The sequence below is a fragment of the Odocoileus virginianus genome, chromosome 28, assembly GCF_023699985.2.
Source record: "Odocoileus virginianus isolate 20LAN1187 ecotype Illinois chromosome 28, Ovbor_1.2, whole genome shotgun sequence".
Taxonomy (NCBI): Eukaryota; Metazoa; Chordata; class Mammalia; order Artiodactyla; family Cervidae; genus Odocoileus; species Odocoileus virginianus.
In genome coordinates, this window is record NC_069701.1 from 25,255,223 (window position 1) to 25,324,917 (window position 69,695).

Here is a 69,695-nt window from a genome sequence, read left to right on the forward strand (position 1 = left end):
CTCAATAATAAAGCTGATAAAGTGGAATAGAAAGCCTCCTCCACTAGTGGAGTGGAGAGACCCTAAAGCAGATCTGATCCCCTGGAAATACTTTCTCTCCCAGGCAAGACCCCCTGCTGGACAACGTTGTGATTGCCACAGGATTAGGCTGCTCTTCTCAAGGGTTCATTTCAAGGAGAAGCAGAGGCATTGTCTCAAGGCTTTCATTCCTTCAGCAAATATTCACTGATCCCACCTCTAGATATGAAGAATTGTCTCAGGAGCTGAGAAGACAGCTATAAATATCATAGCCAGTGGTTGCTACTCTCATGAAATATACACACAAGTAATCAGGTAAAACAATGAAGGTTGATAGATCCCTCGTAGCTCAGTCGGTAAAGAATCTGCCTGCAGTGCAAGAGACCTGGGTTCGATCCCTGGGTCGGGAAGATCCCCGGGAGAAGGAAATGGCAACCCACTCCAGTATTCTTGCCTGGAGAATCCCATGGACTGAGGAGCCTGGCAGGATACAGTCCATGGGGTCGCAAGAGTTGGACATGACTTAGTGACTAAACCAAAACCATGTGTTATTAACAATCCAAAGAGGGTCCTGGGTGTGAAACACGAAATGATTAGGTGGTCAGGGAAGAGTTCTGGAGATGGTGCCATTGAGAGAAAGAAGGAAGAATGTTTGTTCAGTGTGGAATAGTGGATGGGAAGGATGTGCAGAGATCCAAAGGCAAGTTAAAAGGGTATGTTTATTCAAGGAAATCAAGGAAGAAGAGGGCTGCAGATTAATGAGATGAGAAACCAGGGAGACTGACTTCCTTTAGTTGCTATGGGAAGAACAGTTTAGAGAAGACACTGATTAGGAGATGCATGGCATGTAGTGTTTAGTAGTATCACTATGAACAAAGCTAGTGGATGTGATGCAATTTCAGCTATTTCAAATCCTGAAAGATGATGCTGTGAAACTGCTGCACTCAATATGCCAGCAAATTTGGAAAACACGGCGTGGCCACAGGACTGGAAAAGGTCAGTTTTCATTCCAGTCCCTAAGAAAGGCAATCCCAAAGAATGCTCAAACTACCGCACAATTGCACTCATCTCACATGCTAGTCAAGTAATGCTCAAAATTCTCCAAGCCAGGCTTCAGCAATACGTGAACCGTGAACTTCCAGATGTTCAAGCTGGTTTCAGAAAAGGCAGAGGAACCAGAGATCAAATCGCCAACATCTGCTGGATCATGGAAAAAGCAAAGAGAGTTCCAGAAAACATCTATTTCTGCTTTATTGACTACGCCAAAGCCTTCAACTGTGTGGATCACAATAAACTGTGGAAAATTCTGAAAGAGGTAGGAATACCAGACCATCTGACCTGCCTCTTGAGAAACCTGTATGCAGGTCAGGAAGCAACAGTTAGAACTGGACATTGAACAACAGACTGGTTTCCAATAGGAAAAGGAGTATGTCAAGACTGTATAATGTTACCCTGCTTATTTAACTTATATGCAGAGTACATCATGAGAAACACTGGGCTGGAAGAAGCACAAGCTGGAATCAAGATTGCCAGGAGAAATAGCAATAACCTCAGATATGCAGATGATACCACCCTTATAGCAGAAAGTGAAGATGAACTAAAAAGCCTCTTGATGAAAGTGAAAGAGGAGAGTGAAAAAGTTGGCTTAAACGTTAACATTCAGAAAACTAAGATCATAGCATTTGGTCCCATCACTTGATGGAAAATAGATGGGGAGACAGTGGAAAGAGTGTCATACTTTAATTTTTTGGGCTCAAAAATCACTGCAGATGGTGACTTGCAGCCATGAAATTAAAAGACACTTACTCCTTGGAAGGAAAGTTATGACCAACCTATATGGCATAATAAAAAGCAGAGACATTACTTTGCCAACAAAGGTCCATCTGATCAAGGCTATGGTTTTTCCAGTGGTCATGTATGGATGTGAGAGTTGGACTGTGAAGAAAGCCAAGTGCCGAAAAATTGATGCTTTTGAACTATGGTGCTGGAGAAGACTCTTGAGAGTCCCTTGGACTGCAAGGAGATCCAACCAGTCCATCCTAAAGGAGATCAGTCCTGGGTGTTCATTGGAAGGACTGATGCTGAAGCTGAAACTCCAGTACTTTCGCCACCTCATGTGAAGAGTTGACTCGTTGGAAAAGATCCTGATGCTGGGATGGACTGGGGTCAGGAGGAGAAGGGGACGACAGAGGATGAGATGGTTGGATGGCATCACCGACCCAATGGACATGGGTTTGAGTAAACTCAGGGAGTTGGTGATGGACAGGGAGGCCTGGCGTGCTGCGATTCATGGGGTCGCAGAGTCGGACACAACTGAGCAACTGAACTGAACTGAACTGACTGATTAGAGTTTCAATAGTTAAAAACAGAGAAAAATGGAAGCATCTGAGATACACTTTGAGTGAAAAGGTACTGACCTACTAGGAGGGAGAGAGGACTGAATATCAAAGACTCCCAAGTACTTGCTATATGCCACTGGGTAGAAGTATCACTACTCACTGAGGAATCCTCGACGTGTGGCATGAAAAGGGGAGATGATTCAACTCACACATGTTACATCTGAGAGGTAAGTGAGCCGTTCATGTAAAGATGGCAAAAGGGCCGTAAATATGTGACTGCATAGCTCAGGAGAAAAGGCTGAGAAGTCACATTAAAGCAGGGGGAGGGGTGCATGTGGAAGATGTGATGGGTTTCTGTGTCTGACTAGGCTAGGCAGTGTCCAGCTAGCTGATAAATGTTATATCTGGGTGCATTTGTGAGGATGTTTTCAGAAAAGCTTAGCATTTGAGTCAGTAGACTGGGTAAAGAAGATCACTTTCACCAATGAGGGTGGGCATCATCTAATCCACTGAACAGAACAGAAATGTGGAAGAAGGGCAGATGTGCTCTCTGCTTGAGCCAGGGCAGGCACCCAGAATCCTGGTTCTCAGGCCTTTGGACTCAGACTGAATTTACCAGACTTTCCTGGTCCTCCAGCTTGCAGACAGTTGACTGTGGGACCTCTGGGTGTCCATAATCATGTTAACCAATTCAGTCAACCATTCAATCAGTCAATCAATCATCAATCCTACTGAATCTGTATCTCTAATACAAATTTTGGTTCTGAGAATGGTTCTGTTAGTCGCTCAGTCGTGTCCCACTCTTTGTGATCCCATGGACTGCGTCTGCTAGGTTTCTCTGTCTGTGGACATTCTCCAGGCAAGAATATTAGAGAGGGTTGTCATGCCCTCCTCGAGGGGATATTTCCAACCCAGGAATCGAACCCAGGTCTCCCACACAGCAGGCAGATTCTTTACCAGCTGAGCTACCAGGGAAGCCCGAGAATGGTTTTAGAGGAAGAGAATTTTAAAGATGAGTTTTCTGAATCAGTTCTGGGGCTTCTGAATTGGCTCTCTAATTTGATTAGATTTAAAGATACTAATGACTATTTCTAGTAGTATAGATAGCAGTGACAGTCCATGCCAAGATCTGGAAATAGAGATAAGCAGTGTATCTCCACCCAATACTCCTAATCAGCCACTTTCAAGAAACAGGAATCAGATGACTGTGTCTTTATACTTTAAAACTTTTATGTGGAGATCTAACAATTAAGATTACCTAGTTACTCCCCGTGTCAGACAATGTGGTAAGAGGATGACTTCGGGGATTTGAAATTTCCAGCTCAAGGACCACATAAATGACTGGAAGCTTCTGCGTGTGCCATGCAGACCTTTAGCTCCTCCTGGAGCTAAGGGCTGAAATTGCTGAAAACCAAACACAGAACCTCATACTGTGTATCTACAATTAGAAAAGAATAGGACACTATAAGATGGGATGATAAATGTAGCAATGCGGAGCCTCTAAATTATGGAGTCTCCTTTGCTGGTGGAAGAGTCTTCCCATCCCCATAATAATTTAATTCGACCATACTTAATTTCATTATACACATAGCTTTGATAGTTGTGGTAAATAATACCAAATATGAGACATTATGCATATACTGCCCTTAAAGAGCTGAAACTTCTTGGGAGGATAAGAAATACATACTTGGAAAAGTAATAAGAATAAAAAGCACCGTATGAGTACCAGGGCTTAGGATGTAAATAAGAATGATTGGGAATAACATACTTGAGTTGGCCCTTTAAATAGATTTAAAATGAAAGGATTTGAGAACTGAAAACAATTAACATAATATCTAATGTAATTCCATTTAATAACTGAGAAAACAAACACAGAGAAACTGACTTGTCCCAATTATGATAGCAGCTTACTGGGAACAGAACTCTGGTCTCCTGATTCCTGACTCTTCGCTGTTTCCTTTGCAACCACTGCCTTGGTGACTGCTAAAAAAAAAAAAAAGGAGAGAAAGAGAGGTGAGCAAAGAACACCCTGTATAAGCACTAGGATGCCAGGGTCCAGCCTCAGCAGGATCCAGGGGTACCCTCAGGATGAACGGCGTCGGCGAGAAAAGGAGAGAGAAGACACATGAGACCAGCCTTGATAGGGCCAAGTCTGTGAGGGAGAGAGAGAGACAGACAGACAGAGAGAGAGAGAGAGAGAGAGAAAGAGAGAGAGAGAGAGAGAGAATGACCAGACGGGGGTGTTTGCAGGGTCTGGCAGAGTCTAGCAAATCTTTATTTTTTACTGTAGCTTTATATTCTAAGTTAGTACATTTTTAGGGGAAGAAAGTTTAACATTACATCATCTTGTCCCTCAGGAAACCAGGGTGTTTACAGTAACTTCTTTGTGAGAGTCTTGTACATTATCTTCTGGCCTCGGGGCCTATTGACATTTTATGACCTAGGTGAATGCAAAGCTGTTTTCCTGTAATCTATTCTTTAATGAACACAAAGGTTAGTCCTTTTGCAGAAGTTATTAGTTGAATTTATCTAAAAGGTTTACAACGCAAAGACTCTGCAGCTCCAGTGAGGCAGCCCCTGTTTAGCATTCCTGGTTAAAATGAACAATTCTAACCACTTTTAAAATAATATTTTTGTGTTACATTAATATGCATTTGCCAAGCAGACTAGAATGCCAGCAAAGGGGTCTAAATTGAAACACTCCTTTCATCCTGGATAATCTTATAGAATACCACTGTCTGGGGGACATGTTGATTAAAGTTCTAAGGTGATTCTGTTTGGAGAGAAATTGGGGAAGGCCGTCTACCTGTGTCACAGAAATTAGGGAGTAGTCTAATATAGCAAGCATCAGAAAGACAGAGATCATCTTTAAGGTGAGCGCCGGGGCAGCTTTTCAAAATTCCTGAAGTCCTGATCTGCCTTGCTTGTCAGGCCTCCTCCTCAAGACCTTGTCATGGGATCTCGTGTGCTGGCTCCCGGCACTAGGAGAAATGTACATCCTTGTCATACATACATATGGATGATGATATCATCCATATCATCAGCATCCTTCACTGCTGATATGTGAATACTCAGTGAGTAGACTGGTGAAGGGTTCCTATTATGAAGTATCAAAAAGTAAGACTAGAATGGAATGAGCACCTTGGGATGAAAAGATAAGATTAAACCAAACAGAACATTAACAGTCTCAGTCTAGGTATTTTAGATGTTAAATAAGAAATAAAAGTAAGTGCTATATGAATTTCAAAACAGGTCAGATTCCAAAGGCTGAAAGTAATCAGGGCTGGCTTAGTGGAAGGGATAAATTAGAGATGAACATTCAAGAGGTATAGGATTTGAGAGAAGAGGATAATTTAGATAAGGTAAGGAAATCCTAGGACCTGGAAAGTCAGGCTGAAAAGGCATGATGGCTCAAGATGATGCAGGGTACGGAAATCCAAAGTTAAACAAACCAAGTAGCTTTGAGGAGAGTGAAGAAAGAAGACTAACTAGAAGCTTGAGTAGAGGGTACCTGGGAAATAGGCTGAAAAGGCATAAAGGCTCAATGGTGCAGAGTCCCAGGAAGGCTGACTGTACTCTGACAGAGACCACTGCAGGTGCTTAAGCAGAATACCTTGTGAGTTTTAGACTCATATGGCAATGACATACAGGATGGACTGAGCCAAGAGAATAAAAGGGAAGGCCAAGAGCTATTTTTCTAATAAGAATAATACGGAATTTTATAGACTAAAGAATACTATACAATATTTATATACAGTGAGCTATTATTGCATAGACACTACGCTAGCTTTTCTCATTTGATTCTCCCAGAACCATATGAAGGAAGTCAAATTAATCATCTCCATTTTTAAAATGAGAAAACAGAATCTACATAACCTGCCCAGGTCACAAATCCAGGGAGTGGAGGAGTCAGAATTTGAGCCCAGATAACATGACCCCACAGCTTACAGTCTTAGCTTCTATGCCATATCCTTCAGTATTATTAAATGTCTCTGAAAGAATCCAAGAACAAAATAATTAGGCCTGAACTAGTGATTAGTAGGGAAAAGAAAATATAAGGAAGAGATGAGACTTTACAAGGAAACAAAATGACAGAACTTAGTATTTAAGAGATAGATGGGGATGAGAAAGAGTGAAAAATGATCATCCCATCAGGAGTGAAAATACAAGGAAATGATAATACCATTCACCCTTGGAAATCACATGGGTGAATTCAGACGGGAAAGATGAGTAGTATTTCAGATATGTTGCATTTGGAAAGATGAAAAGATATCCATGTAGAAATTAGAGTATGCAGATAAGATACATTTTAAAAACTCAGGAGAGAGGTAGGATTGACATTATAGGTTTTTGAAATTATCTCACATAAAATGAATAGAGGAAGCAACAAAATTATTTAAGCTCTTTAAGGGGGTGGGGTGGAAGAACCACTCTCTGGGGACCAGCAACGTTGAAAGGCAGGAGAGCGGCAGGAGCAGAAACAGGATAGGGCAGCCTCCCAGAGTTCAACAGATGAGACTTTCAAGAAGAGAGCAGCTGCCTTCTAATTCACTCTCTCTTCTCTCCTGGAAGATCTCATTCTCACTTATTCCTTACACTATTATCCACACACATGCAAGTAAGAAGTAAGAGAGGGCTACAGTTGAAGGAGTTTGAATATGTCAACAAAGGGCTGAGGTAAGCAAAGATATCACAAAGGAGTGATTGACTTAAGCATGAGTATGTAACTAGTTGAAAGCAATATTTGAATGTACAAAGACACAGATGGGTTAATTAAACCAGTTGGGCTGAATCAGGGAAAGCTTCTGGAAAAGGGCTGTGTTACCACCAAAAGGTAAGGAAGCTATGTTAATCTACATCACTTAAACACAATCAGCAAAATTCAGATTATGCGAAACACCACAGGACCAACAACCAGGCTCCTTCAAACGAAATGCAAGAGAGAAATATGGAGGTGGAACATGTAGAATGAGAGAAGCTTGAACCAATCACAACCAATCACAACTATCAACCAATCACAATGTGTGAACTGGATAGGATCCTAAGTTAAAGAAGCACAGTAAAGGGAAAAAAAAACCTATGCACAAGTAGAAACTAAGGAATTACATTAAATATTTTAGATATGATAAGATTGTGGTTATGCTTTTTAAAAGTCCTTTATGTTTTTAGAAATCATACTGATATATTTATAGATTTTTGATGCTTGATATGTGCTTCAAATAAATACAGGAGTTATGTGGATAGTGATACAGAAGTAATGAGATTGCTATTCAGTCTCTCAGCTGTGTCCAACTCCTTGCAACCCTATGGACTGCAGCACGCCAGACTTCCCTGTCCTTCACCATTTCCAGGAGCTTGCTCAAACTCATGTCCATTGAGTCATGAGGCCATTCAACCATCTCATCCCCAGTCATCCCCTTCTGCTGCCTTCAATCTTTCCCAGCATCAGGGTCTTTTCCAGTGAGTCAGCTCTTCGCATCAGGTGGCCAAAGTACTGGAGCTTCAGCTTCAGCATCAGTTCTTCCAATGAATATTCAGAACTGATTTCCTTTAGGATTGACTGGTTTGATCTTTTGCAGTCCAAAGGACTCTCAAGAGTCTTCTCCAACACCACAGTTCAAAAGCATCAATTCTTCAGTGCTCAGCCTTCTTTATGGTCCTACTATCACACCCATACGTAAAGAGATTGGCCAGAAGTTAATAATTGCTGGAGCTGGGCATTGAGTTCATGTAGCTTCATTTTTTCCATATGTTTGAAATTTTCCTCACTACATTTTTTTTGAAGATGCAGTTTTCTTTGCAAGAATAGGATTTTCTTCCATTTACTGTACTTTAGATGACCTTGGTTAAGTTTTCTTGACCTGGGTTATGGATTTTAAGGAATCATGGGGATTATCAAATCAGATCTAGCCAAAGCTAGAAAATGAAGTGGTCCATCAAAAAACAACGACTTAGAACACAAGGTTCCACCTGAAATGTGACAGGAGATAGATGCTTCAAGTTACTAAAGGGTTTCAAAGATAAAATTCTAACAAAAAGGACAAGAAATTAATAAGGGATGTGTGTAAGGAGTTTGTTGAATGAGCAAAGCAATAGTTAAGAAAAATGATTCTGTCCACTCTTGTTTCTAAGACAAAGTAGAGATTCAATGCCAATGAAAAAGACATGCAGGGATGAGATGACCAAACCACAAAATGGGATATTTGTTCATGAGAAAAGAATGTGCGCTAAAGGCGTGTTAAGACACTGGAGATCCAGGGGTAGGGTCATTCAAACCTCTGCAAAACGACTTCTGCCATCTTCTCCTCTGTTTATTCCTTTTTCCTCAACAATCCAAAGTGCACAGGTCCTAGGAAAAAGGTGGTAAGAGTAAGGGATAACTGAAGCTTGGAGGAAAAGGTTAAAGATCATTTTCTCCCTCTCAATCCTGAATTTAACAAATCGTGTAAATTAAATGTCACCTTCCTATTTGCATGAGGTGGGGTATAGAACGCTCAGGACTTGGAAGGACAAGTTGCTTTACACAGGTTGCAGGGAGGTGACTGGGACCTTGGGCTGTGAAGACCTCTACCCTTCTCTTCTAGGCCTCACCCTCAAGAATTCCCAAAGCCCTAGAACGTTTTTTCCAGGTATGTAAACAAAACCGCATTTAAGGGTTAAGATTATGGGAAGGGAGTAGAAGGGAGCATTTGAGCTTAAGCGAGGGCTGCGTCTAGCAAGGAAGTCGGGGTGGCAGAATCAGTTTGAGAGTCACGTTGGCAAGCGCTGGAGACTCACAATGGGTCAAATCAGAGAGCCTAGCAAGCCAGGGAAAGGACTGCGCTTTATACGGGTCTTTATGCGGAAACTGCGCTTGTCAGACTCCGGGGAGACTGCTGCGGAGCCGGGTGAGGTGGAGTGGGGAGGAGGGGGCGGTGGAAGAGGAGGAATCGGGGGAGAGGGCTTCAAAAGAGGGAAGAGATTGATTCCCCTGAGGTAGACGGAACGTTTAGAACGCCTCTCCCAAAATCCAGCTATCTCGCTGTTCGGTAACCTGGAGAGTTAACCGAGCCTCAGAAGTCCGCCCCTCCCCTTCGGGTCACCTGCTGGCGACGCCGCGGCGGTTCCGGGTTACGCGCTCGAGCTTGGCGGCGTGCGGCCCTCGCCGAATCCGAGCCGCGAGTCCCAGGCGTCTTCCCGCCCGTGGGGGCGGGCCAAGAGAAGATACGCACCAATCGGGATGGAGACTTTGAAGACGTTAACTATGGGCCAATAAGAAGACGGAGGGCGCGGACTGGGGGGCGGGACGGTTGGCTCTTCGGGTTTAAACCTGGGCGGCCGAGCCGTTAACGGCAGCTTGGACGCGTTTGCGACGTGTACTCCTGTGAGCTGCGGGAAGCTAGCTGAAACCTGCGGTGGTGCGATAGCCGCGCCGCGGGACTCGGTGCGGCCGACGGACATCGGCTGGGCAGGTAAGCGGGCAAAGAAGGGGAGAAGTGGTACACGCCCCCCCCACCAGGGCCTCCCGCCCGCCCACGGCTGTAGAGATGGGGCTCTGAGTAGCGAGGAGTTGGAGTCTCCCTCCTCTGGTTGCCGTTCCCCCGGGCATTCAGTGCAGAGTCCAGGTGTGCGGCCTCCGGGGGCACGTGTGAGCGGCGCCGTGCGTGCCCCCGACGCGCCCGAACCCCGAGGTCACGTTATGCTCCCACTGCCGGTCCACTGCCCGCCGGGCGGCTGCCGCGGGGAGGACCCCAGTGGTCCGTCCACCCGGCTCTGCGAGGCGACCGGGCTTTGGGGCGGCGGGAGCCGTGCCCGCGGAGGAGTCAGCTTCGTCGGAGGCTGGCCCCGAGCGTGCGAGACGGTGACCACGCCCCGGGCCAGCTGGTGCAGATTCTGTGTTGTTATTGTGAAGGGAGAAACCCTCTTCTACTTGGTTTCACCTTTGTCAAATTCTGTTACAGTGCGAGAAACTCTTTGCCTACTGAGTTAGGATAGCGTGTAGAATTGAAGAACCCTTTAGTCTTGCCCCAGAATGAAAAAAAAAAAAAACAACTTTTTTTCCATGGTTATAAAAGTTATACAGTCTCACTATTTTTAGAAATCCAAGCACTGGTAAATACATACTAAAAAAGGAAGAAAATACTCGCGATTCTTATCAGCCACAGATAAAAAATCTGTTCATATTTGGGTTTACTTCAGATATTTAGACTGTAAAGTGTATTTATTTTGCATATAACAAAGCATTTTCATTTAAAAAGCAGATCATGCCTCAGTCCCTAGTATTTCAGGAATAAGACATTTGATCCATATCAAATGTAGACATTCATTATCATTTTTAATGGGGGCAGAATATTTCTTGCTGTGGCTCTACTATGCCATATTATTTAACCTTTCCCCTAATGGATGGACATGTTTTTCTAATTCATCATCAGAAAACAGTATGGTCGTGGTTACTTGCAGACGTATATGTTTGCATTCTTGTCCAGTTTGTCTCCTTAGAATAATTTCTTGGAAATGGATGGTGGCTTCCAAAAAATGGTACAGTTTAAATTCCGATTCAGGGTGGGAGGGAGGCTAAACAGGGAGGGGATACACACTTATGGCTGATTCCAATACAGCACGGCAGAAACCAATACAGCATTGTAAAACAATCAGAAATAAATTCTGGTTCATAATGCCAGAGTGCCCTCTAGAAAAACTGTGGGTTCCCCCTCCCCCACCCCCCTCAGCAGTACAGAGTGTAAGAGTAGATATTTGTCCACACTCTGCCCTGCATTAAAAAATCTTACCAATCTAAAAGGATAACTTAATGTTTTTATTTGCATTATTAATGAGATGGAACTTTTTATGTTTATTAGTCATGATTTCTTTGATAAATCGTCTCTTTTGTCTATTCTGCCGGTGTTTGTCGCTTTTAATATCTTTCTAAGAGGAATGTGAATTAGTGATTTTCAACCTGTTATATAATTTCCACTAGTCCGTTGTTTCTTTGGATTATGGTTATCTTTTTTTAGGGTATTTTGTTTTCTTTTGTTCTAATATTGCCGTGCTTGAAGCTACACACTTCACTTCCAAGAAGTAGAGGAATTTGTTCTAACTCAGCAAAGTTTAGAATCTTAACTAGTGACCCAGCCCCTCTTCCAATTGTAAACCCTTCCCTTCCATTCTTGAAATCCTTTCATTTGTAACTAACTCAATCGAACACTTCAGATTTTGACAGGATACTGCTGGGTATTTTGGTACAGATAATATCTGTATTTATCTACAAAATATAAGCTGTTCTAGCATCTGTGTGAAAGTTTCCCTATAGGTAAGGAGAAAGGATTATCAGTTCTTTATATTAAAAAAGAAAGAGAAAAAACTGACAGCTACTTACGGATCTTGCTAAATTGTATATTTTATTATTTGCAAATACCTGTCTTCATACACAAGAAAAAGTGTGCAATAATTTGACTGCAAAGAAAACATGCTAATCATAGTATAGTACACATGCCATTAAAAAAAAAAAAAATCACTTTGGGCTTTAGTGTTGGAAATCCACCCAGCCCAGTGTCCTGTTCCATTTCTGTCCCTACTTTCCTCTGTTTTGTGTTTATCTCTTTCAGTAGGTAGTTGTGTATTGCATGAACGTTGAAATGGATGGTGTAATAGTTCTCGAAAAGCACCATTTTATTTATATATGTAACATATACTTACATGTTATGTATATAAAATCTTGTTTAAACTTCACAACCTATTGAAATAATTGTTTTCCAAAGTAAAAGCTAAGCCCTGCTTTACTACTTACATTCATTTAGTCCTTACCATGGGTCAGACTTTGGAGTTTGTACATTGTATTATACAATACAGATAATTCTGCAAAGTTACATTTGGGGACTTCTGATTTGCTTCATCTCTGATGCTTGTCCTGAGTTTTTCTTTCTTTTTTTTTGTCCTGAGTTTTTCTATGGCAACTACCAGAAATAATGTCACTAAATCCTTATTCTCCTAGATTTGATAATACATCTATGTTAACCTTGAAAGGATTTCACTTAAGATCAAAGACCCTGATCCTCTCTCTTTTGCTTCTACTATAGACTCTCCTAAGCATGGCTTTTTAGTTAGTTGCTCTTCACTCATGTATCATTTTTTAGAGTTGATTTTTTTGATTCCCTAAACTCTCTTCTTTTCCTAGGTTTTTTTTTTTGGTTTGTTTGTTTTTTTCAATTGAAAACTAACGCCAGTGAAACTACATTGAAATAAGGTAGAAAGTTAAAAAAAATAAAATGCTTTGGTTTGTTCTTACATGTTTTAAGTGGGAATATTTTGCTACACTCCATGATTATGCTAAAAACAGAAGCATCTTTATCTCAAAATTAAAGGAGAAAGACCATTTGTGGCTCATATAGCACTATTAATAGATGGATAAGCTTCCTAAAAGATGCTGTGTTTTATCTACTTAAGTCATTTTCACTAACCAGTTTATCAAATATATGTTTTGTGTTTTTAAGTTTTGACACTTGGGCAAAGCTCTTTATGAGAACTCAGATGAGTAGTGTCATTTGCTTTTTTTTTTTAATTTTTCCATTTATTTTTATTAGTTGGAGGCTAATTACTTTACATCATTGCAGTGGTTTTTGTCATACATTGAAATGAATTAGCCATGGATTTTTAAAATTTGCTTTTAAAAAGAACAGCACAACAAATCAGATACTTGTGGGTTCTGGTTTTAATGAATTTGAACACAAGGCACAGGTTTCCAGGTGTATGTAAATACATGTCCATTTAAAAATTTCTTCTTGTCTCCGGCGTCGGCAGTGGTGTCGGCTGCGAGTGGGAAATGGCGGAGTACTTGGCCTCCATCTTTGGCACCGAGAAAGACAAAGTCAACTGTTCATTTTATTTCAAAATTGGAGCATGTCGTCATGGAGACAGATGCTCTCGGTTGCACAATAAACCGACCTTCAGCCAGACCATTGCCCTCTTGAACATTTACCGTAATCCTCAAAACTCTTCCCAGTCTGCTGACGGTTTGCCCTGCGCTGTGAGCGATGTCGAGATGCAAGAACATTATGATGAATTCTTCTTTGAGGAGGTTTTCACAGAAATGGAGGAGAAGTACGGGGAGGTGGAGGAGATGAACGTCTGTGACAACCTCAGAGACCACCTCGTGGGGAACGTGTATGTCAAGTTTCGCCGTGAAGAAGACGCGGAAAAGGCTGTGATTGACTTGAACAACCGCTGGTTTAACGGCCAGCCAATCCACTCCGAGCTCTCCCCAGTGACAGACTTCAGAGAAGCCTGCTGCCGCCAGTACGAGATGGGGGAGTGCACGCGGGGCGGCTTCTGCAACTTCATGCACCTGAAGCCCATCTCCTGGGACCTGCGAGGGGAGCTGTATGGGTGCCGGCGCAAGCAGCATAGATCGCTGTCCCGAGACCTTGGTCGCCGCGGTGGAGGAGGCAGAGGGCGGGAGTGGGACAGGAGGTGGTCAAACGACCAGGAAAGGTCCGGGAGATTCTGAGCCATGCCATTTCTACCGTATCTCTGCTAGAAAGTGGTGTAGTTCATTGACCAAACCAGTTCATAATGGGAATTTTTTTTAAAAAAAAACAAAAACAAAGATGGGTCTCTAAATAAAATTTGTAGTGATTAAAACAAAAAAATTAAATGAAAATTTCTTCTTGTTTCTCCTAGCTCTAGTTCTCCTGGAGAGGAATGAAGGAATGTTTAAACTTCTTATTCAAGAAAGACTTCTTTAACCTAATGGTGCTTTGTTGCCTCCTAGATCTTGGTGAGTTTTCTGTGGTTAAATGATGCTTTTAAGTTCTGCATCAACACAAATCCTCTTCGTTGGTTCCTCAAAAACAGTATTTTCTTCCTCTTGTGTGTCACTACAGTCCCTTTTGGCTTTTGTTTCTTCCTCCTGGGATAAATGTGGGTGTTCAATGCGTCCCCTACGTACAAAATGCTGGATCCGGGATTCTAATCCTTGGCATTTAGGACGATCCATTAGGGGCTTATAAGTGCGCATTTTCACTCCTTCTACAAAGGCACTGGTCTGCTTCATGACAGAGGGCTTAACATTTCTCCATTCTATCATTCCATCCATCTTTGGTCCTGTAATATATACAGTCAAGCATTATAGTGGATACTTTACAACAGAATCACTTCCAAACTCTGTGACTCTCCCTCCCCACAACCCTGTATAACTTTGGTTCCCATCATACCTGTTCCACAGGGCAGTGCAACAGAGTCCAGGCCTTGTAGCATACTGTACAATATCTGAGTCTTCACAGCATGATTAGCCCATAGTTGCTGAAGGTGGGTAACATTGAACTCCTGAACTTCCCGGTCATAGATCCACTTAATCTTTTCAAACTTACAGTCATAGAGGACTAAAGGAAATTCCACAGCCATGCTAGACAAGAAACAGGATGAGAATACACAGCAGCCATCCAGCAGGTCTTAAAAACCAGGATCAGCTGGCTTAGGAGCAGGGGCAAAACTTTGTCAATATGGAGTATCTAATAGTTGAGAAGATATGACACCATCCCTCATGTTGAACAACCTTATAACTAAAAAAGAAAAACGCAGCAAACCATGGATCACTTAGTTAGGCTTGATCTACATTACAGAAAATTTCAATTGTAACAAGTCACCTAGAAGTGAGTTGACTTGGCCCCACCATAATGCTGTGAAACTAAGGGGCCTGGTCCAGACACCTGTTACTTACTAAAGGGATACAACAATGACAGAAGAAAATGAAAAGGTAATCACTGTTACATGTTCATAACATTCTACAAGTAAGAGTAAAAGCCTCATGAAGGGAGAATCAGAAACTTAGTTTTTTAGACAATGGTGGGGAGAGGAAGAATATTTTAAAATATATTCTAATATATCTAAGGGCAATAGCTTCTTTTTGGGGGGGGGGGACAGTCTGGGTTTGTGTTTTTAACTTACCTATATTGGGGCTTCTGGGGATTTTTCTCTATGTTCAGCAGCTCATCAATAACCTCTGGCTTCTCCATTCCTTGGCCAATCAGAAAAAGAATAGCCATCATACAGCGGACTTGATGATAAAGGAACGCCTGACCAGTCACTTCAAACTGGCATAACTGAAAGGGTTCTTGCCATCCCTCCTCGGCCAGGTTCTGGCCCACTCGCTGTACTTGAGCAGACAGGATGGTCCTCTGAAAATTAATCACCCCATTGGCTACATCCATTTTACATAAGTTCCTAAAATCATGTGTGCCAACATACTTCTGAGCTGCATAGTTCATGGTTACAATGTCTAAGTTAGCACAAGGGAAAAAATAGCGGTAGGTCCGCTCAAGACAGCTGAACCTAGCACTGAAGCTAGTTTCTACGGGAGCCCAGGCCAGCACGCGGATGTCTGGAGGGAGTACCCGGTTGAGAATGTGGGTATAACGGATCTCTGTAGCCACATCATTGACTTCGTCTTTTAAGTTAAGATCCTCAGAATCCCTGCCCTTTGGAAAGTGAGAACGTAGGTCAAGAGAAATCACCTGTGGAATTAAGAGAAAGATATTTAGAGAGACAAATAATCTGAATCCTCAGTATGTACACCTAGAATGTATTAGGATTGCTTGCTTTGCGAAACAGGACAATGGCCCTTACCTGTCCAAAGGCACTAACTCCTTTGTCTGTTCGCCCACACCGGTGATAGTTGGATGTCTGCCTGTTTTCTACCAGTCGAGTCTTGGTTAGCGCCTCAAACAGTTTCTCTTCAATTGTATTGCTTGTGTTTTCCTGACTGGCAAAGCCCTGATATCCCCAGCCCAGATAGGCGATCTTTAGAGCTACATGTCTTTGACCGTGAGCACTGAAATCAAAGGCGCGCTTAGCTTTCCCCCCAGCTCCTGAAGAATTCTCTCGGCTCTTTGAGTCCTTGTTCGTGGCCTGTTCTTTTTTAAGTCGCTTTACCTGCTGCTCCAGTTCCTGTACTCTCTTTAGGAGTTTCTCAGCCTGGATTCTGTCTGCGTCATTTTCAGCCATGATATGACAACCTCCGGAATAAATACAAAGAGATCCACCCTATCTGAAAAGAGAGTAAAGAGACACAGTTTTAGTGCTGATTCCCTTGGTGATGTCGGTATCTATCATTCCATTATATTCAAAGAGTATCTAAGATTTAATTTGAGGCCTAAAGGATATATAGACGTTGGATTCTGCCCAGGGATACAAGCATTACCTTCATTATTATGGGTCAATCATCTAGATATTATTCTTTTCCATCATGTCTGGTCAATTCACAGTGAAAAAGGAAGGTAGCATCAAAAAAAAAAAAAAATCCAGCTAGCATTGTTAAGATTTAAGTAGTCAGAATTTAGGGGAAATGTAGATGTCAATTCTCTATTCTTCATGAGCTGAGATGGTGGAGGATTGATGTTATTGGTATTTTTCCCCTAAAACATTTCCTTTTGACGTCTCATTATATTTGTGCTATCTTCCAATCATAAAATCTTTTTATATGGAGTATTTATGTCTATGCCAAGTTTCTGCTGCTTTCTAATATTGCAGATAAAATTAGTGCTTGTGGTGGGTGGTGCGTTCTGTCATCTGAAACAGTTCTGTCTTAAAGGTGGTGCAATAGAAGCTGGCCCAGTGGAAGAAACTTGTCAGCGATTGTACTTCATATTGGAAGTAGAATCTGGAATCAAGATTTTACCCCTTTAAGCACCTTGATGGCACAAAGAAGGTAATTAAGCATGAAGGTCTTTTTAAGTCAAATTTAATGCATGTTCTGATAAGAGATTTCTGTACCTCTAGTAGCTAAAATTGTCATGATGGAAAATAAAGTCACTCTGGATAATGTAATTTAGATATCTGTTGAAATTCCTGACGTATTGCAATAATCTGAGGACAACTGTACTACATCTGTAAACTGGGACAGTACTAGACAGTCTTTGACTGATGGTTACTTTTCGTCTAGGTAACTCATTTAGTTTTTTGCTCTTTGAGTTTCTATGACAGATTACAAATTTAAATGTAAAAAACGAAACCTATACAAGTATTAGGAGAAAACATGACATAACCGTCTTACAATCTTGAAGTAGGAAAGGCATAAGTAAGGAGCTGCAGAAACCCAAAAAAATGCGACCACCTAAGAATATGTTTCTAACAGAAAAAGTCAGAAGTTAGAGAACAAACTGGAAGAAAAATGAAATGATGGTATGTATTTCATATATAATCAGCTTTCATATAAAGATCAATAAGGAAAAAACCAGCAACCTGAGAGGTAATCGGAAACAAGCATATTTCATACACAGGGAAAAAAATCTAATGGCAACAGCTATCAAAATTGAGTGCACACATGCCTTTGACCCACCTATTCCATTTCTAGAAATTAATGTACACATATGCTTGCACAAGTATGTAAAACTTAAGATATTAGTTATAAGACTCGTTAAGAACAGAAATAAAATCAGTAAATTAAATCCCTCAGGAACACACTGAATAAATTGTGGTGCGTCCATACCTTGGACTTCCATGTACCTTTAAACAATGAAGTCAGTCTCTTACTTCTGACACTGACACAGCTGGATCACTAAGACTGTTTAGGATTCGGTTTCTTTATGGTATAAAAATGTGTATATGAATACGGAGGATTACTGGAGAAATGATAAGAAGCTGCCTTTGGCAGTGAAACTTGCTTTGGGTGGGGGGGTGGGGAGTCCTTGCTTTAAACTACATGCATATGTATTAGTTTTTCAGCCTGAGAAAAATATCAGAGATACAGGAAATAGTGGGCAGTAGATACCGATTCTAGATCCAGTCAGGAAACTGGCATTCGGTGTTTGGTTTGGGTATTTAAAGTACTAAGCATAAGGAGTGTATGCTTGTAATGGTCTTTTGGATTAAATCACTCTCACAGTTAAAAGCATGGACTCTGAACCCAGACTGCCTGAGTTAGAATTCCAGCTCAACCACTTCCTAGCGCTGTAACCTTAGGCTATTTAATCTCTCCATGCCTCATGCTACTCATCTGTGAAAAGGAGATACTAAAAGCACTTATCCCACAGCTGTGAGGATTACATGAGTTAATAAATGTAAAGCACATGAAAACAGTGCTGGGCACATAAAGTGTCCCTCTTAAGTCCAAGTTAGATAATGTACATGAAGCATTATGCCCCATATCATTAATCTCTTGAGCTTTTCTTATGCCAGAACCTACCTATCCTAGGAGCTACTAAAGGTGGCAAGACTTCCAGGCAGTAAAATTGGGAGTGATTTAAGAAGAGCCTGGAAATGAAAGTGGGTAATAAACCCTGAGTTGAGTTAATGCCTGCAAAATGACTGCAGATGGTGACTGCAGCCATGAAATCAAAAGACGCTTGCTCCTTGGAAGAAAAGCTATGACCAACCTAGACAGCATATTAAAAAGCAGAGACATTACTTTGCCAACAAAGGTCTGCCTAGCCAAAGCTATGATTTTTCCAGTACTCATGTATGGAAGTGAGAGTGGACTCTAAAGAAAGCTGAGCGCCAAAGAATTGATGCTTTTGAACTGTGGTGGTAGAAACGACACTGGAGTCCGTTGGACTGCAAGGAGATGAAACCAGTCCATCCTAAAGGAAACGGGTCCTTAATATTCATTCGAAGGATTGATGTTGAGGCTGAAACTCCAATACTCTGGCCACCTGCTGGGAAGAACTGACTCATAGGAAAAGACCCTGATGCTGGGAAAGATTGAAGGCAGGAGGAGAAGGGACGACAGAGGATGAGATGGTTGGAAGCATCACCGACTCAATGGACCTGAGTGAGCAAGCTCCAGGAGTTGGTGATGGACAGGGAACCCTAGCATGCTGCAGTCCATGGGATCGCAAAGAGTCAGACAGCTGAGCAACTGAACTGACCTGAGTTACTGCCCCTCCAAAGTGCTCCCTTACTGCCTGTACTAATCTGTATTTTACCATATACGTAACTGTTGTACTTAGGACTGTTCTGTTTCACTGCTATAAAATAGTACATAGGAAGGGAATGGTGTTTGAGCTGGAAGTTTATTATCAGAAATCTAATCTGTGATTTTCTCTTACAGAAGGTCCTTCAGTGTAGGAGAAGCAGTGGAGGAACTTGTGGGACCTGATGGACAAAAATGGGCTGATATGGATCCAGAAGAATGAATGCTAGTAGCCGCTAAAGCTTACACTCATATCTGTGCAGGCCACGGTGAGGGAGATGTCAGGAGAGAAGCCCAGTCCATCCTGTATGATCCCTACAGTAAAGCCTCAGTAACCTCAGGAAAGCGACCTGCTTTTCCTGCACAACTGCATTACCCACACATAGAAAGCAACGCCCCTTCAGAAGCAGTCTCAGAGACCTCCCAAAGACTCCGAAAGCCAGTTATGAAGAGAAAGGTGCTGCGTCGAAAGCCAGGTGGGGAAGTATTAGTGACAGATAAGTCGATGATCAGTGAATCAGAGTCTGGTACAGAAAGTGACATGGATGTCTGGGACTTAAGACAAAGGCTGATGAATCTGCACTTCCAGGAAGACAGGGAATCTCCAGTTGATATTTCACAAAAATTTAGTCTACCACGTGAATACCAAGGAATTTCTCAAGATCAGCTCATTTGCTATCTACGAAGAGAAGAAATGGGCCCTCCAGCTTATGAACAAGACCTGATTGTTGCCAGCCGGCCCAAGTCCTTTATCCTCCCAAGGCTGGACCAGTTGAGCCGAAACCGGAGCAAGATAGACCGAGTAGCCCGATATTTTGAATATAAACGGGACTGGGACTCCATGCGGTTACCTGGTGAAGATCATGGGAAGGAACTGCGCTGGGGTATCCGAGAGCAGATGCTTTGTCGTGCAGAAGCCCAGTCCAAGCCTCAGCATATATATGTTCCAAACAATTACCTAGTGCCAACTGAGAAGAAACGATCTGCCCTTCGCTGGGGTGTTCGTTGTGACCTTGCAAATGGTGTGATGCCCAAGAAACTTCCTTCCTTCCCTCTTTCTCCTTCTTAAGTCTTTTTTTTTTTTAACTAGTTTCTCCTTTCACAGGATTGTTTGCAATAATCTGGTTCTTAGTATCTCTCCTTTTATTTAAATAGAAACAACTAACTCAAAATACCATGGAACACAGAGTAAGGACTTTACCCATTACTGGTCTTTCCTAGCTATATGTCACATTGGTATGTACCACTTAACTTCCAGATGACCATCACATCTAGCAGCTGCAAGAGGAATCATGCCAGAAAAACAGACCTAGGCTTTCTGTTTTGTCTTAGTGAGCAAAGCCAGCACTATTTGTTTCATGAACTTGTTACTTTTGGCCAATGTGAGTTGCTGTTTTTATCATTGTGTTTTTAAAGTTGCTGAGCAGTAAGCTTACCTATTAAAGACTTCTGGAAATTTGTGAACTTGACCTTATTTTCCATTAAATATTTTCCAAAGGCAATCTCAAACCTAGGTTATGATTCTGCTTCCAATCATACTCTGCATCATACTTTCCGCACCTAAATGAGAGCCAAAGGGAATGAACAAAAACCTGGCCTTTACACACAATCCTACATGAAGGAACAGCAAGATAACCTTTGTTACTAAAGGAATACAGTAATTCCACTAACTGCGTTAAATGTTTTTTAATAGATGCTCAATAATAGCACAATATCCCATGCAAGGTTCTAACCCAAGTTTTGTTTCAGAATTATTTCAGTAATATGTTGCCCTCTGTGTATCACTTCTGGAATGCCATACTTTTTATAGTTTGCCTCTGAGATTTTCTTAGAAATCATGTCTGTCATTTGAAAGCTATTGCCACACTGCAACAGAGCTTCAAACTACTAGCAGCTGGAGCCAGATGCAGACATAACAACCAAAATGAATCTGGCCTCTCAGGGTCAAATCACTAACTGAGCTCATTTGAACTTTTGGATCTGTTTGTTCTTCACTTCTGTTCCAATAATACCTAAAACCTGGAGGCTGTCAGGTTTAGCATTTAAGCCAGCAGAGTAACAGCAGAAATAGCTTGCTTGTTCAAGGGAAAAACAGCCATGTAACAAAAATGAATGACCTTGACCATTACTATATGCTAAAATACATTTTCGCCATAATATTTGTTACACATTCATTCATTCACCCAGTTCCATTATTAAGTGTTCAGCAGGGAGAGAAATAATCAGTGGCTCAAAGATACATGTAACATTCACTTCAAATAAGTAGAAACTGCCAACTGTTCAATAGTGAAGTAATTAGACATTAGTCATTGGAAATACATGGGAAGCTAATAGAAAAAGGAAAATTAGATCAAGCATACAGGCCACACACACTGTCTTACTGCACACGCAAAGCACAAGGAAAGATCAACACAGCTAACTCCAGGTAGTGGGAGTCAAGGTAGTTTGTACCTCTTTTTAAAAGTTAACAGCAACATAGCATTTTTTACATACATGTCAGTTAAAAAAAACTCCCAATGCTTTTCCTCTTCATGTATTTCTGACAGCCCAATATTACCTACCTTATGAAACCAATTAGTCCAAAGGTATTAAACCGGTAGTAAGACATTTTTGGCAAAAGGGAACTGACTCAGTAGTTTTCCCCAGAACACCACCTCTCCTCAGGGTGAAGCACAAGTGTTCTCAAGCAGCTGTGTAATATCAGGAAGGGAAGTAAAAGTCGCTCAGTCGTGTCTGACTGCGACCCCATGGTATACGGTCCATGGAATTCTCCAGCCCAGAATACTCGAGTGGGTAGCCTTTCTCATCTCCAGGGGATCCTCCCAACCCAGGAATCGAACCCAAGTGTCCCGCATTGTGGGCGGATTCTTTATACCAGCTGAGCCACCACGGAAGTCCAGGACAGGGGTCACCAAATTATCAAACCAATGTTCAAATTTGGGGGGAAATTGTTGCCACACCTCCTCACTCCACATACTACCGGAATCTCCACTTCTACTAATACTTGGTTTCATGAGCAAACGAATTCTGAGGCAGAAGAGACTATACTCCGCAGTCCCAGGGGCCTCAAGAAATCGAAGTAAACAAGCTCCTAACTGTTGCACGTTTCTGACAACTGCTCCAAGAAGCACCAGACACAAAAACACAGGGTCTTTAGCGAGGTTCCACTTCCATACTCAAAAGAGTGCTTTCCTGAAAAGATCAAGGTACAGAAAAGGGAGCATAGGGGAAATGGCAGAAACGTCCATCTGTTTGCCCATCTGTTCGTTCCTCTTTGTAGAACCCAGAAAGTAATTCACCCCCCAACACCCGCACACTTACCTTCCGGTTGTCGACCACGCAGCTTTCCTCGGGACAGGAAGTGTCACTTTGCGCCGGGTCCTCATGGGAAATGTAGTCCACCTTTATGGGAAATGTAGTTCTAAGAGCCGGGAGTGCAGATTTCACACTGAAATCTGCCTAATGTTTTGCAGTCCGGCCACCTTCTGGGCACCTCCAACAAGGCATGATCTGGGGCCTGCGCGAGGACAAGAATAAAAGAGAGGATAATTTCTCGTCCGCTAAAATAATAGAACGTTAAATTTAAAGAACTTGACCCGATTTTATTCGTAGTTAAATTAGTAGGAAGCTATCACTGACAGTCAAAACCATTTACAATTAGACTCCACATGAAGGGCTGAAAAGGAATGTGATCGTCTCATAACAAATGACCGAGATGTCTGAGTGACCGAACAAGGACAGGAAGTCTTGCTTCAGCACCACGGAGAGATCATAACTAGGATTTTGCGCGTTTTTCTAGAGATGCTGATTGAAATCTCAAGATTCCGGTTAGAAAACTTGAAGAAAAAGATATTCTGCTTCTTTTGTGCAGATGTAGCAGTCATTGGTGCCAAATATCTACCCCTGATTGTGCAGGTGAAGGTGGGAGGTGAAGGTTGTACGAAAGGGGAACAGTTTTCTCCGCGTTGCTTCAGCACGAGGCACGTATCAGAACTAAGATGAAAATAAGCCGGTATTTGGAAACATGACAGGTGTGGAGTAACAGGGACAGTAGTTAGAATTTGAATAACTTTACTTCCTCTTTGTGCATCTTTCCCAGTTGTCCAGTGAACCTCACTCCGTCTGACTCCACTTTCCTATGCCATTTCACCACTAGCCTTTCTGACATCTTGCAACGTAGCAGCAGAAATTTCGGGGGAAGGCGGACATGCGAGTTTCAAGCGGGGTGCAGGGGTCCTGCCCCACCACCTGGAGAATAGTATGGGGAGAGGGTGATGGGGGAGAAGAGGTAGGACTCTCGAATCAGTGAGGAGATTCCTGCCGCTTAGAGTCTCCCACGCCGCTGCTGCCTCAGCAGAGGTCCGCCTAACATTCTAATATTCACCACAGAAGCGCCAGTGCCGGATTTCTAACGCCTGGCGCGCACCCGAGGCCGGGTGGAGGACAGCTACCGCCCGCCCCCTCCTCCCCGGACCACGCCCCCCAGCCCTGACTCCTCCCACCTCCCCGGAGCTAGGGCGCCTGCGCGCGGCGGGAGGTGGTTCTCGCCCCGCCCCCACGCCCCGCCCGGCCGCAGGAAAGCCCATTGGCCGCTGCGTGGGGCCGCGTGCTGCCTCGCGCCTGTGACTGTCGCACGTGCTGGGGCCGGAAGCAGCCGTCCCAGCGATGGCGTCGTTACTCTGGGGAGGCGACGCGGGGGCCGCGGAGAGCGAGCGGCTGAACGGCCACGTAACCGCCACTGAGCCGGGGAGGGCCAGCGGGTGGGAGCTAGAACAGCACTCTCGGAGGGCAGTGTGCTGGGGAGGGGAAGGGGGAGCCCCGGTAGCGTTTGGGGTGTCAGGTGGTAGAGAGGAGCTGTGGCAAGGACTTGAAGAGGGCCACCGGAAGGGAGACTCCGAGTGGAACAAGACCTTGGGTTGGAAAGGGCAGAATGAAGACTCCTGCGCCGGGAGGGAACGGAGCTGGTGGCCCCAAGTAGGCCCCGAATTTTCTTTTCTCCCAGTTTGACCACTGAGCCTCCGCTAGCCTTCATCTTCAGCTTAGCTGCCTACACGCTTTCCTGTCTACTTTCCTTTGCTTGTCCTGTGACCCCCAAGGACCGTCCCATTTAGACCAGAGGCTTAGAAAGAGGAATTTCACATGCAGGGGCAGCGGAAAGTCTCCTTCCAATCTTAGGGTAATTCATACAGGAGACCAGTTCCTCAAAGGAATCCATTTATACATAACATTGCAAGAGAAACAGTATTGAGAGGGGGAATCTTCCCTTTCTTCCTTCCAGTCTGTTAGGGGGCAGCACTGGGCTGCTTGATGGTTTCCTAACTAATATTGATTGAAATTTGTATCTTTCAATAGTTTTCAAACCTCATCCACTCCCAGAACCTTCTGGGTATCAAGAGTGCTACCATCCCAAACATAGGTGAGTGCTGTTAAAGGAGACTGGGCTCAGTTCCTTGAAAAAGTGTTCTTTTCCTCTTATCCCAACGTTGGCTCCCTTAAAACTCAGGGCCCTCCACTGCCTTCCCAGTCTTTTTACCCTCTTCTCTACTGCTTGACCCTTTGTGCCCACTGTAGAGTCAGCAAGAGAAACTGGGATGATACGCTAGACGTTTCTGCTTGGCATTTATCTTTACGGTTTTTTTTCTCACATCCTTTTAGATGGTTCTGTTGATAGGATCGAAGAAGATGATGAAGATGATGTAGGTAGGAAATAAATCCATTTGTGGGTATTTACTGGCATTCTGGTTCATGTACTTCACAATGTGAATGAATAATATCTTAAGTGGAAAAGAACTATCTTTGCTTCTGTTTTCTTTATGAATAGTGAATGTCAGAAAAAACACTAACTTTGGAGTGGGGATTACCTCTTTAGAGGAAAATTGAAGCAGAATATGTAGGAATGGGTTAAGATTTTTCAGCTGACAAGGACAAAGTAGGTGTGGTGGCAGTAGATGTAGGCTTGCTTGAAGATAGAGTCTGGTTTAGGGCAGAGTCTCAGAAACAGAATTCTCAGTGCTGTGTCATTCTTTCTAGAACCTTCTTTTACAGGAAAAATGACAGCAGGAGCAGTTGCTTGATATACAGTTACTGAATGGAAGGAAGCAACTTGTTAGATGTCATTCGGGAGGCTTGACTTTTCCCCTGCAACATCCCCTTCTTTATCCTTGCTTTTCTAGTGGATTTGGCAGCTAATTCACTCTTAAACAAGTTAATCCGGCAGTCCTTAGTAGAATCGAGTCACCGGGTTGAAGTCTTACAAAAGGATCCCAGCTCTCCACTCTACTCAGTGAAAACATTTGAAGAACTGCGGCTGTGAGTATTTGTGCCTTAAGTGTGGGAAAATGCCAGAAAGTGTAGCACAGAATAAACTAATCTGCTAATAATAAACCTGTCAGATTCTCCTTCATGTTCTAATAATCAGCATTCAACTGAGATGAGGACGTTTTGCATAGAAATAAAGTACAGCTCAAAGAGGAACACGAGGGCTATCTGAGTTATACAATGACTTGAGAATCTTTCTGATGGTAAAATTTTTAACCTTGCTGTGCTCTGGGGGATAGCTAAGCCAGACACAGCCACATTGCTACTCTCCATGGCAGAATACAGGGCTTGCCTGGTGGCTCAGTGGTAAAGAATCCGCCTCTCAATGCAGGAGACACAGGTTTAATCCCTGGGCTGGGAAGATCCCCTGGAGAAGGACATGGCAATCCTCTCCAGTATTCTTGCCTGGGAAATCCCATGGACAGAGGAGCCTGATGGGCTGCAGTCCAGTCCGTGGGGCCGCAAAAGAGTTGGACTTGGCTTAGACACTGAACAGCAATAATGATACCAGAATACAGATAGCAGGAAATTTGGTGGCCCAAATAGCCCTTGAGATAAGTTACAAACTTTTACCCCTTAACTTTTTGTCTCAAATGGTATGTAAATAACTTTCTCAAATTGGTTTGTATTTCCTAGGGATTTACCAAGTGGCATTAAGGAAATGTATTTTAACAGGGAGAATTACTGATGTGGAGAAATCCAAAATCCTAATGCCCTGTTTCTAAATGGGGAGACGCTTACCTATGATGAAAAGTTGGCTGCTAGTAATCTACCAGTTCAATTACCAATTAAACAGATCCAAACTGTGCATGTCACTGTAGTGGAAGTATTCCAGCCTACTTCACTTTATTCTCTTCTGAATACTGGTCATGAGACCTGCCCTCCCCCACCCCCAGGAAAGAGGCATTTAAAATACCAGCTTAGAAGAATGAGCTAATATTGTATCTTCTTCTCCTAGATAGAACTAATATAAGAGTCACCTGAATGAAATTTTGTCTTCTCTGAAAATTGCAGTTAAAACAGAAGTTTGTCATTGATTAAAAAGAAATGATAAATATCACTTAGTTTTCTTCTTGTGTGGAAACCAAAACTCTCCTGGAAAATTGTAGTTCTCTCCGCTGAGTTTTCCCGTTTTTTTCCTCTTGATTCAAGAGAGAGTTCACCTTAAGGTGCTTGGTCTAAGCTAATAACATAACTTATTGCTTTAGTGCTCCAAATGTACAGGCATGATTCTATATGTTTGAGAGTTGAGATTTAGATATATTATTAATACATTTCATACCCAGTTGCAAAGTGGCCTAATTTAGAAATGCACTTTTCATGTTTGTCTTTCTGAGGCTCCCGATGCATCATAGCCTTCAAGTATTTGATGTCTTTTTTTGACAGCAAGGAAGAGTTACTAAAAGGGATCTATGCGATGGGATTTAATAGACCATCCAAAATTCAAGAGATGGCTCTCCCGATGATGCTGGCACATCCGTGAGTTTCCAGGGAAATAGTGTTACAACTTGGTTATTTTTGGCCTCAACTTGGTTGATGCCCAGCGTCTCCTCTTTCCTACAGACCCCAGAACCTCATAGCCCAGAGCCAGTCTGGAACAGGAAAGACAGCTGCTTTTGTCTTGGCAATGCTCAGCAGAGTTAATGCCTTGAAATTGTTTCCACAGGTAAGGAAAGGCTGAGAGAGATAGGAATGCTTGCAGTGCCAGTGGTGTTTTAGTAATGGGCAGTAGTGCTCCCATGGTGTGATGGTATTTAGAATAGATGTTCTTTCTTAAAATCATAGGATTATAGGCAGCGGTACAGTGTAGTGACTGAGAGCACAGTCTTCATAGTTTGACTGGTTCCAATACCAGCCTCTCTACTTACCAGCTGAAAACCTTAGGAGAGTTAGTGAATCTTTTGGAGTACATTTTCTTGTTAATAAAAGTAACATCTATAAAGGTGTGGATCACAGTTGTCCACTTTGCCCTTGAACCCTGACACCAAGCGCGGTGCTTGCCCTGTAGAAACCACTCTTTAAACATTGGATGAATGGGTATCTGCCTCATAGGATTGTCATGCAGATTGAGTGAAATAATGCACATTTTTAGCACTATGCTCAACATACAGTGAGCATTCAGTAGTGATGGCTATAAGGCTGTAGATGACCCAGTCCCTCCTACTTAACGCAGAAGGAAACAGCCTTGGAGAGGGAGAGGTGGCCTGTGAGGGCACAGTTGTCGGAGAGTGGCTGAGCAGGGGCTGGAACAGGAGACGCAGGCTCAGTCCCTGGGTCGAGAAGATCCCCTGGAGAAGGAAATGGCAATCCACTCCGGGATTTTTGCCTTGGAAGTCCCATGGGCAGAGGAGCCTGGTGGGCTCCAGTCCATGAGGCCAGAAAGAATCCTACCTGACGGAGCACCCCGACATGACGAGCAGACACGAATGTGGCTGCTTTACAGAGTCACGTTCGTTTCTGCTCTAGAGCAAAGGGAACCAGCCACACGTGTACATCCAGCCCCTCTCATCTGGATTCCTTCCCGTGTAGGCGACCACAGCGCGCCGAGCTCCCTGAGCTATGTAGTGGGTTCTCATTAGTTATCTGTTTCATACGTAATATCACTATCCCGCCACAAATTGTCATTGTATTTCAGAATTGCATAATGGCCCTTATGAATCTTTCTCCTCCCCCCTTATCTTTCTGCCAGTGCCTCTGCTTGGCTCCTACTTATGAACTGGCTCTGCAAACTGGCCGTGTGGTCGAACGGATGGGGAAATTCTGTGTGGATGTTCAAGTGATGTATGCCATTCGAGGGAATCGAAGTATGTACCAGCGAGCCAGTCCTGGCTGATATATACCTGTATATATTTAAGTCAACTATTTTATTTATTTTTAGCCACCTTTTAGGAGAAGGCAGTGGCCACCCACTCCAGTACTCTTGCCTGGAAAATCCCATGGACGGAGGAGTCTGGTAGGCTTGCCGTCTATGGGGTTGCACAGAGATGGACACGACTGAAGCGACTTAGCAGCAACAGAAGCAGCCAAATTTTAAATTTCATTTTTTCTTTTGGCTGAGCCCCATGACATGTGGGATCTTAGTTCTGTGACAGGGATCACACCTGCACTGCCTGCAGTGAAGTCTTAATGACTGGGCTGCCAGGGAAGTTACCCTGGCTCATATTTTAGATCCTGACTCCACCAACAATCATGGTATATTAATACCTTCTCTGCTTTCCCACCTCTAAAATGAGGACGTAATTGGCACCTGTATCAGAGTTATTAACTGGAATTTAATGAAATGATAGAGATGAAGCACTGTGTACACCTCCAGCAGGTAATAAAGATCCAGTACATGTTAGCTGGTCACTCCCACAGCCAGAACAACATCTCAGTGCTTTTCCTGTTCTCTTCTCTGAGGTCACTTGTTTAGTACAGAACAGCTATTATTGTTTTACTTCTTCATGAAAGTGCTACATGCATATAGTTTTTAAAAAGTCTTTAAAACACAGAAAAGTCAAAAGTAAAAGTATCAGTTGTTCTTTCTCAACTTTCAAAAACCTATTTGCGAAGTCAACTATGATTTTGTTATCAAATCTGTCAGCTTTTTTGTTTTTGAGTGTTGACAAAAAATGGGAGCTTTTGTTTTCATACGGTTCAAAATCTTACGCATCTTAAACATCTTTTTGTGTCAGTGTGTATAGCCCCACATCCTCCATTGGACCAGCTGAATAATATTCCATCATTTTTTTCATGGGACCTCTTGATGGACAGTGTGGTGGTTTTCCGTTTGGGGAGGGTCTGTAGGCCTTTCACTGCGGTGCCACTTTCCTGTAGGACCATGGAGATGTTTCTGGCCGGCTTTTTAAATGACTGTGAGGCAGAATCAGTTACTCAGGACTGTTACCATTACTGTAAACCAAGAAACTCAGGGACTTCCCCTAAAACTCTGTAAAATCAGAAACCACAATGACCTTCAGGGTTTGCCCTTGGGGAACCAATAGGAAATGTGTTGCCTGACTCAGAATTCCAGACGGTTAGAGTGGTTTCCAGCTTAGAAGGCCTTCCAACCCTTTTCTCCCTAGTTCCCAGAGACACGGACGTCACCAAACAGATTGTAATTGGCACTCCTGGGACTGTCCTGGATTGGTGTTTCAAGCGAAAATTAATTGATTTGACTAAGATTCGTGTGTTTGTGCTGGATGAAGCCGATGTGATGATCGACACGCAGGGATTCGCAGACCAAAGCATTCGTATTCAAAGGTAACCTTCACATCCATCCTTTTCTTCCTGGGTCGTCTGTCCAGATAAGGGGTTTCATTTGTCCACTGCTCTTCATTGCCTTTACTGCTTATTCCCCACTTCCTTCTCCTTTAAAGCAGATTGGGTTTTCATGATTTTCAAGAGCTCAGTGAGCTTTCGACCTCCTGTAATTTCCCACTTCATCTTGTAATCTTGGTTTACTCTTGTGCTCTAGGCTCACAGATGGAATCCATATAGTGGGTCTGCACCAGATTTTGCCAATAATCCTTATATTTGAGCAAAATTCTAAAGAGAATTTATTAAAACCCCATAGTGCTATTGTAAAGATGCAGTAACCTGGGGTCATCAGCCTAATGGTCTAGTCCTGACCTTGCCTGTAAGTTGTCAAGTAAATCTTGTCATTTTGCTAGGCCTCTCTCCCAGGATCACCATGGGGCTTAAAATGTCAGGTTATCAGGCCTAACCTGAACCTTACGGCATCAGAATTTCTGGGAGCGGGCCTCTCTGTGGCACTTAGTTTTAAAGTATTTATGGTGATGGTGGTGTGGTCACTAAGTCGTGTCCGACTCTCGCGATCCTCTGGACTGCAGCCTGTCAGGCTTCTCTGTCCGTGAGGTTTCCCAGGCAGGAATACTAGAGTGGGCTGCCGTTTCCTTCTCCAGGGGATCTTCCCGACCCAGGAATCGAACCCGGGTCTCCTGCATAGCAGGCAGATTCTTTCCCAACTGAGCTACAAGGGACTGTATTAAATTCAAATAGGATATTGAAAGACTAATAATGAAAACCAGTAATCCCATGCCCCCAAACCCTAGAGAACACTGTCCGTTTTGGCATTAACTGTCATATCTTTAAATAACAAGCTCGCATTGCTGCTTCTCATTGTATATTGTCTCTTCTGAGGTGGCTCAGTGGTAAGAATCTGCCAGTGTAAGAGACTCGGATCGAACCCTGGGTTGGGAAAATCCCCTGGAGAAGGAAATGGCAACCCACTCCAGTATTCTTGCCTGGGAAATGCTATGGACAGAGAAGCCTGGTGGCTACAGTTCATGGAGTTGCAAAGAGTTGGACGTGACTGAGCAGCTAAACAACAGCTGACTTCCCATCAGAGAAAGTGGGAATTTAGTCCTTCTCTACCACCCCCACGCTCACTTTCCTGTCCCCTCCATGGCCTTTTGGTGGTTGTGTCATAAGAGTTTGGTTATGTTAATGGTTAGTATTAATAATTATCACAACACGAGTATTGTTAACTGTGGAGCTTTGAATTATTATAATGTGGATCATTGAATTATTATATATGTGGGTTGTTGTTTTATTTTGGCTGCACTGGGTCTTTATTGAATTTCATGGACTTTCTCTAGTTGCACTACATCTGCCCCAGGGCTTGCAGGCTCAGTAGTTGTGGCTTATGGGTTGTGGGATCTTAGTTCCCTGACCAGGGATCGATCCGTTGTCCCTCACGTTGCAAGGCAGATTCTTAACCACTGGACCACAAGGAGGTCTCTAATTATGTTTTTTTGTGTGTAACTTTTCCCCCTAAAGTTGCCTGTTTTCCTCTTTTGGCTACTACCGTTATGTAGGAACCTTCAATTTTTTCCCTACCTGTTTCATCAGAGGTGTCATATGTCAGTGATATCTCTAGATAGTCAGTTTCATCTTACAACTCCATTGGTTTCTTTTTTCCCGGACGCTTTCCCACACACGCTGTCTCTGGTTCTGGCCTGGACTGGCTGCACGCCTGCAGCCACAGTCATGTCACAGTCCCCCCTGTCCTCGTTTGGAGCTGTGAGTCTCCTGTGCTATGGGTCCTGTTTGTTGGTTTACTGAATGCGCTTGGACATACAGTCCAGTGACTTCCTGCAAAAGGAGGTGGAGGAAGTCCATTTTCTAGCCCCTGCATGTCTGAAAATGTTTTCATTGTGCCTGTAAATTTGATCTCTGAGTTGACTTTTCCTGGATGTGGAATCTTATCCTAGAAAGCTTTCTCCCTATAAATTCAGAAACAGTGTTAAAAACAGAAAAATGGTGTTTGTTTTGTTTGTTTGTTTTTTGTTTTTTTTTTACTATAGTTAATACTCTGTTTCTGATGTTGCTACCGGAAAGTTTAATGTCATCCTTATCGCCAGATTTTTCTCTGTGACGTTCTTTCTTCTCCAGAAGATTTTGGAATCTTTTTATCCACAGTATCATGAGACTTCTCGGCTTGGTTCATATTTTTTTTCTTCATTGTACTACACACATGGCACGTGCTTTTCATTTCCAGAATTTGTGTTCAGATCAGATCTTACGTTACTTCTTTCCCTACAGTGACCAACTTTTTAGGAAGCCAACCCAGTCCACAGCAGGGAAATACACACACACACATATATCATGTATATATAATAATATAATGCAGAAGAACTAATCATGCACATGTGTCATTACTTTACATAAAAATTTGTAAAATATATGTTTATTTGAAATTATATATCATTATCTACTTTTCTGTTTAAACAAAACAAACTGTCAAACTAAACTGTGGCAATTGGTAGTAATTCATAGGAGAATTAGTTAAATATGCATGAGAAAAATACACTAATGTTCGATCTCTGATACAGCAATTTAATCTTTTAAAACATGATTGGATGCTTCAGTTTTGAAGGCTGTGCTGTTGTATATATTTTTTTCTTTTTGACTGTACCACACAGCTTGTGGGAGTTTAGTTCCCTCACCGGGAATCAATCCTGGCCCTTGGCAGTGAGACCACAGAGTCCTACCCACTGGACCGCCAGGGAAGTTCCTACTGTATATTCTTAAAATACAGAATTACAGAACTTTTTGTAAAGAGGCTGTAAATCCATTAGAACTGATTACACCTACTACCTGTATTTAATGACAGACATAGTAATGACACTTCGCTTTGTGTCTGACAGTGCTGTAGGATGTTTCTCTTTTCCAGTGTCCTTGGGACTCCTTGCAACCTTCTCCGTTTGTATGTGGCAGTAACACAGAGTATAGTCAGATGTAAAATTCACTTTGATTTGCAGCTCTGCCGTCAGTAAGCCCACACTGATTCTTTTTTAAAACCTTTGGAGTGTAGTGCACACGCACAGTCCCTTCACAACGCTGTGTTGCTTTCTGCTCTAGAGCATAGTGAATCAGTTATACACAGGGCCACTCTCCTTTAGAGCTTTTTCAGTGTATGTCATTACAGAGTTTTGAGAATGAAGGTTGATATGTCTCTCGTAGCTCAGTCGGTAAAGAGTCTGCCTGCAGCGCAGGAGACCCGGGTTCGATCCCTGGGTCGGGAAGATCCCCGGGAGAAGGAACTGGCAAGCGACTCCAGTATTCTTGCCTGGAGAATCCCATGGACCGAGGAGCCTGGCAGGATACAGTCCATGGGGTCGCAAGAGTCGGACATGACTTCGTGACTAAACCAAAACCCTGTGTTATTAACAATCCAGAGAGGGTCCTGGGTGTGAAACACGAAATGACTAGGTGGTGAGGGAAGAGCTCTGGAGATGGTGCCATTGAGAGAAAGAAGGACGAATGTTTGTTCAGTGTGGAATAGTGGATGGGAAGGATGTGCAGAGATCCAAAGGCAAGTTAAAAGGGTATGTTTATTCAAGGAAATCAAGGAAGAAGAGGGCTGCAGATTAATGAGATGAGAAACCAGGGAGACTGACTTCCTTTAGTTGCTATGGGAAGAACAGTTTAGAGAAGAAGTGAGAACACTGATTAGGAGGTGCATGGCGTGTAGTGTTTAGTATTAGAGTTTCAGTAGTAAAGACAGAAAAATGGAAGCATCTGAGATACACTTTGAGTGAAAAGGTACTGACCTGCTAGGAGGGAGAGAGGACTGAATATCAAAGACTCCCAAGTACTTGCTATATGCCACTGGGTAGAAGTATCTCTACTCACTGAGGGATCCTCGACGTGTGGCATGAAAAAGGGAGATGATTCAACTCACACATATTACATCTGAGAGGTAAGTGAGCCGTTCGTGTAAAGATGGCAAAAGGGCCGTAAATATGTGACTGCATAGCTCAGGAGAAAAGGCTGAGAAGTCACATTAAAGCAGGGGGAGGGGTGCATGTGGAAGATGTGATGTGTTTCTGTGTCTGACTAGGCTAGGCAGTGTCCAGCTAGCTGATAAAATGTTACTTCGGGGTTCATTTGCGAGGATGTTTTCAGAAAAGCTTAGCATTTGAGTCAGTAGACTGGGTAAAGAAGATCACTTTCACCAATGAGGGTGGGCATCATCTAATCCACTGAACAGAACAGAAATGTGGAAGAAGGGCAGATGTGCTCTCTGCTTGAGCCAGGGCAGGCACCCAGAATCCTGGTTCTCAGGCCTTTGGACTCAGACTGAATTTACCAGACTTTCCTGGTCCTCCAGCTTGCAGACAGTTGACTGTGGGACCTCTGGGTGTCCATAATCATGTTAACCATTTCAGTCAACCACTCAATCAATCAATCATCAATCCTACTGAATCTGTATTTCTAATACAAATTTTGGTTCTGAGAATGGTTCTGCTTAGTCGCTCAGTCGTGTCCCACTCTTTGTGATCCCATGGACTGCGTCTGCTAGGTTCCTCTGTCCGTGGAGATTCTCGAGGCAAGAATACTAGAGAGGGTTGTCATGCCCTTCTCGAGGGGATATTTCCAACCCAGGAATCGAACCCAGGTCTCCCACACAGCAGGCAGATTCTTTACCAGCTGAGCTACCAGGGAAGCCCGAGAATGGTTTTAGAGGAAGAGAATTTTAAAGATGAGTTTTCTGAATCAGTTCTGGGGCGTCTGAATTGGCTCTCTAATTTGATTAGATTTAAAGATACTAATGACTATTTCTAGTAGTATAGATAGCAGTGACAGTCCATGCCAAGATCTGGAAATAGAGATAAGCAGTGTATCTCCACCCAATACTCCTAATCAGCCACTTTCAAGAAACAAGAATCAGATGACTGTGTCTTTATACTTTAAAACTTTTATGTGGAGATCTAACAATTAAGATTACCTAGTTACTCCCCGTGTCAGACAATGTGGTAAGAGGATGACTTCGGGGATTTGAAATTTCCAGCTCAAGGACCACATAAATGACTGGAAGCTTCTGCGTGTGCCATGCAGACCTTTAGCTTCTCCTGGAGCTAAGGGCTGAAATTGCTGAAAACCAAACACAGAACCTCATACTGTGTATCTACAATTAGAAAAGAATAGGACACTGTAAGATGGGATGATAAATGTAGCAATGCGGAGCCTCTAAATTATGGAGTCTCCTTTGCTGGTGGAAGTCTTCCCATCCCCATAATAATTTAATTCGACCATACTTAATTTCATTATACACATAGCTTTGATAGTTGCGGTAAATAATACCAAATATGAGACATGTATGCATATACTGCCCTTAAAGAGCTGAATCTTCTTGGGAGGATAAGAAATACATACTTGGAAAAGTAATTAGAATAAAAAGCATGGTATGAGTATCAGGACTTAGGATGTAAATAAGAATGATTGGGAATAACATACTTGAGTTGGCCCTTTAAATAGATTTAAAATGAAAGGATTTGAGAACTGAAAGCAATTAACATATCTAATGTAATTCCATTTAATAACTGAGAAAACAAACACAGAGAAACTGACTTGTCCCAATTATGATAGCAGCTTACTGGGAACAGAACTCTGGTCTCCTGATTCCTGACTCTTCGCTGTTTCCTTTGCAACCACTGCCTTGGTGACTGCTAAAAAAAAAGGAGAGAAAGAGAGGTGAGCAAAGAAGGCCCTGTATAAGCACTCGGAGAAATGTACATCCTTGTCTTACATACATATGGATGATGATATCATCCATATCATCAGCATCCTTCACTGCTGATATGTGAATACTCAGTGAGTAGACTGGTGAAGGGCTCCTATTATGAAGTATCAAAAAGTAAGACTAGAATGGAATGAGCACCTTGGGATGAAAAAATAAGATTAAACCAAAGAAAATATTAACAGTCTCAGTCTAGGTATTTTAGATGTTAAATAAGAAATAAAAGCAAGTGCTTTATGAATTTCAAAACAGGTCAGATTCCAAAGGCTGAAAGTAATCAGGGCTGGCTTAGTGGAAGGGATAAATTGGAGATGAACATTCAAGAGTTATAGGATTTGAGAGAAGAGGATAATTTAGATAAGGTAAGGAAATCCTAGGACCTGGAAGATCAGGCTGAAAAGGCATGATGGCTCAAGATGATGCAGAGTAAGGAAATCCAAAGTTAAACAAACCAAGTAGCTTTGAGGAGAGTGAAGAAAGAAGACCAACTAGAAGCTTGAGTAGAGGGTACTTGGGAAATAGGCTCAATGGTGCAGAGTCCCAGGAAGGCTGACTGTACTCTGACAGAGACCACTGCAGGTGCTTAAGCAGAATAACCTGGTTAACGTTTTAGACTCATATGGCAATGACATACAGGATGGACTGAGCCAAGAGAATAAAAGGGAAGGCCAAGAGCTATTTTTCTAATAAGAATAATATGGAATTTTATAGACTAAAGAATACTATACAATATTTATATACAGTGAGCTATGATTGCATAGACACTATGCTAGCTTTTCTCATTTGATTCTCCTAAAACCATATGAAGGAAGTCAAATTATCATCTCCCTCTCCATCTACTGTGCTATACAGTGGGTCCTTATTAGTTATCTGTTCTATACACACACACACACACACACACACACACACACATATATATGTGTATATATATATATATATACACATATATATATATATATATATTATGAGAAGCCCACAGTGATTTTTGGTATCAGTCCAGTGAGATATCCTCTGAACAAAAGTGTCCAAGCATAGAATACTTAGGAGCTAGCAGCAGTGATTTTTAGACCTATAAGAATTTCCAGCTCCCTCGGAATGTTCTTCCACTGCATCCGCACACTCGTTTTGGTAGACCAACTGTTTGTCATTCAGATCCTTTGCATCCATAAATCCATTGTCTGGGTCATCCATGCCTAAAATGTCCATCATTTTCAAACACCCCAAAGTCTGTTAGATCTCATCATAAGTGAAAGCTCTCCTGCTCAGGGAAAAAGATTATAAACCACAGAAGTGACTTAAACTTGTGAAATTCAAAGATGGATTCCTTACAAATTTAGTAAAGAAACGAGAAAGTCCTCAACTTGGCTGGACTTCAGAAGCATTTTATTTCTATAAAAGGAAAAATAAGTTATTTATTGCTGCAAGTTTTTTTTCCTTTTGAACTATTTATTTTGTTTTGCAGTATAGCCAGTGAACAATATTGTGATAGTTTCAGGTGAACAGCCAAGGGACTCAGTTCAGTTCAGTCGCTCAATCGTGTCCGACTCTTTGTGACCCCATGGACTGCAGCATGCCAGGCTTCGTGCCTATCACCAACTTCCAGAGCTTACTCAGACTCATGTCTATAGAGTCGGTGATGCCATCCAACCATCTCATCCTCTGTCATCCCCTTCTGCCTTCAGTCTTTCGCAGCATCAGAGTCTTTTCCAAGGAGTCAGTTCTTCTCATCAGGTGGCCAAAGTATGAACTGGTTGGATCTCCTTGCAGTCCAAGGGACTCTCTCTTTTTTTTTTTTTTTAATAGGCTAATTACTTTACATCATTACAGTAGTTTTTGTCATACATTGAAATGAATCAGCCATGGATTTACATGTATTCCCCATCCCAGTCCCCCCTCCCACCTCCCTCTCCACCCTCAAAAATCTTCTTCAACACCACAGTTCAAAAGCAGCAATTCTTGAGTGCTCAGCTTTCTTTATGGTCCAACTCTCACATCCATACTTGACTCCTGGAAAAACCATAGCTTTGACTAGACAGACCTTTGTTGGCAAAGTAATGTCTTTGCTTTTTAATATACAGGTATTCATTTTCCTCCAAACCTCCCTCCCATCCAGGCTGCTGCATAACATTGAGCAGAGTTCCATGTGCTATACACTAGGTCTTGTTAGTTCCCCATTTTAAATATTTGCTGTGAGTTTTTGTTGCAGCCTTTACAGAACACCAGACAACTTGGGTGCAGTCAGTATATGACATCTTCATTGCGACTTCACTTTCTGCATTGGAGAAGGAAATGGCAACCCACTCCAGTGTTCTTCCCCGGAGAATCCCAAGGACGGAGGAGCCTGGTGGACTGCGATCTATGGGGTCGCACAGAGTTGTACACAACTGAAGTGACTTAGCAGCAGCAGCAGCATTGGTCATCAGACCGTTTTGGAGATACAGTGTGTTAATTGTGTTTTACTATAATCTCTTTCTCATCCTTAATTTATTTCTAGATTAGAGATGGACATTGTTTTTGTCTCAAGCTTTGAAAATAGACTAACATTTTAAATCCTTTCACTGGCCAGCTACAATGGCTGGCATCCTGTAGACACATGCCCAAGGGAGCATGCTGCTTCCGTTTCTTCACAGAAAGAAATCTTATTAAAAAAAAAAAAGATAAATCTTATAAGGCTTCTGCAAGTTTGACCTAACAAAGAGCCCCAGAACTTTGGTAGTGAACAGCTCAGTATCACAGGGAAGCAAATTGTATGCCTTTTTTTTTAATTTTTTTTTTTTTTTTTATGTTTTGATGTATGCCTTTTTAGTAGTGTTGTATACAAAGGCTGCAGACATTTAGCTGGTAAGAGCTGTTCGTGTTCTTTGGTAAGGAGTTCACAGGTTGAATGGAATCTGCCAGAATTTATATTTGCTCTGTCTGCTGCTCCTGCTGGGGGTTGAACAGAGGCTGGTTTGTGTTTGAATACAACGTCTAGCAACCTTTTGTTTTATATTTTCTGTGTTGTATAAAAACTTCATAGAAGTCAAGATGTTTTTAAGACTCCAGTTTGGTTAGTTTTTCCTTCCTTTTGTTTAAAATAAATTAAACCACAGCACTGTCCAAAAGAAATACAATGCAAGCCACATGTGTAATTTAAAATTTTCTAATAGCCTCATTAAAAAAAAGAAACAGGTGAAATTCATGTTATGAAAAAAATCATTTAATTTGACATATCAAAATGAGTGTCTTAACAAGTAACCAGCATTTTATCAGTATAAAAGTTATTAATGAAATAGTTTGCTTTTTTTGCATACTAAGTCTTCAAAATCTAGTGTGTTCTACAGAACAGCCCATGTTTCTTTCCCTTAGATAATTTGTATAAATTTACTTGGAAGGAAATGGCCTGGGCCTTGGGGTACCAGTCCTGGGGCCGTCTTTTTTCAGATGAAAGATTGTAGTAGAACAGAGGGCCAATGCAGATTCTCCTCCAGTCTCTTCTCAGTCCCCCACCCCCTGCCAGTCCTTCCTCTGAATTCTCTGGTCTCACAGGTCTTGGACCTCCCAGGTTCTGAGACATCCACTGCCTTTCCATCAGCATTTCGCTCTGTAGCACACGTATCTTAGCTTCACCCACCTTCTCCGTTGTCATGCTTTTCCATCTTGCAAAATTATATTGAAATGTCTCTTCCACCCATTTGTCTTCTTGGATTGTTCACGTCTTGTGAGTTCATATCTTCATCCCTGTATAATCACAAGAGTGTGATGTGGGACGCTGAGAACGTAACACATGTAGTCAGTTTCCCACAGTCAACCCGAAATCAGTCCAGCTGTGTGAGAAGCTCCTGGGACTCAGGTCCCAGGCTTGAAATAATGTCTGGGGCTGAGCTGTGCGAACTCCCGTCTCCTTTTAGCACCAAGGACTTTTCCTCTTCAGTGCTCTGTTGTCTTCTCAAAGGCAGTGCTTTCTCTCTGGTCTCTCTTCTGTGTTTCTGAAAACTAACTTTTTAATTGATGTTTAACATATGTAGAGAGAAATACCCAAATCGTACGTGTACACTGGGTGAATTATCACAGAGAGGCTATGCTCATGGGACAGTGGATCCAATCAAGACTGAGATCTTTCTCAGTTGTGCTCCAGAAAGTGCCCTGCAGGCCCTCTCCTGTCACCAGCCCTCTCTCCTCCTCAGACTTAGCTCTGTCCTAACTGCTGACTCTGTGGGTTTGTCTTCACTATTTTTGAACTGGGGTATCAATTGTCCTGTGTTCAGTGTGGGTTTAGTTTGCATTTTCCATGCAGCAGCCTCTTCCCCTCCTGCACCCCTTTTATTTATATCCAGGTCTTCCCATTCCACATAGACTTCACGTGACTGTTCTTTCCCGCTCAGCAGATAGAACATCTGCCGTTGGGTGATGAGCCTCTGTGGCCTTCATCTGCATGGAGCTCATGTGAGATGATTGCCATAAACGGCCCCTGGACTGACACCCTAGGCTCCATAAGCCATCTCTCCTAAGGAGAAGACAGGCTTGAAAACCCCCAAGCCCTTCAGATCTCTTAGCTGACCTTCACTCTGGAGCCCCATGTGCAGTTTATGCATTTCCCCAAACCCTGGGTGGGAAGGAGGAGCTGACACGTGGCACTCTGCAGCAGGTGTGGTTTTTGTGTCCACAACGCCCTTCACGGTGACCCTGGAGCAGGAGCAGGGGCGTGGGGGGCAGCTGATGACCGTGGGCATCCGGTGCTGGAAGCTGCCCTCTGGAGTGGGACAGGCCTGGCAGTTGGGTGATGCCCTTTTCCCTTCTCTCTCCCAGAGCTTTACCCAACGAGTGCCAGATGCTCTTATTTTCAGCGACCTTTGAAGACTCTGTGTGGCAGTTTGCCGAGCGGATCATTCCTGACCCCAATGTTATCAAGTTACGAAAAGAGGAGCTGACCCTGAACAATATCCAACAGTACTACGTGTTGTGTGGGAACAGGAAAGACAAGTACCAGGCTCTCTGCAACATTTACGGCGGCATCACCATAGGCCAGGCCATCATTTTCTGCCAGGTAACTCCACTGGGACTTGCCTTCCTCGTGCCCAGACTTCCGAGCAGTTGGGGGCAGGGGACAGTCAGGTGACTGAGAGCCAGAGAGCCGGGCCCTGTGTTCCACACTGTTTATTCATGATGTCATTCAATTTTCAGAGCAACTTTGAATAGAGATTACTTGTATTTTATGGGTGACACTGAAGTAATGGAATAGGAGGACTTCAATATGACATGAAACAGAGGGCCTCCTCCTTTTATGTTTATTTAAAAAATTTTTTCTTTTTTGGCTATGCCATGCAACTTGCAGGATCTCAGTTCCCTGACCAGGGATTGAACCTGGGCCATGGCATTGAAAGCCCAGAATCCTAACCACTGGAATTAGGATCAGGGCCTCCAGGGAACTCCCCAGGCATCCTTCTTTTAGAGGGACTGCTTCTAACATGTCCCCATTCAGATCGATGTTTACTGTGGTATTTTCACAGATACCCTTTATCAGGTTAAGAATGTTCTCTTCATTTCCAAACTTACTATGAGCAAGGCAGCCACTCAGTTACTCACTGTTGATAGCCCCTTATTTTTCTTTTCATATTTACTTTTTCTCTCTGACATTGTTCGTGTTCCTGTTCTTGATTGTATTTTTTCACCACTACATGAACAGTGTCAGCTCCATGAGAGCAAAGTCTGTTCCACATACCTCCATGCCCCCATCCTGGAAGAGCCCCACCCAGCAGTGGCTGGCCTTGGAAACACACCTGTAAAGGAAAGTGCAGCCCTGCCACAGACTGGCCATGTAACCCTGGGCAGATCACTTAATGGTTTTACGTTTTAGGTTAATTTTTTAGTTTTTTCAAATGAGCTTAGACACCTACTTCATCAGATCATTATGAAAGCAGATGAGCGTGATGTAAGTAAAGGCTTTTGCAAGGTGCCTGGCACACACAACAACTTAATCATCACTGTTGTCGTTCAGTCACTGAGTCGCATCTGAGTCTTTGCAGACCTGGACTGTAGCCTGCCAGGCTCATTTATCCATGAAATTTCTCAGGCAAGAATAGTGGAATGGATTGCCATTTCTTTCTCCAGGGGTCTTCCTGACCAAGGGATCAAACCCACATCTCCTGCTCTCTCGCATTGACAGGTGGATCCTTTACCACTGAGCCCGTCATCATTGTTAGGTTACCTCATTTTATCATCTGACCACCACAAGAGGTGGACAGAGCATTTTATTCTCTGTTTCAGGACTGAGAAGCAGAGCTCTGACAGGTTGAGAGGGTGTGCCCCTTAGAGGCCCGGGGGCAGGAGAACTCCCTGCCACATTCACAGGTCTCTCTAGGCCTGAAAGGAAAGGGGAGCAAAACCCCACTGCAGCCCCGGTGTCCCCAGCTCCCATGCCCTGCAGACATGAGCACTGCACACACGGTGAGGCTGCTTCAACTTGGATGTGATGCTGGGCTTTGATTTTCCTGCAGACTCGTCGAAATGCCAAATGGTTGACTGTGGAGATGATGCAAGATGGCCACCAGGTGTCTCTGCTGAGCGGAGAGCTAACTGTGGATCAGCGAGCTTCCATCATCCAGAGGTTTCGGGACGGGAAGGAGAAAGTCCTTATAACCACCAACGTCTGCGCTCGAGGTGTGTATGTGTGTATTTAAAGTCAAGTTTATTGAGGTTATCATTTACCTGTGATAAAATTCACTCTTTTTAAGGATGTGGTTCAGTGAGTTTTGACAAACATATGTAGTCATGTACCCATCACTATAATCAAAATGCAGAACAACTCCATCTCCCCTCAAAATTTCTCTGTGCTCATTTGCAATCAGTCTCTGAAACTAATGGCCCCTTACCACTACTGAACCAGATCTCTGCCTCTGTATTTTTGTCTCTTCCAGAATGCCATGTAAGTTAAATCACTCAGTTGGTAGCCTCAGTGTCTTATTTATTTCTCTTGACATCATACTTTGGAATTCATCAGTGTTGTTACATGTATCAGTAGGTCATTCCTTTTCATTGCTGAGTAGTATTCCATTGAATGGGTGTACCGATTCACCCATTGATGGACATTTGGATTGCTTACAGCTCAGGGCTGTTTTGACTGAAACTGTAATAAACATTCATGTATAGGGCTCATGCAGACGTACATCTTCTTTTCTCTTGGGTAAATACCTAGGAGTAAGATTTCTCAGTCATAGGTCAGTGTATATTCAGCTTTAGAGGCAACTGCAGAACTGTTTTCCAGAGTAGCCATGCCGTTTTGCATTTCTACCAGCAGTACAGGAGGGTTCTAGTTGTTCTCCATCCCTGTCAGTAAGTGGTTCTGACACTTTTTCATCTCAACTTTTCCAGGAGATGTATGTGGTGTCTTGTGTTTCTTACTTGTTTTCCCTAATGGCTAATGATGTTGGTCATCTCTGAGGTGTTTTTAACTTTAAAACTGTTGACTGCTGGGAAAAAAAAACCTTTGTTTTTTTTTTTCAAGCAAAGGGTCTTCCTGCTTTCCTCACTTCCCCATTGTATCCTTGCCTATACCACATACTCAAACCCTGTTTCCTAGTTTATTACTGGTTCACCCGACAGAACTGAGGACCTGCCATGAGGGCTGAGCCTGGCATTTTGGAGGAATAGCCTGAAAAAGGGCCTTCCATTCGGGAACACACCACCTCCTGGCCCTCTAGACCAGCGCTATCCAGTAGAAATGCTTGCACTGATAGAAATCTCCCATTTTCTGCTGTCCAAGCCATAGATAGTAGCTTTTGAGCACTGGGAGTGTGGCTAGTGTGGCTGAGGAACTGGATTTTTATTGTGAATTAATTTAAATAGCCTTGTAAAGCTAATGGTTACCATACTATACAGCACATCTGGAGAACCCAGAGGAAAGGGGGCCCAGATAGCTCCAGAGTCAAAGCACAGTGCAGGGAGGACAAGGATCACGAGCCAGACAGCTTGGTAGTGCTGGGCGTGGAGGTCCCAGGCGAGCCCAGAAGTCTTCCTGGAAACATTAGGTGTGAGAGGTATGGATGGAGGGAGAGAACCCTTGAAGTCTTGATTTGTTTGTACTTTATCCTGTATGGTTTGGGCAGCCAAGTTCTAAACACAAGTGCTCTGGACATTGCTGTGGCAACCATGGTGAGGGTTAGAGGAGTAGGATATGAGGACTGGGGAACCAGTCCAGAAATTATTATAGCAGTTGAGGCCATGGATAAAATTGATGAGATCATTGGCTGTGGAATGGGGCGGAGCTGGGACCCTGATGGGGAAGAGAACCTGCAGGGGACTTAGCACAGCGGGAGCAGAGAGAGGGGGCTCTTTGGCTCGGTGAGAGCCTGCACCCCCCGCCACACACACACACACACACACACACACACTTTGTACATAGTTAAACCTCTCTAGAGTTCACTTCTACTGACACTCTTAACCTAGCATCGTAGACATACATACTTACAAACAAATGTATGTCAAAGCAGACTTGATTCTAGACTGTCTGTGAAATGAGAATCCCCTCAGCAAATGTGGTTTTTGGATAGCTGGGTCTTCAGGTGTCCTTCCTCTCCCAGGGATTGATGTGAAGCAGATCACGATCGTCGTGAACTTTGACCTCCCTGTGAACCAAGCAGAGGAGCCGGACTATGAGACCTACCTCCACCGCATTGGGCGCACGGGCCGCTTCGGGAAAAAAGGCCTTGCCTTCAACATGATCGAGGTGGATAAGCTGCCTCTACTGATGAAGATCCAGGACCACTTCAGTGAGTGGCACCCTTCACAATCAGAGCTGTGGACCTGCCCACATTGACAGTGACCATGTGTCGTCAGTGGGCCTCAGGCTCGGGGTTCATGATATAACAGGATGGGGGTGGGAACCAGACAGTAGGAGGTGTCCACTTCTCAGTGTCAGAGCTCCTAACCTGAGACAGGGGTAGAGAAAGACCTGAAAACCAAGTGGAGTTAATATGAGCTCAGATTTCTATTTTATTGCTCGTTGTGGGATCTGAAGCAGATTTCACATCCATAAAGAACCACCGTAAGTGATGAGATCCTGTAAGATTATATTGTGTCCCCAGCTTCCTTTTTTGTCTACATTTTCCTCTTCCCTGTTGTCCCAGTGACCAACTTGGGCAATCCTAAATCCTGAGTCTTGCTGCTTTCCTCCAGCCCTTCTTCGCCTCATCTAAACAAGACAGGCTCTGATAACCTGCTGGGAAGATGGCTGGGGAGCAGGCAAAGAGGAACCCTCACAGGACTCCAAACGTTATCTTTCACCTTTAGGACAGTGGTACTTATCCTCCGTGGGAAGCAAAGTGTACTGTCCCTGGGGGAGTGCACATAGGCACAGATGTGGACTTTGAAATATAATGTTAAAAGGTTTGCCTACTGACCCGTCAAGGGAAGTTGGTTAAGCGCTCCTCTGTTAGAATAACAGAGCAGGGATGGGTGTGGAGAGAGACCCACTGAGGTTGCCATTGCCGTGGTGATCAGTGCTCCCTGTTGCCGTCCAGCAACGCCCCCCCAGGCATGTACACACCCACTTCACCCCCTGAACTCGGCCTGGCCCCTTCCCCGGCTCCCCTCACTGAGCTCTGCCCTTTTTTTCTGCCCCAAGGTATATAGACATGTATGTTTTCTTGTCTGGTGCATTTGATGCTGTTGTGGTTGGTGTGAATTGGTTATTTGGAAACCTGCCCGTCCTCACCTAATCTAGAAAATGTTCCTATCTTGAGGATTTCCATATGAGGTGTCACTGTCTTCAGAAATGTAGTTGAATGGAGTGAAATTTCATTTGGGCCCTGGGATAAGACTGTTCCATTCTCTTTTGCTCTTTTAGACAGCAGTATTAAGCAACTCGACCCTGAAGACATGGATGAAATTGAAAAGATCGAATATTGAAGAAATAACTTTATCATTTAGCTGTATTTTGGTTTATGTGAGACTGTAGGTTTTGAAGGTAATTTTTTATGTTGAGCCTTTTTCAACATGAAGCTGTTACATATGGCAAAATAAATGTCATGGTAGCCTTGGTTTTAAGACCTGAGGTTTTTTTTGAACCAAATTGATGTGAAGCAGTTGATTCTTTTGAATAAAAAAGTGAAAAAAAAAAAGTGAGATAATTTCTTACTCCAGTCTCTTCACAGATAAACATCTTTGCAGGGCTGCTGGATGTTGTGGGATTTAGTTCGTATAAAGCACCTGAGTCGGTCATACCACCTGTGAACAGCTCAGGGCGCCACGAGATGGCAGTAGAATGTCACTGTTTTGGCATTTGAGTGGTTGACAAGCGCACCTCCCACCCCGGGGTCTCGCCCCCACCCCATCCACTGTGCACACAGCCCCAGGCACAGACACACACTGTTCCCTGTGAGTAGAGGGTAAAATCTTTACAAAGTAAAACAGTTTGAAAGAGAGAACGTTTTGCTTCTTTTTTAATGTTTCAACTGACATAGAGAATTTCAAAATATTTTCCTATTTTTGTTCTTAATGTCTTCAAATGAGAGAAGATTTAATCCATCCTCAGTTATTTTATACTCTATGAAAATGTGGTTTTATTATAGGCATTTCTTCAAGACAGGCAGTGGGGGTTGGGGGAGCCCACCTGCCTTATTAAAGAGGTGACATTTCAGGGAGCTGTTAGGTTTGCTTTTCAGACTCTCAAGGTGGATGTGAGAATCCTAGACATTTCCCTACAGGTCCCGTTGAGATGCTTCTCATTTCTCACATTTACTTCTAGAAAAATGAAACAGTGGGCTTGAGTAAACAGGGTGGTGGCGGGGAATCAATACTCTCCCAGAAGGCCCGCGCAGGCTTTGCAATCCACGGCCAGAATCAGGCTACCGTTCTGTCACACCAGGCGGCCACCAGCGCCCTTGGGGAGTGTGCCTGTCATCCCAGGTTGGAGGGTGGTTCCCGGCCTATCTCTTCTGGTATTCCACGTGCGTGTCACCTGCCAATGTTTTATTCCCGTGGGCAGGGCTCAGACATAGATGAAAATCGTCCAACATCCTCATCCTCCAACGTATTCATTGTGCGTCCTGTAGGCTACACACCAAGGAAGAGAGATGAGTAAGATGTACCCGTCATGTGCGAATTCAGATCCTCACGGCTGAGACTCTGAATAAGTCAGCTTTCTTTTAATAATGGTCTTTGCTTAAATAAGGGGCACAGAGGAGGGAGCCCCGGCACCATGGGGGCCAACTTCCCAGAGGAGAAGACTGCATTTCCTTTTACCAGAGAGGACATAGGTTGCAAGATGCCTCCCGTCAAGTACTTAGCACCATCTTGCTGTCACCTAACAGGTCCAGATCCAGTTCATCACCAGAATTACCTGGAGAACTTGGGAGAAAAATGCAGATTTCTTCCCCATACTGTACACAGAAATCCAGACTCTCGTAGGGTAGAGCCCAGAAACACAGTTACCTGTCGTAGCCGAGAACAGGTAAAGCCACAGGTCCTTAAGACCACTGTGTTAGGGAGGAGATGCCAAGGCAAAGACAAGTCCCAGGGATAGAATCTATAAAATGTGGAGCTTCTGCCTCTGAAGGTCCATGCATGTTCTTTTACGTGTCTGCCTTCCTCTCTGGGCCGAATCAGCTTGTCCCCTCGGTACCCAGCCCCCAGCACCTAATACGCAATCAGTGAATACTTGTTCTGTTGCGTAAATATTCTCTTTCCATTTCTTCATTCACTAACATCCTTCCCTGATACTTGCCATCTTAGTTTTGAACCCCAGTCCTGTAGCACAAGATGAATAACCATAGGAAGTGTGGTCCTGTGGACCACAGGATTGCTAGACCTCTCTCGCTATTTGAGGATTGAGTTGGACTTAGCATCACAGTCAGCTGAGCATTGGGGATCTCCTAAACAAGACTCTACCACTTCCTCTTCCGGACCCGATCTCTAACAGAGTCTCTATCAGTTATCCTGGCAAACGCCTTCCATTTGGCAGCTGTTCCCACGGCGTCTGCACACAGTGCGCATCCTTCTCCCGCTTTGCCCCTCCACACTTCCCTTTGTCTCGCCACCGAGGAGGAGGAAAGCCATCCCCATTCTGTGTACATCTCAGCTGTCTGCACACTGACTGTCCGGTTTGCAAGTCAACATTCCCAAGGCTTGTCTCGGGAGCAGCACCCTGCTCAGAGCTGCCAGCAGTCTCCGCGTCCTCGTGCCTGGCTGGGCCAGATCGTCTCTCTCCGTAGATGCCTGCCTCAGAGAAAGAGTCCATGGAGAAGCTGGGAATGGCCAGATGATTCCAGCGCGTCTGGGAGTTGGGTTAATCAGCTGTGTATTACTTGGCACCAGATACTAAACCAGACCCATTCGGTTTATCTTGGCCAGCTTCAGACCATGAGCATATTGAAATTCCCGATTACATACAGCAGGGCTGTGATTTCCAGTGGGAACTGTGAGTGAACACCTCGCTGGCGGGGGCACAGGTCCTGGATGTTAGGTGATGGATCAGAGACAACCATGAATGACAGGAAAGACGAATGCACGGGTCCTGGTCTGGTAGGTTGTCTGACAGCCCTTCCCAGAAGGTGTGATGGCTTTTGCCCTTGAGAAAATGTTAATGCTCCCAGCACAGCTCAGGCCCCAGGAGAGCTCTGGCCACCTCCACACGTGTCGTCAATGGTGGAAAGTCTGGAGGATTGCTGGGGAGATGAGTGGTACCTTTCCAGACAAGACCCTGGGAGAGGAGCCAGTGTCCAACCTCAGTTCTGCTTTTGGTTCCCTGAGAGGCTCAGCCTTCTTCCCTTTGACTCAAGGCAGGGGGGGTGGGCAGGTCGGCTAGAGGACCCAGATTTAGATAGCACAACTGCAGGCACGGATGCTGCAGTGGGGTCCAGGGCAAGGGGCTCCCCATGGGCCTGCTTGTCTTCACCCTCCGAGCTCAGGGCCCTTCCTGCTGAACAGACAGCCCCGCAGGCTGGCGCAGAGGCCAAGGTAGTTTCCCCCAAGGAACAACAGAAGAGTTGGGTCCTCTTAGCTCCTCCCCCTGCCCCACCCTTCACCACCTCCAGGGAGTCAGCTTGTATACTGAAGACCCTCGTGACATGGTAACCCACAGACCAAGGGAAACCCCAGCCCTGTGCTATGCAGCAGGGAGCACCAGCGCTCAGCCTTGGGAGGACCTCCTGCAGAACTCCCCCCAGCATCTTTCTACGTGTTTCACTCAAGGCCTGAGAGATGACTTGGGGCTCCCACTCCTCCCTTCCCTCTGCGGACTCCTCCTCCCCCACGGTGCCGCTCCCTCCTCAGGCCAACATGCTCCTTTTTGTTCTGGGATCTCTAAGCAGGGATGGGGCAGCCGGACCACTGCCAGAGACACTGCCCTCTTCCTCCATTCCCCTTCCTGCTTCGTGTCGCAGCGGGCCCGGGCTGCTGTGACAGAATGCCACCGAGAGTGAACCAAGTCAGAAAGAGGAAGACAAATATCATATATTAACGCATATATAGGGCATCTAGAAAGATGATATGCTCCTACGTGCGGGGCAGCAAAGGAGACACAGACATAAAAACAGACTTTGGAACTCAGTGGGAGGAGAGGGTGGGATGATTTGAGAGAATAGCTTTCAAACATATACATAACCATATGTAAAATAGATAGCCAGTGGGAGTTTGATGTATGAGGTAGGGTGTCCAAAGCCAGTCTTCTTTGACAACGGAGGCGTGGGGTGGGGAGGGAGATGGGGGGTTCAGGAGGGAGGGGACACATGTATATCTATGTTCGATTAATGCTGCTGTATGACAAAATCCATCACAATGTTGTAATTATCCTCCAATTAAAATAAATAAAATATTTTTTTTTAAAACAAGCTCTCTCTCTGTATATATATATATATATATATATAAATACCACATAGACTGGGGGCCTTAAACAACAGAAATGTATTTCCTTAAATTTCTGGAGGCCAGGAAATTTGAGATCAAGGTCCGGCAGGGTCGGCTTCTGGTGACGTGCAGACTAATCTGCCTTCTCATGGTGTCCTCATGTGGCCGAGGGAAAGGGACATGCCTTCCACCTGGCGTCTCTAATCCCAGCGTCCCACCACGGGGGCCCCCTTCACTGCCCGATCACCTCCCCAAAGCCTCACCTGCAAGTACCATCGCATGGTGAGGCAAGAGGCAGTTAAAGTTTCAACATATGAACTTGGAGTGGAGGACAGTAGGCTTTCCTGGTGGCTCAGATGGTAAAGAATCTGCCTACCATTCAGGAGACCTGGGTTCAATCTCTAGGACAGGAAGATCCCCTGGAGGAGGAAGTGGCTACCCTCTCCAGTATTCTTGCCTGGAAAATTCCATGGACAGAGAAGCCTGGTGGGCTACAGTCCATGGAGTCGCAAAGAGTCAGACACAACTGAGTGACACACACAGAAGCACCATTATCTCTTTTTAATGTGGTCTTCCACCCTGCCTTTAAATATGAAGCTTTTGGACTCTTCTCACAAAATACAGGAAACACACGTGAAATGGGATGATTCCTGGTTAAGAGAAGCACTCGTGTGTCCTGCAAACCCAGGCCAGAGTTCCACTGCCCATGTGGGGCTGCCAGCCCTCCCTCTCCGCTCATCAGCCTTGTACTTCTGGTGCTGAGCTTAGGCTCAACCAGAAGCACTAGGAGAATGAGAAAGATGAGCACGGAAAAGATGGCCTTCCCCATCTGGTATTCAGAACAACTGAAAGAATTTTCTAAATGAGAATCTTTACAGATCTAAAAGTCTTTAGTTTCAGGACCTCCCTGGCTGTCTGGTGGTTAAGACTCCGCTGAGCTTCCATTGCAGAGGGCACAAGTTTGATCCCTGGTCGGGGAACTAAGATTCCACATGCTGCATAGCACGACCAAAACAAAGAAAAAAAAAAGGCTTTAGTTTTTAGGGAGAAGCATAGGCAAATATCTGTTGCACTTTAGGGATTCATTTCTTTCTGATAACTTTTTTTTCTATTCAATAGAGTAGCTGTGGGTGTCTACATTCCCATTTCTACTATACATTTGACATGAAAGGGGATCATCTCATTTTGTGTTGGTTTTCCTTTTGTTAGGAAGGTGATGCGGTCTCACTCAGTCCCTGAGTTTGTGATTTGTGACTTGAAATCTCAGTGGAAGGAAGCGATTGGCAAGGGAGCCCCGCTTCGTGCGAGGGTTGGAGGTGTGTTTCTGCACAGCAGCCTTGGGTGTGGCTGAGAAGGCAGAGCCTAATCAGGCTGCTCTGCGAGGTGGTGAGCTCCCCACTTGCTCTGCGAGGTGGTGAGCTCCCCACTTGAGGGAAGAGTCAGTCATTCAGAGGCATCCGTTACACTGACTTGCAATGGACACTGTAGTTCTTCTGGTTCTTGAATTAGCTGAGAGTCAGAAATAAAATGATCTCGGAGACTCTACCCATTTTAAAATGCTAAGTTTCCATGACCCCACACAGCAGACCCACACACACACACACACACACACACACACACACGAGTGTGGGCCATGGGAGCTTTGTACAGAGGAAGATTGTTTCCCATCAGTGAAAAGAAAATGGAATGGCTAACTTTTCCTTTTAAGATGTATTTACTTATTTGGCTGCACTGAGTCTTAGTTGTGGCACACAAGATCTTTAGTTGCTACATATGGGATCTAGTTCCCCCACCAGGGGTTGAACCTGGGTCCCCCAGGCATTGGGAGCATGGACCCATTAGTCTCTGGACCACCAGAGAAGTCCCTGGAGTGAATAACTCTTACCTGCCTTAATTATCAGATTTGCCAACTTCCCTGTGTAACCATAGTCCTTGTGTAACCATTATACCTATTTTCATCAGTTTATGCAGAATGTGGATGATTTTTATTTAATATTTACATTATAAAAGCAAACAGAGAAGGAAATGGCAACCCACTCCAGTATTCTTGCCTGGAGAATTCCATGGACAGAGGAGCCTGGTGGTCTGCAGTCCATGGGGTCACAAGAGTTGGACACAACTGAGTGACTAACACAACAAAAGCAATAAAACAGCAAACAAAAGTGATGGGGATAATTACCAAAATTATTATAACATTTACTGCCTGGAAATGGTCCTTTTCATCTTAATATGACTGTGGTTGATTGTAGTGCATAGATGGTATTGTGTCCTTATTTGAAACATTCTTTGGAAGGACTGATGTTGAAGATGAAACTCTAATACTTTGGCCACCTGATGTAAAGAGCTGACTCATTAGAAAAGACCCTGATGCTGGGAAAGATTGAGGGCAGGAGGAGAAGGGGACAGCAGAGGATGAGATGGTTGGATGGCATCACTGACTCAATGGACATGGGTTTGGGTGGACTCCGGCAGTTGGTGATGGACAGGGAGGCCTGGCGTGCTGCGGTTCATGGGGTCGCAAAGAGTCGGACACGACTGAGCGACTGAACTGAACTGATTTGAAACATTAATACATGTAAATCCATGGCTAATTCATTTCAATGTATAACAAAAACTACTGTAATGATGTAAAGTAATTAGCCTCCAACTAATAAAAATAAATGGAAAAAAAAAAAAGAGAGAGAAAAAAAAATAAAGTGTTTTTTTCATGTTACTACATAGTCTTTGGAATTATTATAATAACACTGATTAGATTATCCTATCAGGTGAATATAACACAATGCATATTACTATCCTGGTTGAACATTTATGTGGCTGTCCAGCTTTTCAACATTATAAATAATGCTGGAAATTCCCTGGTGGTCCAGTGGTTAGGATTTCACACTTTCACTGACGAGGGCTCAGGTTTGATCGCTGGTTGGTAAACTAAGATCCTGTAAGCCATGCAACAAGTCAAAAAAAAAAAAAAAAAAGAGAGCTGCAGCAAATCTTTCCCATTATTTTGAATTATTTCTTAGAATTAGAGATGTTTATATTACTCCCACTCATTTCACCTCACCTACCCATTTTCATTTCAAAATTGCTTGGTAACTTTTTCTGGTTTACATCTCTTTTAATACAAAGTTCCTTTTTTTAAAATTTTTTTTTGGCATGTGGTTCACTGTTTGAAAAACATCTGTAATGTGCTTTGCCCATTTGTCTTATGAGATATTAATTTTGTCCTTATTAAGTTTGCGAAATACCTGTGTGACTTGGTTTTTCCAAATAAAGAGGTTAACTTTTTACTGAACATATGCTTTTCTAGTTTGCCCTTTTTATTTGTACTATGGTTTTACACACAAAACTATCTCATTTTCATAGTGAAATAATTCAATAGTTGTATGGATTTTGTCTGCTGGTTCTAGAATGTTGACCCTGCTCTAGGAAACATTCAGTTTTATTCTTGAGTATTATTGTGATTTTAGCTTTAAAAAAGATATTGGCCATATTTTCCCTTTTTAAAAAAAACTAATAATTCCAATGCCTTTCATTGAGAAATATTTCTTTTTTTCACTTTCTTCTGCTATCTCCTTTATCTTAATAAATTTCTATATACCTCCACACATATAGAAGGATTCTGGGTACTTAATTCCAGTTTATTCCTGTACCAGTGCTATAATTTTAAGTATTATTGTTAAATAATGCTTTAATGTAAGGACTTGTTCCTCCTTTTGGCTATCTTAATTCTCATCTTTTTAAAAAAATATCATTACCAGTTTTATTCTTCAAGAGTAATTTTAGATCCATGTCCTCAACTTTCAAAAACCCTCTTAATTTTTATCTGTACCCACTTGGCAGTAATAATTTATTTACTCAGTCCATACATTAATTGGTGGAGAACTGATTTCTTTACAATACTGAATCATGAGGTAGATTTTTCCTGTCTCAGAAAGTTCAGGAAGGGCACCTGGAACCAAGACACAAGGGGATGGACAAGTGTGGCTGCCCAGGAGGCTGTGACCCCCAAGGGTGGGGAGGTGAGGAGTCTCTCTGAGTGTTCCCAGGTTGGGCCGGGCACACCCACCTGCTGACTTGTCTGCCTGAGGGAGTCCAGGTGAGAGACAGTGACACGTCTGGAGGGGTCAAGAGACCTGGTTTCTGGTCCCGTCCCCCAAGTTCCCCCCCAGCTCTGAAATCCTTCTCATTGCTGCTTCGTGTGGGGTAAAACATGGTGGTGCAGGAAGGTACCCTCTTAACCCATTTTGCACCCAGAGCAGTGCCTGCTGCTCACTCGTGCCCCATTCCTACAGGAAGAGCAGGGAAGGAAGGAATGGCATCGCTCCAGCTTATAGAAGAGTTTAGACCCTGCCTGTGTGTTCAGAGTCCCCTCACCCAGCCATGAGTGTAAATGAAACCGCCAAGAAGCGTGTTAAGCTGGGGCCCTGAGATCCCAGGTCTGGGTGGCTATGATGCCCTTCATCTGCAGAGCACATTCTGAGTAGTGAAATCCTAGAACACTGATCTGGGTGAAACGTCTTGGCTGAAAAAGGAGAGGTAGTGGACAGGAGGTTTGCCTGCAGTCTCAGTCACAATGATGCTTTAAAAGTTTGTGTGTAGACAAGAAATGTGGAAACAAAAGAGTTGGATACATCACAGCAGGGGTCCCCAACCTCTGGGATCTAATGCTTGATGATCCAAATTGGAGCTGATGCAATAATAATGGAAATAAAGAGCAAACAAGTGTAATGCACTTGAATCATCCTGAAACTATCCTCTCCACCCCCTGTCCGTGGAAAAGCTGTCTTTTCACGAAACCAGTCCTTGGTGCCAAAAGGGTTGAGGACCCCTGCATCATAGGGCTGGTGAGGTTGTGGGTGACTTTCAGTAATGTGTTTGCTGCTCTCAGTGTTTGCAAAGACCACAGACTCTAAGGACCTCTCCCGGTGCAGGAAAAGCAAAAGCTGTGGTTGGCGACTGGGGGCTGGCCGGGCCACATCACTCGTTGTCCTTTACCTGAGTGAGTACACACCCCTGGAGGTAAGGTTGCTCTGTGGTTGGGGGGTTTTCAAAACGTTTTCCAACAGCCTGCCTGAGTTTGCTCTGGTTTAGAACTGTTTGAGGCTGTACCCACAGCACTGAGGGTGAAGTGTGACCGGCCGCCCACCTCTGGTGCGGACACAGCCTTGATGGATGTAAGAAAAGCCCCTAGTTCCCCCATTAGAGTTAACCCGCTCCCCGGCCAGATGACCAGCAATGCCTTCCACCCTACTCCCCTCCCCCGAAAGCCCGCTCAGGAAAATCTCTGAGTTAAAAGTTTGCCTTTCTTACTGGAAGAATTTTTATTAGGCAAAAGCGTTGACAAGTTTGTCATTCCCAGAATCTGCTAACACCCTCCCCCGACTCCCTTCGATTTTTAGTACTTTTTCCCTCCTCATTTCTAAAAGGGGGGAAAACTGTCTCAAACAGGCAGAGAGTTTTATCCAAGGTGTTTGGCAGTGACTCCGTGAGCCGAGAGAGATTTATGTCTCCTCCGTTCTCTGGCACTGCCTGGTGTGAGCTCACTTAAAACAACCGAATAAATGAGTTCACTTTATCCCGTCAAAATGGAGCCGAGGGCGGCATGGTACCCAGCTGGGGTCCTGGGGGACCCTGAGGCAACGTTCCTGTCTCAGTCGCCTGTGCTGAGCTCAGCTGTTTTTATGTCTGTCTGAGATCATTAAAACGAGGAGGGCAGGGAGCAGAAAGCCCTGTGGAATTGGGGGCAGGACGGGAACCCCACTTGGAGTCTGGAGGCCTCAGCCAAAAGCACGAACCCAGGGGGTTGGTTTAAAAGGCCCTCTCCCCAGCTGGGTTTGGTCTGAGTTCCTTGAAGTGCCCCACTCCCAACAGCCCTCCGCCCCCCAGTGTGGTTTCTTCTTGCAGATAGTCCCAAGAATATTGGGTTTCCTGTCTCATGAAGTCATTTTTTTTTTTCTTTCCTGCTGCCCTACTATCACTGACAGCAGGCTCATGAAGTCAGGGCCTTGTTGCTCTAAAAAGATGAACGTGGATTCTGTCCTGGGTGGATTTTCTGGGCCAGGCCTGGGTCTTGCCCTCTGACGTGGCTTTGGGCTCAGGAGCCACCAAGCAGCTGTGTGATTAACCTGAGGCAGAGTGATTAGGAACAGAACAGCTGCCCCCGAGGGAAGGACTATGGAGCAGAGGGAGGCTGGTCTTCCCATCCAGGAGGGAATGCCCGTGTGGCCCTCCACTCTCCCTAGACTGGGCTTATGGCTCCTTCCAGAGTCCTGAGCTGCAGCCAGAGGGAGGGAGGGCTTTGGCTTCTGTCTTAGGATAAAGAATCAGGACTGTAACAAAGCCTACGATCTTTAAGCTTTTAAAGATGACAGAGTGTGTCTCCTAGAGTGTTGGCAGCCTGAAGGTGGGGGTTGTGTCTGCCTCCTTAGGAGGGATGGGAAGGAGAGAGGGAGGGAGTAACTCGATCCTCACTAGTCCTGGGAAACCTAAAGATGTCATTTGACTATCAATAGATCAATGGAAAGGGCTTCCCAAGTGGTTCAGTGGTAAAACAAATCCACCTGCCATTGCAGGATTGAACATGGGTTCAATCCCTGGATCAGGGGAGATCCCCAGGAGAAGGAAATGGCAACCCACACCTATCCCATGGACAGAGGAGCCTGGTGGGCTACAGTGTATGGTCTATGAAGTTGCAACGAGTCAGAAAAAACTTAGCGACCAAACAACACCAAGGTCAATGGAAAAGGAGGTATAGTGTATATAAATGAAATGAAATGTATCATTAAACCTTGAGAAAGAAGGAATACCTCTCATTAGTAACAACATGAATGAACCTGGAGAATATTATGCTAAGTAAAATAAACCAGACAGAAAAAGAAATAAGAAAAGATCCCTTTTGATAAATTCAGCAGCTGAGAGGTTGTGGTTTCCATCCTGCAGCAGATCTGGCATTGGATACAGGCCTGTCTGAATCCTTGTTCTTTGCCCTTCCCTGCATCAGTATTGCCCAGACTTCAATCACTCTTTGTTTTCACCTTCTTTGCCAATCTTCACATAACATAGATATATAAATATATCCTTAAATCAATTTATTTTTACTTAAAAAAATATAACTAGGTAGAACCTACCTGGTGATTCAGTGGTAAAGAATCTGACTGCCAACGCAGGAGACACAGGTTTAATCTCCAATCCAGGAAGATCCCACATGCCTTGGAGAAACAAATCCTGTGTGTCACAACTATTGACCCTGAGCTCTAGAACCTGGGAGCTGCAACTACTGAACCCACACGCCTCAGCTACTGAAGACCACACACCCTAGAGTCTGTGCTCCATGGCAAGAGAAGCCACTGCAATGAGAAGCTGAGCACTGCAACTAGAAAGTAGGGCCTGCTCCCGGAAACTAGAGAAAAAGCCTGTCCAACAACAAAGACCCTGAACAGCCAATAAATAAATAAATAAATAAAAGTTATTAAAAAATATAGCTAGTTTGACATGCTGGTTATGTTTTTCTAACATGCATTAAAGTACAAATAACTTTAAGATAACAATAATCATCCATGCATCACCTTACAAGCAGCTCAGAGTGCTCCCATGGTTCCAGAGCTGGGGCTCTCAGTGTGGTCCCCAGGTTGGCAGCATTATCACCCTCTGAGAACTTCTTAACTCTCAGGTCCTACCACAGACCTCCTGCATCACAGAGTCATGGGGGGGACTCAGCAAGGTCTTTTTTCACACCCTCCAGGTGATTCTGATGCTGCTAAAGCTCAGGAACCATTGCACTGGAGTGTTGGACCCCTCAGGAATGTCCTGGTTGAGTCCCCTTTGCCTCCGTATCCTGGATCCTCATGGTGTCCCCAGGACCATAGAGCATAGCAAAGCCCTGGGTGAAGCACCATATACATGTTAACTCATTAGTTAGGAAAGACAGGAAGTGTGGTATGAAAGAACATCTGCGTCAAGGAAAACACCTTACCTTGAAACTTATACATAAGGATACAAAGAGCCAATGCTGGCTCATTTCCCAGTGACTGCTTGGGTCAGAACTCAGAAGTGATCGGGAACTCCCAGCAAAGCAGCTGGCTCCCCATTGCTTAGAGCATCTCTGTCCAACAGAACTCTGCAGTGATGGAAATGTTGACTAACCACTGTAGGCTGGGAGACAGTTCTCCATGGGTCTTGTATTTCTGCAAACTTGAAAGCAAAGGCACTGAATGCCTTTTTTCTGGACACTTTTCAAGGGCATTTATATAGCCAACAGCTTTGGAAGGAAAAGGTAGTGTCTTCCTCCAGAGCAAAGAACTTCGTCTTCCTGCCTGTTGGAAAAGATCCAGGTCTCCTAAACTCAGAATTCTAGTCCTGTATTGTGATCCACTGCATGTTCACATGAGCAGGTATCTCCGACCCTCTTCACATTGCCCTGTGGGAATTGGAACTCAGGAAACCAGAGAAAGAAAATGCTCATACTCTGACTGCTGATACTGCTATAAATAATAAAGTCCTTATCTCAAATCCTGAATTCTCATGTCTTCTGCTGGCATCCACGGAACTGGCAGATTAACTTCCTAGCTTGCCACTAGGGCAAGAGGTGAGAGTCCTTGAATTTCTTGACACATTGTATGACACATGGCTGTTAAAAACTGGATGCGTTTCTAGTGTGACTAAGAAACTAAATTTTTAGTTTTAAATTTCTCCTAGTTTTATTAGATATAGTTGACAAATACAACTGTATGTATATAAAGTATAGAAAGTGATGATTTGGTCCATTGTGAAATGATGGCCACAATCAAGTGAATTAACATATGTTTATGTAACTCATAGTTGGGGCTTCCCAGATGTCACTAAAGAATCCACCTGCCAATACAGGAGATGCAGGAGACTTGGGTTCAGTCTGTGGGTCAGGGAGATCCCCTGGAGAAGGAAATGGCAGCCTACTTTAGTATTCTTGCCTGGGAAATCTCAAGAACAGAAGAGCATAGTGAGCTAAGTCCCATGAGGTTGCAAAGAGTCGGACACAACTGAACATCTGAGCACAGAGTCGCATGAGGCCGGGGACTAACTTACTGGACCATATTGCTTAGAATGTTCAAGCATCAGCTGGTGTGGCCATTGGTCAAGGATACTATTGATGGAGTTTCTACACTGAGAGTAAGTTGAGACTTAGGTGGTCTCTAAGTTAAACTCAACATTCAAAACACTAAGATCATGGCATCCAGTCCCATCACTTCATGGCAAGTAGATGGGAAAACAATGGAAACAGTGACAGACTTTATTTTTTCAAGTTCCAAAATCACTGCAGATGGTGACTGCAGCCATGAAATTAAAAGACACTTGCTCCTTGGAAGAAAAGCCGTGACCAACCTAGACAGCATATTAAAAAGCAGAGACATTACTTTGCCAACAAAGGTCTGCCTAGCCAAAGCTATGGTTTTTCCAGTAGCCATGTATGGAAGTGAGAGTTGGACTAAAAAGAAAGCTGAGCACCGAAGAATTGATGCTTTTGAACTGTGGTCCAGGAGAAGACTCTTGAGAGTCCCTTGGACTGCAAGGAGATCCAACCAGTCCATCCTAAAGGAGATCAGTCCTGAATTTTCATTGGAAGGACTGATGCTGTAGCTGAAACTCCAATACTTTGGTCACCTGATATGAAGAACTGACTCACTAGAAAAGACCCTGCTGCTGGGAAAGATTGAAGGCAGGAGGAGAAGGGGACAACAGAGGATGAGATCGTTGGATGGCATCACCGACTCAATGGACATGAGTTTGAGCAAGCTCCAGGAGTTGGTGATGGACAGGGAAGCCTGGTGTGCTGCAGTCCATGGGGTCACAAATAGTTGGACATGACTGAGCAACTGCATGAACTGACTGATTTTCAGTATTTGAGTTTCCCCAGCTTTGGGAAGAGTTGAACGGTGAAGAGCTATCTTTTTTTTTTTTTAATTATATCTAGGGGTGTTTCTTGGTACAGGTGAGAGAAGAAAGGAAAGAGAAACTGGGCTGAGGTTAGAGCCTGAGGATGGGGAGATGGTCCTCCTGTAGGCTACATCTCTTGGAAGAAGCTTGGAGGCTGGAGGAAGCTTCCCTGGAGGCTCAGATGGTAAAGCATCTGCCTGCAATGCAGGAGACCCGGATTTGATCCCTGGGTCAGGAAGATCACCCTGGAGAAGGAAATGGCAACCCATTGAGTACTCTTGCCTAGGAAATTCTGTGGACAGAAGAGTCTGGCAGGCTACGTTCATGGGTTTACAAGAGTGGGACACGACTCAGCAACTAAACTTACCACCACGACACCTTAAACTTGGAGGCTAGAGAGAAAGAAGATATGGCCGGAGAAGACAAGCAGACCAGGGGCCCTTAAAGAATTTTCTCAGCTTAGCCTCCCCTTCCCCTGAGCCTGAGAACACCTACATCTGCTCCAGGCTGGCCGAAGGCTCCTCAGGGCCCTTCTCAGCTCCCCAGGCTCCTGCCTCTCTCACCTCCCAGCTCAGAACAATCTCCCCTTTGACTGGGGCTCAGGCCCTGCTGACAGGTCAGGTCATATGTACCTAATCAGGAGGAGCTAGGGCCTGAAGGATGATAAACAGGGCTTCTCCTTCAATAAAGTTTGTGCAGAATATTGGAAACAGCTGTTCCTGGTAGTGCCAGAGCCTGTGGGTACCTGAAGGGGGAGGGTTGAGATGGGGGAGCACCAGGGCAAAAGTCTAAAGGGTGCTTTGCTGCCCAAAGGCTGACAGAGCTAGTGAGCTTAACCCAGTGCTAGTCTAGAATCCTGGGCTTTGAGAAGAGAGAATGCTCTGGAATCAGAGGACACGGGTCATGGACAAGCAGATCTTGACTACCCAACAGACATTTATTTGCAATCATTGCTATTTATTTCATAAATATCACACCAACTTCTCTGCAAGTTGCTTTTCTCACCTAACCTCATGAAAGAAAGAAAGAAAGTGAAGTCATTCAGTTGTCTGGCTCTTTGCAACTCCATGGACTGTAGCCTACCAGGCTCCTCAGTCCGTGGAATTTTCCAGGCAAGAGTACTGGAGTGGGTTGCCATTTCCTTCTCCAGGGGATTTTCTCAACCCAGGGATTGAACCCGGGTCTCCTGCACTGCAGGCAGACGCTTTACTGTCTTAGCCACTAGGAAGCCTAATGAAAATCCTTCTAATTTATTTTTTCTTATATTGTGGTAAAATAGCTTCCCAGGTGGCTCAGCGGTAAAGAACCTGCCTGCCAATGCAGGAGGTGCACGTGGAATTCCTGTATCTGGAAGATCCCCTGGAGAAAGAAATGTCAACTCACTCTGGTATTCTTGCCTGGAGAATCCCATGGACAGAGGAGCCTGGTGGGCTACAATCCATGGGGTTGCAAAAAGTTGGGCACCACAGAACACACACACAAACACACACACATAACACAAAATTTATCATCTCAACCATTTTTAAGTGTAACTTTCAGTAATGTTAAAGTATTCGCATTGCTATACATCTAACCTCTAGAACTTTTTCATTCTGCAAAACTGAACTTCCATACCCCTTAAACAATTCCCCATCCCGCATCTACCCCAGCCATGGACAACCACCATCCTTTCTGTTTCTATAAGTTTGACCATTATAGAGGTATCTAAAGTGGAATCATACAGCGTTTGTCTTTGTGCAATTTATTATTTTGAATAGCCGCATAATGTTATAGGACTGATGTGGTGGGAAAACCTACCACAAAAAATGTTATAAAGAATTTTTTGTATCCATAACCTTGTGTACTGGAGTTTGTCAGGGTTTTTTCCTTCTCCCCTGTAGGATAAACTCCAGAAATGACGTGACTATATTAAAGAGATGCATATTTTTAATTTTTATGTATGTTACCAGATCACTTTCTCAGAAGTCCAAGGAAATTCACATACCTGCCTGCTGCATTTGAGCGTGGGTCTCTCCCACATCTTCGCCAGCCCTAACCATCGTCATTCTTTTCAAGTTTTGCTAGTCCAATAAATGAAAAGTGATGTCACATCTCAAAATCTGCATCTCCCTGACTATTAGTGAGATTGAGCATCTTCCCATAAATGTACTGACCATTTGTTTTGTCCATTTTCAACTAGGTCATTTCTCTTTCTTATTGTGTATGAGTTCTTTGTGTATTATAGATGTTAACTCTTTACTGGTGGTAATTGAAATATTTGCTCCAGTATATAATTTGTCTTTTGATTTTGTATATGTTACCTTTTATTCTTCCAAAATTTAAACATTTAAAATTTTCCTCTATAGCTTCTGGACTTGCTGCTTTGTTTAGAAAAATCTCCTCAAACCCTAGATTGTATAAATATTCTCCTAATTTTTTCCTCATTAAATTGTTTTAAATATTTAAATTGTTTTAAATATTTCCTTGTGAAATTGTTTAAATATAAAAACCAATATTTAAATTGTTTTCAATGTTTAAATTTAAATACATTTAAATCTTTCATCTATTTGAAACTTGGTTTTAATAACTCATGGGGTAGAGAGCTTAACCTTGTTTTGTTTTTTCAGACAGCCAGCCAGTTGTGTCTATACAATTTATTAAATAAACTATCTTTTTTCCCCACTGGTTTGAAATACCACCTTTTTTTTATTCTTATACTATACTCCATATGTTCTTTATATTTCCCAACTGGTTTCTATTTCCATCCCCTGGATCTATTTATCTTGTCCTTTACCTTTAATGTATGATTTGATCACAGTGATTTATAGTTCATTTTCTTAAGGCCACTTTTACCTAAATACTTCTTCACTGCTGTTGTTTTCATCTCTAACATTATACAAATTCCTTCCAGCTGTCAGAGCCTGTGAATGTCAGTAACGCTTCAAGACAAGCCAGAGTCCATCCAGGGAAGGCTGGTCCATGTGCCCTTTCAGGAACCAAGACAGAGGCCAGACAGTGATATTAGATGCTGCTGCTGCTAAGTAGCTTCAGTCGTGCCCAACTCTGTGTGACCCCATAGACGGCAGCCCACCAGGCTCCCCCGTCCCTGGGATTCTCCAGGCAAGAACACTGGAGTGGGTTGCTCTTTCCTCCTCCAATGCATGAAAGTGAAAAGTGAAAGTGAAGTCACTCAGTCGTGTCCGACTCTTAGCAACCCCGTGGACCGCAGCCCACCAGGCTCCTCCATCCATGGGATTTACCAGGCAAGAGTACTGGAGTGGGTTGCCATTGCCTAGACATTAGATGAGTACCAACTATATGCTCAGCATTGCTTAGCACTCTGCCTGTCCTTATTAAAAGTGCGTAATAAAAGCTAGGCATATTTACCAATTTAACATTTATTGAGTGCCAATTATAAGGCTGGGTCCTGCACTTTGTGTAAGAGATTCACAGAAGTGAAGATCTGGACACTGCTCTTTCTCTTCTCTCGTTTATTTAGTTATTTGGCTATGCTGGATCTTCTTTGCAGCACATGGGATCTTCAATCTGCATTGAAACATTTGGATCTTTAGTTGCAGCATATGAATTCAGTTGTGGTATGTGAGATCCAGTTCCATGACCAGGGATCAAATCCAGCCCCTGCATTAGGAGTGTGGAGCCTCAGCCACTGGACCACCAGGGAAGTCCCTACTCTAAGGGTCTCCCGTCTTAGGTCCAGACCCATCCTCTGTCCACTGCTTTATGATGCTGACCTTGGGCCCTGTGAATCCCACGTCTGCTTTGCTAGCTGTTTCTTCTTGGATTTCCTGGTAGGAGCCACTAAAGGGAAGCTATGGGATGGACAAAGAAGGGTGGGCATCTCCTTGCGCCTGTGTGTTCCCCGTATGCCTCACTCCAACGACACTTCTCCACCCCAGCAGCAGCAGGCCCACCCTGAAGCAGCGGCTGAATGCAGTTTGCAGTTTTTCCAACACTGACAGCTTCATCATCCACCACCCACTCCCACACGCCTGCCCCAGAGCCCCAGCACCAGCTGGCTGGTGCCCCTTCCTGAGGTCTGGGCACAAGCCAAGGGGTCCTCGCTTCCTGCTCAGTCTCCTCCTCAGGGGTCTGGGTCCCAGGCTCTGGGTACCACTCCTTGCCATGTTGAAGGTTCAGTGATTCCAGCCTCTTCCTTTGTTTTCCCAGCCCCTGCCGTTGCCAGCTCCATGACACCCAAGCATGCTCTTGTGTTACCTAATTAGCAACTTTATACCCAGTTACCAATTCTTCATAGTCAATTCTCTTTTCAACTGACTGATGTGGTTTCTGTCTCCCGCCTGGACCCCGACTGACCCAGGTAATGAAGAACTGAAGTTTTCAGAAGGCTGGGGATCTGCTTCTCTTGGCCACCCTGCAGGGTGCTCCCCCCTCCTCCATTCCCAGAATTATTTGGCTGTCAGTTGCCAAGGAGACGGCTGACAATCTCCAGTTGCCAAGCCTCCCCCTGGAGCTCTACAGAGACATTCTGGAAACTCCCTTCTCCTTCCAGCTCCCCAGCCAGGGAACTTGGAGAATCGAGCCAGGTTAGGGAGCAGGGGATTGGGAGGGGGCGGCGGGGAGCAGCCCAGGTCTGAAGATGAAGAGAGAGGCAAAAGCTTTCCTTGAGCTCTGACTTTCTCTGCCGACCTTGGTGCCTGGATCCCCAGCAGCCCTGTGCAGACAGAAGCTCACTGGGTCCAGCCAAGGCTGAGTTCTCCAACCAGGCCCTCAATCACGGAAAGTTGTCTTAGCACTGTCACTCCAGGCATGATAGAAGCCCCAGCACTACCTGGGGCAGGGAAGGGCCTCTACCAAGAGCAGCATTCAATATGCTCTTAAATCTGGTGTCCTGGCCCAGGCTCCAGGCTATTTCATAATAGCAATAACAGCAACACTGATGATAACAATAACAGGCAGGTGGGTGTGAATTTCACTCCACAAACTTACATGTGCAAGAGTATCTGTTCCTTTATTTCACTAAAATCAGATAAAGTGGATTCCACTCTGGAGTCCTTGTCCCTCCCAGGGGTTTCCTGAGTTAGCAAAAACAGAGAAGCTTCGAACCTCGGGTTCCTTGTGGTTGCTGCTGACCTTGTAGCCTGAGCCTCTGGGGGCCTCTCCACTTCTCCTCCCCCAGCAGTCATGGCCCTGACCTTGATCCTTTTCCAGGGTCCCGGGGACCTGTGACCTATCCTCAACTCAGGAAAATCTCTCCCCCTCCACTCTACCTCCAAACGCTTTTTCCTTTCTCCTACTCATCACTTCCACTGAGAATACCTAACATGACTTTTCAGTGAATTTGGGCTTCACAAAATTAAGGAAATGCTAACTTTGGTGTGGGCTTCCCTGGTGGCTCAATGGTAAAGAATCTGCCTGCCAGTGCAGGAGATGCAGGTTCTATCCCTGGGTTGGGAAGATCCCCTGGAGAAGGAAATGGCAACTCACTCTTGGGCAGTCCCATGGGCAGAGGAGCCTGGTGGGCTACAGTCCATGGGGTTACAGAAAGTCAGATTTTGACTTACCGACTAAACAACAACTTTGGTATTAAGCAGGTTTTGCATCTGCCCTGTAAAAACCCCTGAAGCAATGTGGAACTAAATAAAGACTTGGCTGAAGATGTTTCACTGATTTTGTTTTCATGTAGGTTTTTTTTTTTTCTCTCTCTCTTAATAGCACGTGCATGCTCAGTTGTTAAGTCGTGTCTGACTCTTTGCAACACCAAGCTTGCAAAGACTATAGCCCTCCAGGCTCCCTTGTCCATGGGATTTTCCAGGTAAGAATACTGGGTGGGTTGCCGTTTCCTTGTCCAGGATTCTTAATAGTAGCTGTATTTAATACTTACTTTTTTATTGGGGTATAACAGTCTTACAAAGTTGGATTAGTTTCTTCTGCACAACAAAGTGAATCAGCTGTATATATACATATATCTGTGGCTTCCCCCGGTGGCTCAGTGGTAAAAAACCTGCAATGCAGGAGATGCAGGAGACATTGGTTCGATCCCTGGGTCAGGAAGATCCCCTGGAGGAGGGCATGCAACCCACCCCAGTGTTTTTGCCTGGAGAATCCCGTGGATAGAGGAGCCTGGAGGGCTATAGTCCATAGGGTCGCAAAGAGTTGGACACGACTGAAGTGACTTAGCTCTCACGCGTGCATATAACACCTCCCTCTTGAGCCTCCTTCTCATCCCTCATCCAACCCCTCTAGGTTGACAAAGGTATTTTAGAGATACCATTACATCTCATCCCTGAATGTCTTAGTATTCACTGAAAGACCAACAGAAACATTGTCTTATATAAACAAAAAACTATTATCACACATAACAAAACCAACAGTTTTTCTAAGAGTAGCCTCTTTTTATAGGGGAAAAACTGAGACTTGGAGTAAGTGACTTGTTTGCTGTCGCCTGGCTAGTGGATGATGGAGCCAGGATCTGAACGCTGATCTGACTCCAAGGTCTGCCCTGGTCGCACGCCCCCTTCTGTACAGAGGTTTTATGCTTTTTATAGTCCTCTCCTCCTTCACCACACTATTACAACAACCCCGAGAAGCAGCTGGTGGGCATGACAACCACACTGTTAATCCATCAGGAAATGGAGGCCAGGAGAACAGGGTGTCCTGCGCACAGCAGCCCAGGAAGGGACCACTGAGGGTGGACAAGCAGATGGAAGGATGGCTTGTTACCAGGCAGAGCCAGCAGGGATCCCAGGCCCCAAGAAGCCTCTGTCTTCAGGGTCACACCTCGGCCTCTGCCTCCCCTCCCTTCCTCCCTTGCTGTGGTTCTTCCTCTCTACCTAGGCCTTGTTCATTTCCTCTCCGGCCTCCAAGGAGCAGTTTACAAAGTGACTAAGCGGTGACCCCTGCTGGACCCTCTGTCCCTCCGGCCCCCCTGCCCCCTCCTCTCAGCCGTGAACTCAGCGGGAGCCGTGTGGACCGCAAAGCCTCTGGCCCATTTCCTCTCCAGCCCTCGGCTCATCTCCCACAGGGGTCCCCAGGGCCTATAGTTGGCCTCCAACAAAGCCCACGTGGACACACATGGAAAATCCGTTTATTTCTAGGAGCATCTGCTTTCTCTGCTCCAGCCCAGCTGTCCCCATCCTTCCACACTCTGCTCCTTCCAAGTGAGGCCTGGGGCTTCAGCATCAGATTCAAGATGGTCGTGGCAGGCTGGCGAGCTGGCTTAAAACCACAGCACAGAATGAGGGGCCTACAGGTTGGCTCAGAGAATCAGAGATGTGAGGGAAAGACGGGAAGAGACCAGGCATGAGAGTCCCATAGCCCCAATGTTCAACAAGTGTCCCAGTCTGGCGTGATGCTGCCCACAGCAATGCAGAGGTTCCTGGAAAGTGAGGCAGTGGCCAGAAACCTGCAGAGTGGCTGCAGCCACACCACTCCCTTGTCCAGAGCTTGGGGAACGCCATGGAGCTGCCGTGTCCTCTCAGAATGCTGAGTTCCAACCAGCCTTGCTCATGAGCCTGGGTGTGGGCCCGGCAAAGCAGTGGAATCAACACACCCTGGTACATGGTAGCCAGGAAATCAATGTTTACTAGATGGATAAACAGTGGCAGATTTTATTTTCTTGGGCTCCAGAATCACTGCTGATGGAGACTTATAGCCATCACATTAAAAGATGCTTGCTCCTTGAAAAAAAAAAAGCTTTGATAAACCTAGACAGTGTATTAAAAAGCAGAGACATCATTTTCTGACAAAACTATGGTTTTCCCAGTAGTCCTGTATGGATGTGAGAGGTGGACCATAAACAAGGCTGATCACAGAAGAATTGATGCTTTTGAACTGTGGTCCTGGAGAAGACTCTTGAGAGTCCCTTGGAATGCAAGATCAAGCCAGTCAATTCTAAAAGGAAATCAACCCTAAATATTCACTGGAAGAACTGATGCTGAAGCTCCAATACTTTGGCCACCTGATGCAAAGAGCCAACTTATTGGAAAAGAACCTGATCCTGGGAAAGATTGAGGGCAGGAGGAGAAGGGAGTAACAGAGGAAAAGATGGTTGGATAGCATCACCAACTCAATGGACATGAGTTTGAGCAAACTCTGGGAGATAGCAAAGGACAGGGAAGCTTGGCATGCTGTAGTCCGTAGGATCACAAAGAGTTGGACATGACTGAGCAACTGAATAACAAGATGGATAAGCAAAACCCTAACAGTACATCACTGAGAGAGATATTGAGTCTTCTTGCCAGAGAGAAGAAACTTAGCAGTTCCATGGACCCCTAGCCAGCCCAGAGGGGACGGAGCCCTAGGTGGGTGGAGACCAACTGGAGAAGGCCCAGAGGCAGGTAGCCAGGTGGGAAATGAAGGCATTGGAGGCGGGGGAAATGGAGAGAATTTGAGCTCATTCGTGTAATGCAGACAGCAGTGCTATTTCCTGGTGCGCAGATAACACCCGGCACATCCATCACAGGCCTGTCAATGGACAGGAACTCTGATTACCACTCAGGTGGAGAAGAGGAGGGCTGGATACACTGTTGTAAATATTGGATGCCTTTCATTTGAAAGAGGGATTCAAATAGTTTTGCAAAGTTTTATTGCAAGGACTCAACCCTAAGGACAGATGGGTCAGAAAAGCAGATTCCAGTTCAACCCAAACACAAAGAGGGCAAGAAAGAGACATTGACTGGACATGCACTGTGGGCCGGGGGTTTACCAGATGCTGGATGTGTGTGTGTGTGTGTTGGTGGCTGGTTTGGGGAAGATTCAAGTGCATTATGTATACTGGGCAATTCATTTCTGTTAGTTTCACATCAGCTCCACCTCAGATCTTCAGGCATTAGATGCCAGAGGTTGGGGACGCCTACTTTAAGGGTTTCTGATTCACCCTGTCTGGATCCTCACATTTTCTCTGGATACAGGGGGTGCCAGCCACCCTGGGGTTGGTGGCAAGCCCAGATCCCTATTCTCTGCTCCCCAAAGAATGGCTAATGGACTAGGTTCTAATGCTCCCCCGGTTAGGATGGGGGCATCAGAATGGAAGGGCCATAAACCAACAGGGGAGGGCAAACAGGGCACAGTACCCCATTTGCCCTACCTATCCCCACTACATGGGACCCCGATCCCCAGGAACCATCTACCATTCTACTCAGCTGAATTAGGAGCAAATGGAGGCTGAAGACCCTGTGGAAGACAGGGAGGAAACTTGGCTATGGGCTGAGTGAAGGATAGGGGTCCTTCCACTGTCCTCCAGCCACTGAGAGGCCGAGAGTACCACAGTCAACATCTCTGGGCCCAGCGATGCCCTGCCTGGCATCAGCTCTGACAGCCCCTGTCCCTGCTGAGCCCGAAGGAACCTAACACCCGACGTCAGAGCTCATCTCACTGGGGTCCAGGAATCTCACCCTCCCTCCAACCCTGCCATCAGATAATGGAAAACTCTGACCTTATGTCAGGTTGTCACTGAGAGACAGCTACAGCAGCAGGACATGCTGAGAACAAGACGGGGGAGAGAGAGAGCTGGGGTTCAGAGAGGCCACCCCAGCAAGCTGGTGTCCATTCCATCTCCAGGGTCCTGACTTTGCAGGTCAGATCGAGCCAGGATCTTGAATGTTGGTGCACCGACTATGTGCACCATTCACGTGTGTGTGTGTGTGTGTGTGTGTGTGTGTGTGAGTGTGTATAAATTGTATCAAGCATATGTACAAAATGAATGTACAGCTTGATGAATTGTAACTCCTACCCGAGACAAGAAACAGGACATTACAAGCACCCAAGAAACCCCCCAGATGCTAGTGTAAGTTTTTTGTTTATAGTCACAATAATCTTTACGAGAAAGGAGGCATTATTATCCCCCTTTATCTGTGATGAAACTAACACTCAGAAGCTCAGAACTGTCCTAAAATTTTTCAGTTCATCAGTCAAACCTAAACTCTGGAGTGTGTTCGACTCCAGGGCTCCTGCCAAGACTCCACCAGCGTCTCCCCCCGGAACATGAGGGAGACACGAGGGGGCACAGAGGATGTGAACCTCCTGATCCCGGTGGTCTACAGGGCTGCGTGCAGGGGTCCCGCACCGCACGGGTGGTTGGACCTGACGAAGTTGGGGCCTTTGCCACATCCATGCTCAGACTCTCTGATTTCATATTACTGAAATCAAATTTCGGGGAGCGCAGGTCCTCCCCCGGCCTGGTCTCGCCCTCCCCAACTCTGCACTATGGATGGAGTGAATCACCTGGTGAATAATTCACCTGTACTCAGGATGGTGAAAGTAATGGGAGATCTGGGGTGGATGGGTCAGGAAGGCCCCCACTGGCAACCTGAGCCAACTGCCTCCCATCCTTCCAGGGCTGGGCTTTGCTCTGGAGAGAGTGAGCCTGAGAGGTGGGCAGGAACCTCTGCGGGGCGTCCACGCAGGGAGATGGGGCCATGGTGGG

General features: G+C 44.5%; 5 protein-coding genes across 17 annotated transcripts in view; 3 read left to right on the forward strand and 2 right to left on the reverse strand.

Moving 5' to 3' along the window:
- LOC110127462 (uncharacterized) overlaps positions 1 to 9,797 on the reverse strand; it is a 20,612-nt gene extending 10,815 nt beyond the window's left edge. For 3 of the 8 annotated variants that reach the window (XR_011484338.1, XR_011484339.1, XM_070457365.1), the window contains exons 1-3: positions 9,440 to 9,527; positions 8,634 to 8,706; positions 4,269 to 4,340 (exon numbers count right to left, since the gene is read on the reverse strand). The gene's annotated coding sequence lies outside the window, so the exon portion shown is untranslated. Of the gene's footprint in view, positions 1 to 4,242; positions 4,341 to 4,609; positions 5,339 to 8,633; positions 8,707 to 9,134 lie in introns of those variants that run through there. The other 5 variants (XR_011484341.1, XR_011484343.1, XR_011484342.1 and 2 more) reach the window with 5 other exon arrangements.
- A 3,229-nt stretch (positions 9,798 to 13,026) lies between these two features.
- PUS3 (pseudouridine synthase 3) lies at positions 13,027 to 22,752 on the reverse strand. Of its 3 annotated transcripts, none has more exons than XM_020877696.2 (5): positions 22,561 to 22,752; positions 15,957 to 16,377; positions 15,279 to 15,844; positions 14,546 to 14,736; positions 13,027 to 14,435 (listed from the first exon to the last, which is right to left on the reverse strand). In XM_020877696.2, exons 2-5 carry the CDS (start codon positions 16,332 to 16,334, stop codon positions 14,125 to 14,127), a joined length of 1,446 nt encoding a protein of 481 aa, XP_020733355.2. In that variant the 5' UTR covers positions 16,335 to 16,377; positions 22,561 to 22,752; the 3' UTR covers positions 13,027 to 14,124. The 3 variants fall into 3 exon arrangements, with proteins under 3 accessions (XP_020733355.2, XP_070313465.1, XP_020733354.2); XM_070457364.1 differs by lacking the exon at positions 22,561 to 22,752 and adding an exon at positions 20,676 to 20,766 and having other exon boundaries at positions 16,263 to 16,377; XM_020877695.2 differs by lacking the exon at positions 22,561 to 22,752 and adding an exon at positions 20,676 to 20,766.
- Positions 13,156 to 20,703, forward strand: LOC110127461 (splicing factor U2AF 35 kDa subunit-like). The gene is made up of 3 exons (XM_020877698.2): positions 13,156 to 14,109; positions 16,921 to 17,037; positions 19,378 to 20,703. The coding sequence occupies exon 1, from the start codon at positions 13,156 to 13,158 to the stop codon at positions 13,837 to 13,839; it is 684 nt and encodes a 227-aa protein (XP_020733357.2). The 3' UTR covers positions 13,840 to 14,109; positions 16,921 to 17,037; positions 19,378 to 20,703.
- On the forward strand, positions 16,953 to 20,703 carry HYLS1 (HYLS1 centriolar and ciliogenesis associated). The gene is given in 2 exon segments (XM_020877697.2): positions 16,953 to 17,037; positions 19,378 to 20,703. Coding segments are annotated over 2 exon segments (945 nt in total). The 5' UTR covers positions 16,953 to 17,023; the 3' UTR covers positions 20,309 to 20,703.
- A 1,057-nt stretch (positions 22,753 to 23,809) lies between the features above and the next one.
- Positions 23,810 to 45,607, forward strand: DDX25 (DEAD-box helicase 25). 4 transcript variants are annotated; one of them, XM_070457360.1, is made up of 12 exons: positions 23,811 to 23,967; positions 24,592 to 24,655; positions 24,895 to 24,939; positions 25,413 to 25,548; positions 26,944 to 27,036; positions 27,121 to 27,223; positions 28,247 to 28,361; positions 29,622 to 29,799; positions 40,373 to 40,610; positions 42,061 to 42,223; positions 44,143 to 44,331; positions 45,408 to 45,607. In XM_070457360.1, the coding sequence occupies exons 1-12, from the start codon at positions 23,905 to 23,907 to the stop codon at positions 45,467 to 45,469; spliced, it is 1,449 nt and encodes a 482-aa protein (XP_070313461.1). In that variant the 5' UTR covers positions 23,811 to 23,904; the 3' UTR covers positions 45,470 to 45,607. The 4 variants fall into 4 exon arrangements, with proteins under 4 accessions (XP_070313462.1, XP_070313461.1, XP_070313463.1 ...); XM_070457362.1 differs by lacking the exon at positions 23,811 to 23,967 and adding an exon at positions 24,005 to 24,213; XM_070457361.1 differs by lacking the exon at positions 24,895 to 24,939 and having other exon boundaries at positions 23,810 to 23,967.
- The last annotated feature ends 24,088 nt before the right edge of the window (positions 45,608 to 69,695 follow it).

Bases quoted from the DNA above. Each gene is read 5' to 3' on its own strand.
- LOC110127461 (XM_020877698.2), top strand. From the start codon at position 13,156: ATGGCGGAGTACTTGGCCTCCATCTTTGGCACCGAGAAAGACAAAGTC.
- PUS3 (XM_020877696.2), bottom strand. From the start codon at position 16,334: ATGGCTGAAAATGACGCAGACAGAATCCAGGCTGAGAAACTCCTAAAG. The intron at 14,737-15,278 runs GTAAGTTAAAAA...TTTCTTGTCTAG, and splicing joins CCCCAGAAGCCCCAATATAG to CATGGCTGTGGAATTTCCTT. The intron at 14,436-14,545 runs GTATGATGGGAA...TATATATTACAG, and splicing joins TGCACTGCCCTGTGGAACAG to GACCAAAGATGGATGGAATG.
- DDX25 (XM_070457360.1), top strand. From the start codon at position 23,905: ATGGCGTCGTTACTCTGGGGAGGCGACGCGGGGGCCGCGGAGAGCGAG. The intron at 23,968-24,591 runs GTAACCGCCACT...ATCTTTCAATAG, and splicing joins GCGAGCGGCTGAACGGCCAC to TTTTCAAACCTCATCCACTC. The intron at 40,611-42,060 runs GTAACTCCACTG...ATTTTCCTGCAG, and splicing joins AGGCCATCATTTTCTGCCAG to ACTCGTCGAAATGCCAAATG.